Source organism: Macrotis lagotis, chromosome 2, assembly GCF_037893015.1.
Source record: "Macrotis lagotis isolate mMagLag1 chromosome 2, bilby.v1.9.chrom.fasta, whole genome shotgun sequence".
NCBI classification, from domain to species: Eukaryota; Metazoa; Chordata; class Mammalia; order Peramelemorphia; family Peramelidae; genus Macrotis; species Macrotis lagotis.
The window spans coordinates 220,889,745-220,956,536 of record NC_133659.1 but is presented as its reverse complement, the minus strand read 5'-3'; the positions used below and the strand labels follow the sequence as shown (position 1 = coordinate 220,956,536).

The 66,792-nt window shown below is 39.2% G+C and overlaps 1 protein-coding gene and 1 long non-coding RNA gene across 3 annotated transcripts; both read right to left on the bottom strand.

Annotated features, from left to right (window-relative positions):
- Window positions 1–27,426: 27,426 nt before the first annotated feature.
- On the bottom strand, window positions 27,427–37,934 carry ARHGDIA (Rho GDP dissociation inhibitor alpha). 2 transcript variants are annotated; one of them, XM_074224880.1, is made up of 6 exons: window positions 37,835–37,934; window positions 30,258–30,475; window positions 30,005–30,088; window positions 29,615–29,691; window positions 29,456–29,519; window positions 27,427–29,042 (listed from the first exon to the last, which is right to left on the bottom strand). In XM_074224880.1, exons 2-6 carry the CDS (start codon window positions 30,445–30,447, stop codon window positions 28,843–28,845), a joined length of 615 nt encoding a protein of 204 aa, XP_074080981.1. In that variant the 5' UTR covers window positions 30,448–30,475; window positions 37,835–37,934; the 3' UTR covers window positions 27,427–28,842. The 2 variants fall into 2 exon arrangements, with proteins under 2 accessions (XP_074080981.1, XP_074080980.1); XM_074224879.1 differs by lacking the exon at window positions 37,835–37,934 and adding an exon at window positions 37,476–37,566.
- Window positions 37,935–54,610: 16,676 nt separating this feature from the next.
- On the bottom strand, window positions 54,611–57,939 carry LOC141511447 (uncharacterized). The gene is made up of 3 exons (XR_012475334.1): window positions 57,804–57,939; window positions 55,429–55,469; window positions 54,611–54,694 (listed from the first exon to the last, which is right to left on the bottom strand). It is a non-coding gene; the product is annotated as an uncharacterized LOC141511447 (long non-coding RNA).
- Between the last annotated feature and the right edge of the window lie 8,853 nt (window positions 57,940–66,792).

Below are 66,792 nucleotides of genomic sequence, written 5' to 3'. Positions count from 1 at the left end.
TCCTTGTAGAACGTGGCAATGGGGAGGGTGAGGTAAGGGAGAGACCCAGTACTCAGTGGCGCGTGCGCTCAGGAAACCCCTCGTGTTGGATTCTGATTGGACCGCGTCTCCGGGGATGTCACCGCCTCCTCCCCCAACCCCTACCCCGCTGTGCCGGAAATGTCCATGGGGCAGCTTCCGGGAGCGTGTGGTCCGTGTGATTCCTGCCTTGGGGAGCTTGGGGGGAGAGCGAGACCCACGCCCACGGGGGCCCCGCAGTTCGGGGGGCCGCGGCATCGGACCCCGAGGCGCCCGGTAGTGGGGCGGCCGGCGGGCTCCAACCGGAGGCCCGTGCCCCAGAAGGGGGCCTGCCTGTTGGAGGAGGACGGCGGGAGCCAGCCTCCTAGTTCTGCTTCTGCCCCTCCCAACGTGGACCCGACATCAAGGGGGCCCTGAACTCGGACTGAGCAGCTCACCTTGCTATTTCTACTAACCTGTCAACGAAAGTTCTCATTTCCTTCGGTTATTTGTGAAAAATGTCATTCAGGACTACACCGAAGTCAAAGGCGGCCATGATAGAAAAAAGACCCCGGGCCTAGGCCAGCCTCTTAATTGTTAATGGGTAACAGCAAACCTAGAGAGAGGACATGGGTTACCAGCAACAAATCAAGGCGAGATTGAAACCCAACGTTCTTGACAGTATAGCATACAATCTCCTTTAGCTGACTCTTGATACAGAGTTCTTTGTTGTCTCTAAGAAATCACAATTTACCTGATACATGCATACATATGTGAGTGTGTGTGTATATACATGTATACATATATATATAAACTAAAAAGATATCCATGCCTTGCTTGCTAAACTTGCAATGCTTTGATGGTCCAAATCATTGCTTAAACTTCAATTCCTAAAAATAACTCTCTTGTCTTCCCCAGTGTCCTGTCCTTGCCCCATTCTGCAGTTTTCCCCTCTTGATAGTCACCCACATCACATTTTGAAAAAATCCTAATTTTCCCAAGGTAATGAAGAATCATAAATTAAGAACACTAAAGAATCATAAATTAGTCCCTGTTTGAGGAAATTAAAATTTGTTAAGAACCTAAGGTGCCTAAGATCACAGTAACCATGTCAACTTTGTAGTACAGGTCCTCTAACTTAAATTTCAGCCTTCTTTGCACTATACCAATGATGTCTCATATAGGATGCAGAGTTTGGTCTCTAGGAGCTTAGGGAAGCACATTATAATAAGTAAAGATAATTGATACAAGGAAGAAAAGGATAAATTCAAAGGAGAGACAGGCATAGTACTTTGGATTATTTGAAGAGGAAGAGATCTGGGTTGGTAGAAGGTCATAATTGGAGGAAGTGATTTCTTGATTTAGTCACTGGAGGAAGTTAGGAGCTTCAGTAGTTTGTGGATTTAGATATAAAGGATTTCACTTCATTCATGGGAGACAATATGCAAACTTACAGAGACAGGATCAAACAGAAATGAGAAATAGGTAGAGACAAAATATTCCAGTTTGGTAGATATATAAAGTGAAGGAAAGTTGTGTAAGATAAGGATGATGTTATGGCAGGTTTGTGCAAGGTCTTCATATGTGATTCTGGGAAGTAACAGAGAGCAAATGAAGCTTGTTGAACAAAGAAGTGCTATGATCATGGTGATGAATTAGGAAGGTTATTCAGGCAGTAGGATGTTCTCCCAAGTTCCACACCTCCAGTGCCACCTAAATAACTGGCATCTCAAATACATGCCCACAACTTAATCTTCCGAAATCTTTTCCCCGGATCATTTTTGGAAACATGTCATCTGTTTTCAGTGGCTCAAAACTGAAGCCCATCAAAATGACAAAACTTGCCCAGGATCACTTAATTAGCATTTGAGTTGGGAATTGAATACACATTCCGAACTCAAATTCAGCATTCTATCCATTATATAATTGCTGCCCCAAAGTCCATTCCTCTTTCTCTTTTCCCACCCCAACAGAACAGAAGAGGAACAGTTAAATTAAACAAATCACATAAGTCCTATCTGACTTAATATGCTTCATTCTGCATCTTTATTCCTCTACTCTGCCAAGAGGAAGAGACAAATTTCATTGTCAGTCATCTGGAGTCCTGAACAGTTATTGCATTGATTGGAGTTCTACTATATCTCAATACTGCTTTTCTTTATTCTAGTTTACTGTTTCTTCCAGTAGTAATATTATTCACTTACTAATTCATGGTTGAAACCATTTTTACCAGATCTTACCTGTTCTCCTCTTTAATCCTCACTGTTAGACTTCAGTGGTTTCCTGCTTAATCTGTTGAATCAAGACATTCAAGGTTCCTTAAAGCTAGTATTCCAACAGCATTGAAAGACTTAAAAATTTTGACCAATGCAATGACTAAGATTACACAGTCTGGAGGGTGACCCCCACCTCCTGACAGAGAGAGATGATGAACTCTAGGTACAGAAGAACAAAATGTAGGTGATGCCAATTAAACATGTGTATTGATTATAAAAGTTATTATCTTTTCCTGTTGCCAGAATGGAATGTGGCAAGGAAGATATCAGTAAAGTGACCAAAATTAAAAGAGGTCATTTTAGAAAATGCACAGAACAGAACAGGAGGAATGCCAGAAGAAAACACAAACAAGCAGGACAACTTTGAAAGTCACATGTTGAATTTATGGTATACTTAAAAGGAAAAGCTATTTATAGAGATAGAGACCTGCAGTTTCATACATAATACCATTTCTGTTCTTTATATATAGAAATGTTCACTTTATTTGTTGGTTATATTCAATATTTAAAAAAAATTTAAGACCATATATCCAATCTTGTTTCTTTTTTTATACTTTCCATATTAGGCCAACTAGACTACTTGCTTTTAAAAGGCCCACCTCAAATGTCATTTTTATGATGACATTCTGGATTCCTTTATTCAGTAATGAATCTTTCCTCCCCAGATGTCTTGTAGCTCTTGGTATGTACCTCTTATATATTTAGAATATATTATGTAGCATTTTGCTTTATGGTTGTTTGTGTCTATGTTGAACCCTTCACAAATTCTTACTGGAGTCCTTTGATCTCACATTGTAGTACTGCAGAGGTGACTCTCTAGGTTTTTGGAAATTGTGCCAGCCAAGTGCAAATTCTAGCTAATCCTACTAAATTGGAAAGACAAGGTGATAACATCCTGCATGATTTTCCCAATAAACTCAAACCAAGTTGGCCTCAAAGTGCTAATGAATTTTTAGAACATGGAAACCTCTGCTAAAGCATAGAAGGTGCTCTGCATAGGGAGAGAGAATACTCATTTTGACAAAATTACAAATTCTTGAGTTAACAGAAAAAGTTGAATCTCCCCCTACAAGAACAAAATGCAATTTAGTACAGTAACAAGAGTACCAGATTTGTAGTTAGAGAATGTAGATTAAAATCCTGACTAATTATGTAACCTTAGGCAAGTCACTTAACCTTTCTGAGTCTCATTTCCCTCATTTGTAGTGTAAGGGGTTTAGATTAACTCAGAGGTTCTTCAACCTTCTTTTGTGACATATGAACCGCTTTGGCTGATTGATGAAATCTATCAACCTCATAATAATGTTTTTATTTGCAAAAAGCAAAATATACAGAATTATAAAGAAAATCAAAACTTTAAAAAATGGATATTATTTTTCTCCACCCATATCTAAAGGCCCTCTGAAATCCTCCCATAGACTTTTTTGTGTCCTTGGACCCCAAGTTAAGAAGTCCTGAACTAGATAATCTTTAAAGTTCCTTCCAGCTATAATTCTATAATTCTTAATTCCTAAAATATGTGAGGGCAGGGATCTTATCTAAATCAGACGAGTCAAATATAATAATTGGAAGTGGGACCAAATTAAACGATGATGGGGAAGCATCTAACAAATTAAATAAAAGTTAATATAAATTAGATAATCATAATATGTAACTTTTTAACTCAATATGTGGCCCTCAGGGATCCTTATATAGGATTTGGTGGTCCCACTAATCTAAATCGCCTTCTCATCAGTCTGTATAACAATGCCAACATAGATTTGGATAGCTCTATTTGTTTTTAATTAGATTCCCTCTATGACCTTCAGTGTTCTTAGGGGACATGTATATATTTCTCTAAATATAAATATAAGCAATTTTGCTTGCTTAGTTCCTTATCATTGTTCAAACATGTTTCCCTTTTTATTTTTTGTCTTAAACTATGTTTTAATGTCAAAGTTCCTATATAACTCTGTTCTTTTCATCAGGAATGCTTGAAAGTCTTCTATCTCATTAAAGATATATTTTTCCCCTGTAGTATTATACTCAGTCTTTCTGGGTAAGTTATTTTTGGCCATAAACCATTTGATTTGTGGAATACTGTATTCCAACTTCACCATTCTTTTATAGTAGAGATTCCTAAATTGTTTATATTCCTGACTATGGCTCCTCGAATTCTTTCTTTCTGGCTGCAGTTTTTTTTTCTTTTACCTAGAAGCTCTGGATTTTGGCTAAAATTCGTGGAAGTTTTCATTTTGGGATTTCAGGAGGTTACCAATGGATTCTTTTCAGTTTCTCTTAGCTCAGGGTAATTTTTCTTTAAGATTTCTTAAAATATGATGGTCATGGTGTTCAGAAAGTCCAAAGACTGTTAAATTTTTTCCTCCTCATTCTGTTTCCCAGGTTACTTGTTTTTCCTAAGAGATATGTTACATTTCTTTTATTTTTCAGTTTTTTGACTTTGTTATAATTTAATTTCTTCTTGTTTCATGGATTCATTGACTTTTATTTGGTCCATTCCAATTTTTAGGGAGTTTGTTCCTTTGGGGAAGATTTTGTACATGTACCAAGCTGTTAATTCCCTTTCTAATTCTTCCATTGCTCTCATTCCTTTTCCTATTTTTTTCCCTCAGGCACTCTTATTTCAGTAAAAAAAAATAACTTTTTTTTTTAATCTTTGCTTCATCTCTTCTAGAACTAAAAGTTGTTTGTGCTCAGATTGTGTCTTTCTCTGAGGCTTTGCTTGTAGATGTTTTGAAGTTATCCTTTTTTACAAGGTTTGTGTCTTGAATATCCCTGTCCCCTGTTAGACCTTTATGATGGGATTTTTTTGTTTGCTCATTCTTCCATCCTACTTCCTGACTTTGAAATTGATGTTAGGTCTGGGCTCTGCCAAAATTCTGTAGGAAAGATTTGGGTTGGTCTAGTTGCTGCTTTCATGGAGTAGTGTGTGTGTTATGCTAGAATCTCAGGAACTTTTGAGTCTGCAAACTTTCATTCCTCCTAAAGTATGATCTAAGTTTGATTGCTGCCCCACCCCTCCCTGTCTGAACTCTGCAATTTTCTTACCTGGGTTTAGGGTTTAGCAACAGTAGAACACTGCTGAATTCAGCCCCTATCAGCCAACTGGAAAGCTCTGTTGGTTCAGACTGATGTGATTATAGGTTTTCCTTTCTTCTGGAATTCCTCCCCTAGTTATTTCTCTGAAGGCTTTAGCCTGGGCTAGATGCTGGGACCCCACTCTGCTCTTGGGACTCTAAAGCTTACAGCTATTGCTTGCTTCTGAACTTTCTCCTTTCTCAGTTCACTGCCCAGACTCTCCCTTTCAGGTCCTCTTCTCAGTTCACCCTGGATCTGTGACCTAGATAATGGGCCACAAAGCTATCATTTAGCAGCTGTCCTTGTTATGAGTTCCCCAGAGGGATCTGGAGTTTCCCTGTTGAAGTCTGAGACCTTTACTTGCCTGGTTCACAACCTCTTCTTGGATCCAAAATGTTCGGTGAGCCTGATCTGGCTCCTGACCTAATCCTGTTCCCAAGTGTTCACAGACTTTCGACTGATTCCCTATGCTAACTTGGTCTGGACAAATGACTCCCTATGACTTTTCCTGGATTTCCTCATCAGGATTAATTCTGTTGCACTTTCTAGGTCTGTTTGGAAAAATTTTTGTTTTTGTTTTAAGGATAGTTTGACCCATCTCCACTATTTTTCAACTTCCCTCTTTCTTCATCTCCGACATCCATTCTATTGTCAAAGTAGGTAAACTTGTTCTTTGTAATGTCTCTCAGAGTATAAAGGGAGTTCAGAGAGGATAGAATCTTTGGTGTGAGGATTTGCCAAACCCGTTTCTGGGTTGCTTATGTACATTTGGTGTCTACCTTCAACCCATCACCTGTGGCTTCAAGAAGCTGTGGCATGAGCAGCAGTAACACCCCAATAAAACCATCTCAGCTGAGGGGCTAAACCAGGTTGAGGGTAATAAATAGGCCTCAAGCCTATCAGTGAATTAGGGGTTGTCAGCCCCAAACTTGTGAAGACTTTCCCTGGTGGAATGAACAGATAGAACAATTTGTTTCACCAACCATGACTGTGGCTAAAGCAGGCTCTATGGAGCACTTGGAGCTTGGTCAGATATGAAGATGTTAAGATCATCTACATCCCAGGCCATCTCCAATCATCTTAACTTTTTATTTTGTCTAGCCACTGGACTTTGATGTCCCTGGAAGAGAATGTATAAAGTTTCATGCAACTTTGCCTTATTTAAGTCCAATTCATGCTTGAGTCTTTGCCTCTCTTCAAAATGAAGGACAAACAGAATTCCTGCTTTAACAAATTCCCTGGTCTAGTCCCAGAACCCCTTGAACCTGGTATATTATTACAGTTCTAAATATTAACCTAACCCACAGTCACAAGCTGCCCAAATAATAATGTTTTCTCAATTCGTTCACTCATCATTAACTTCTAGTAGTTTCCTTCCTACCCTTCTTCAAATCTAAATTGCATTCTCTTCTTAAAAATATAAATTGCTTAACTTAGCTTTCCAAGTATTCCAAATTTCTTTGCTTTATATTCCTCACCTTCAGAGCTCAGTTTTTCTAGATGACCTTTCTTTGCCAACCTCTCATTCTGTTCATTCTTTCATATTTTATCTCAAATCAGTATGTATTTGTTAATGAATTACTCTGTAAAATTCTTCTTTACTGTCACAGATGTTTTGTCTCCCAAGTTAAATAGTTAATTTTTAGTATAATTGATTTCTAAATGATTTTTTTCTATTTTTTTTCCTTTCTGGAGTAGTTTGACAAGTATTAGAGAGACCTGAAAGGGGCTTAGAGGCTGTGGAGTTTAATGTCCTATTCTACAAATGAGCAAACAGGCCCATAAAGGGAAATGACTTGAACTTACAGAGAGACATAATTATCAGAACTGGGATTGGAGCCCAGGTCCTCTGACTTCCCATTCAATTTCTTTCTATGACACTACACACCTCCCAAATAGCTGTGGCTATGAGTAAGATGTAGTTGAGTGAGTTTTGTGGATAAAAACTGGTTTATTTCACATTTGCAGATCTGTCTGCCTTCAGTCTTTAAAATGTGTCTTTTTTCTGACATTAAGTGACCTTTTGGAAACCAGATTCTCTGAGTTTTGTTTTGTTTTTGTTTTTGAATCACTGTGACTTGTAGAAGCAGAAAAGCCAGTTTCCCAGGAGGAAGTAGGAGGTCAACTTATATGTTAAATGAATGCCTCCTCTCCACTGTTTCTAATGGTGAAGAATAGGATTTGTGAGAAGCGAGGTCATGGTGGAAAAAAGGAAAAACAGTGGAAACTCCCAGCCCTAACCAATTTGCAGGTCACTAATAGTAATCAAGTTATTTGATAAGGACAGATAGCATAGAAGCCTCTCGGCCCAGTCTTACAACTGGGAATTATTAATGGATTTAAAGTAGCTTTGAGGGCTTAACTATAGAACAATAATTAGGGTGGAGTAGGTAGTGTAGTCACCCCAGGTACTGCCAGGAAGGGGTATATTTGCTTCTCCACTACAAAGTTGCTTCCTTCTGCTCCAATCCATAGAGAAATGTTTGAGAATATGCTTATCAGTATCAGAATTGAAGGGTATAGGTTGACTAGGGAACAGTTCATTGTTGGAATTGAAGGGCTTGAAGGTATATAAAAGCTGGTACTGTGATGTGTTATAAAGAACTTGTCAGAAAACCTGATTTCCAGAGTCTGTATCTGCCTACAATCTGCGGTGTGACCATGAATAAGTCCCTGGAGCTCTCTGGGTCAAAGTTTGCCCTAGTAAAATAAGGGAATTGGACTAGGTGACCAGTAATGGATCTTCAAACTCTGACATTCTGACACTGATGCTAGTTAGACAGAGCACCTCAAGAGTTTAGCACAGTTCAATAAACTGTGATTGGATAGAATATTTCAGTTTGTACTAAGCATATAGTAGGGGCACAGTTTGCTGAAACTTGCTCAGTCACATCAGAAGCCCAGGATCTCAGCCCAAAAAGCAAGCTGCATATAATTGAGATATGAAATTTTTTTTTTTGTACAGGCTTCTTTTTCTGTTCTACTGCATATATACAAATGCTCATTCTATTTAGTATTTGTTAAATTGTTAAATTTAGAATAAAAATAAAAACTATTTAAAAGAAAAACCTCAGCCTTGAGTTCTTTGTTGTCCTACTTCCCTTCCCCTTGTAGGAACCAAAAGAGGCCTGAGTTGGAGAGGGAAAGGATGGCCTAGTGGAAAAAGCAATGAGATCTAAGGAGAGTGGCAGTGGACACATAACTTAGGGGAGGAAGTTGGAGGAGGCCTGAATTCTTTCATTTCCATGCCTGCGAAGCTCGAAACACAAGCAACCAAGTTGCGTAAACTTGGGGGTGGAACCAAGAGAATCAGGTTAGACTTGGGACCCATGAGAAATGTCATGGACATTCACCCAGTGCCACCTCATGTTAATTTGATTCTGAAGAGGAATCAGGACAAAGTCCTGACTGTTGGCAACATGCCAGTACAACCTGGCACCCCAGGGTCTGAGTTCAAATGAAGCCTATACAAAAACTAAAGGAGTATGTGCCTTTGGACCCAACCTTGAAACTCTTTCATATAGTAGGCACTCCCTTTCCCCTGATTGTACAGAGTCCTCTACTTGGAAGAACTATCACAGGCAAGTCTCCTAATACCAGTCAACAGCAATGGATTCTGTGTGAATCTGTTCCCTAGGAGTAAACTACCCTAAACAGAACTCGTTTCATGGTTACAGATCTTGGGTCATATCTTTCTGTTTCAGTCTCTCTCTTTCCCTCTCACTTTGTCCCTTTTTCCCCTCTTTGTTTTTCCCAATCCCTTCCTCCACCTCCCCACCCCTTTTCTTCCTGCATTTTTTTTCCCTTTCTCTCTCCTATCTTTTAAAAGTCTTCACTAGACTTTACCATCTCTTCCTCCTTGCTTGCTTGGCCAAATTCCTAGAAAATGTTTTCAACACTCATTGCTTCTATTTCCTCTCCTCTCATTCACTTCTCAACAACTCCCGACAAACTGCCGTCTGACCTCAGCTGTCAACTGACATTCTACAAAGTTACCAATGATTTCTTAATAATCAGATATGTTGGCCTTTTCTTAACCATCATCCTTCTTGATCTCTGTGTAGTATTTAAACTGGTAGTTTGATCACACTCCTAGCTTCTCTCTTTCCTCTGGTTTTCATTACATTGCTCCTTATTGGTTCTCCTACTTGACTGATTGAGGTGTATGGAGTGTTCAGGGAGGACTAGAACCTCTGCTATGAGATCTTGACAAGCCCTTTTCAGGGCTGCTCATTTACCTTTGGTGTTCACCTTTACTTAACTGTTACTTGTGACTCCAAGAAACTGTAGCATGAGTAACACCCACACCCCAGTAAATCCATCTCAGCAGGTGGCAGGTTGAGTATAGGCCTCAAAACTCATCAGTGAGTTAGGAGATTTCTGCTCCAGACTTGTGAGGCTTACACATAGAGCTTGGTCAGACACTGAAGATGTAAAGGTCTTCTTCTGCATTCCAGGTCATCTCCAGTCATCTTGACTTTTTTTTTCCCCCTCCTGTGCCTGGACTTTGATGACTCTGGAATAGTGAGCCTGATGACTTTGTGCAACTTTGCCTCAAACCCAACCTTTGCCTTAAACTCAAATCACAACTGATCCAACTATAAAAGAGAACAATTTGGAACTATGCCCAAAGGATAATAAAACTGTGCATACCCTTTGATCCAGCAATACCACTGCTGGGTTTATATCCTAAAGTCATCCAGAAAATGGGAAGAGAACCTATTTGTATCAAAAAAAATTACTGTGGTGCTAAGAATTGGAAATCAAAGGAATACCCATCAATTGGGGAATGACTAAACAACCTGTGGTGGGACTGGGATGGAATATAATTGTGCTATAATAAATGACAAGCAGGATGATTTCGGAATAATTTGGAAAAAACTTGCATAGTGAAGTGAATAGAACCAGGAAAATATTGTACACAGTAACAGCAAATATTATTGGATGAAGAATTGTAAATGCTCATTTCTAAAATTTACAGAGAAAATCATATTTAAAAAAAAAGCCATTCCCCAGTTGACAAATGGTCAAAGGATATGCAAAGGCAATTTACAAATGAGATAAAAGCAATTCATAGTCATGAAAAATTGCTCTAAATCATTAATTATTAGAGAAATGCAAATTAAAGCTTCTCTGAGGTACTACCTCACACCTCTCAGACTGGCCAATATGACCAGAAAGGATGATGATCATTGTTGGAAGGGTTGTGGGAAATCTGGGACACTATTACACTGTTGGTGGAGCTATGAACTCATCCAACCTTTCTGGAGAGAAATTTGGAACTATACCCAAAGGGCAATAAAAATATGCATACCCTTTGATCCAGCAATACCATTATTGGGTCTATACCCTGAAGAGATGATGAAAAAGGGTAAAAACATCACTTGTACAAAAATATTCATAGCAGCCCTGTTTGTGGTGGCAAAGAATTAGAAATCAAGTAAATGTCCTTCAATTGGGGAATGGCTTAACAAACTGTGGTATAGGTTTGTGATGGAACACTATTGTTCTACTAGAAAGAAGGAGGGATGGGAATTCAGGGAAGCCTGGAGGGATTTGAATGAACTGATGCTGAGCGAGATGAGCAGAACCAGAAAAACACTGTACACCCGAACAGCAACATGGGGGTGATCAACCTTGATGGACTTGCTCATTCCATCAGTGCAACAAAAATCAGGACAATTTTGGGCTGTCTGCAATGAACAATATCATCTGTATCTAGATAAAGAACAGTGGAGTTTGAACAAAGTTAAGGACTATTCCCTTTAATTTAGAAAAAAAAAACACAGATATCTTATTGTCTGATTTTGTTATCTCTTATACTTTTTGTTTCTTCCTTAAGGATGTGATTTCTCTCTTATCACACTCAATTTGGATCAATGTGTACCATGGAAATAATGTAAAGACTGACAAATTGCTTCCGGAGGTGGGGTGGGGGGGAGGGAAGAAAAATTGGGGGAAAAGCTGTAAAACTCAAAATATATAAAATCTTTAATAAATATAAAAAATAAGAATTGTAAATGACTTAGCTATTCTCAGCAATACAATGCTCCAAGAAAATCACAAAAAGGACTAATGATTAAACTTATTATCTGCCTCCAGAGAAGGTACTGATATTGAATACAGACTAAAGCATGACATTTTAAATTTTCTTTTTTTTCTTTTATTCAAGTCTTTTTGTCCAAATTGACTAATATGGAAATCTTTTATAAAATTGTTTAAGTGTAATTTGTTTTGCTTACCATCTGAGGAGAGGAAGGTAAGAAGGGATAGACTTTGGAACACAAAACTTTAAATAGAAATATTTTAGCAGTGCAGCTAGGTGGCCAAGTGGATAGAGCACTGACCCTGGAGTCAGCAGGACCTGAGTTCAAATTTGGCCTCAGACATATAATACTTTCTTAGCTGTGTGACCTTGGGTAAGTCACTTAATTCTACTGCCTTGCAAAAAAAAACAACAAAAAAATAGAAATGTATTAAAAATTGGAAAACAAAATCCAAATCACATACCAATCAAGACATCATCTGTGATATCATTGTTCCTCTTCAAAAATAAAGAACAAACAACAGTGCATCTGATTACTCCTTAATCTCTTTTGCCAGTTCATCATATCACCCATTAAGTATACCCCAAGAGTCTGCCCTCTTCTCCACTCCCTTACTTAGTGACCTCATCAGATGTTATAGATTTATTATCATCTCTATACAGATCTAAGTATTCATCTCTCCTCTGAGCTCCATTCTCACATATAAAACTGCCTATTAGATATATCAAATTGAATAATCCTATAATATCTCAAACTCTGCATATTCAAAAATGAACTCATCTTTTCCCCTAAATACTCCCCTTTTCTAAACTTGCCTGTTTCTATCACAGACATCATCATCTTTCCAGACCCCTGGATTTGCAACCTCTGGTTTACTGTTGTCACCTTATTTTGCCTTCCTTTACCTAGCCCTTCAGTTGCTAGGTCTTACTATCTCTACCTGTACAACACTTCCCATATCTGACTTCCCTATACTTGCATGGCTATACCCTATTTAAGGTCTTCACCACTTCTCACCAGAACCTTCTTATTGATTTCCCTGTCTAAAGTTTTCTCTTTCTTCACTCTATCCTTCACACAACTATAAGATCTGACTATTACTCTCTTACTAAATAAACTACAGTGGCTTGTTTGCCTTTATGATCAAATATAAAGTTGTGCTGTTGGTCAGTCTTTTTTTTTTCCCATTTGTGTTCAATTCTTTATGACCCCATTTCTTGGCAAAGATATTGGAATAGTTTGCCATTTCCTTCTCCAACTCATTTTACAGATGAGGAAAATATTACAAATAGGGTTAAGTGACTTATCAAAGCTGTTAATATGTCTGAGGCTACATTGGAACTCGGTCTTTCTGACTCGAGACCTAGCACTCTGTCCACTGCCACTGCGCCACCTAGCGGCCTTTACATTTTCTTAGTGAATTCAAGTTGAAAGTCCTTTGGAAATCAGATTCTTTAAACCAAATCTGCAGAAGAAAATGATGAAAACAGGAATAGTGAGTATTCTTTATATAATTTCCCAAATAAAAACTACCAAAATTTGCTCCATCATTTAAAAATGTTTGTGTTTAAATAACATTTGATATGTAACGATTCTGATTTTAAAGGCAACTCACGATTTTCAGAATATATATGTGTATTTATACATATACATCTATACTATTCTATTATGAGAGAATAAAATCTAATATTGTCTATACCTAAGGACTGAACTGCTATAATTTATTAAAGGATCACACTAACACAAATCTTTAATGTCAGTAAGCACACTTCTTAATAGAACATGAAACCATAGATTATATTTGTGAAAAGGTTTGAATTTGAGAAGAACTGGGGAGGAGGGATTGTATAAGGAATATTAGCTCAATTCAGAATGCCAGGTCAGATGCTACCTCAAGTGAGCTGCATTTTTTAGAACTGATTGGGCTACAGTTTAAATTTTAAAATATTAAAAATATCTAATTTGACAGAAAACTGGATAGAAAAGGCCTAAGAATGCTTAGGTAGCCTTAAAAATAATTATGTTTTCATTATTTGTTTCTTTACCCAAATGAATATAATCCAACAAATTGTTTTGATGATTTTTTTCCTTCTAATTCATAGTAACTAATACCAGAATGGTTTTAATAGTTGTTTAAAGATCAAATCTTCATGTATAATATAGAACTGTTTTCATCCATTCAGTTTGTTTATTTATCCACAACAGACTAAACCTGATTAAGTTCATCTAAAATATCCAGAACAATGAATTCTGAAACATCTAATACACAACATTCATATGTAATATAACATTTTCCAAATCACTGGTTCATCATGTCATTGGTTCTTTGTTCTTGAAGAGACTTGACTGGCTCATCAATCTTTTTTGTTAGTTTGTTTTTTGAAAGGCAATGGGGTTAAAAATGACTTGCCCAAGGTCACACAGCTAATTAATTATTAAGTATCTGAGGTCAGATTTGAACTCACATCTTTCTGATTCCAGAGCCAGTGCTCTATCAACTGCACCACCTAGCTGCCCCTGGCTCATCAATCTTAAATTTTGAATAGTCTACTGTAGAATTTTAGAGATACAAGGAAATAGACCAGCTCATTCAAATTCTTCAAATTATCCAGTCTGCTTATTATGACTAATTTCTCCCTGTTCTGTTTCAATCTGTTCTGAAAATCATTTTCTATCACAACTTTCTGTCAAATATAAATAGCTCTGGTTAAATCCCTCCATAACTGGCAACAATCAATCTTTCCAGCCATATTATATATTATACTCTTTCACAAGTTCTGGTCCAGCCATTCTTACATGATGTTCTGTTTCTAGTCACCAGACCTTCTTTCTGACTGGTTTCCCAGATGTGAAATGTACCATCTTCTCACCTCTCTCCTACATTTCCTTCAAGACTCAGCTTCAGCACCATCTTCTAGATAAAGCTTTTCCTCATATGTCTCTCCTCCCAGCTGCTAATACCCTCCCTTTGAAAATTACATCTTATTTATTTTGTATATATCTATTTATGCACATCTCTTCTCTATTTATGCACGTCTCTTCTCTTAGAACATAGGCTTCTTTAGGGCAGGGACTCCATTTTGTTTTTCCAAGATCTAGCACATCGTCTGGTCAAAGTAATAAATGGTTTCAGATTAAACTGACTGACTTTCTTCAGGGTCTTCCAAGCTGTCTATACTCTTTGCTTTCTCTAAAACAGGATATAGGATCATAAACTTAGAAAAGGACCTCAGATATTATTTAGTCCAACCTTCTCATCTTACAATTCAGGAAACTGAGGCCTAGACTCTATAAATGAAGTGACATGCTGAGGGTCAGATAGGCTGCAGGGCAGAACTGCATAATTTTCTTTCATGTTTTCCAGAAGCAGATAGAATAAAATTGTTTGACTGATCATGGCAATGAGCATATGTTCTGCTTAGAAGCTCACCAGGCCTTTATTCATTCCCATGCACAAATAGATCAGCTGAAACTACCTGGATCTAAGATCCTGTCCTTAACCCCTAAGCCCAGTGGTTCCCTTTGATCCTGAGACAGCTGCTATTAAATAGATTTGACTTTGTCCCCAGCCACGGCTTTCTTATTTCAGTACCACGTCTTTCCCTGCCTTTGAATAATGAGTTTATGAAGAAAGGCTAGCCCATTCAAGACTCAAGCTCAAATGCCATCTTGTTAGCCTTTCTATTCCTTCCCACCCCACCAAACTTCAAGTATCTTCTCTAAGGTTACTTTCCACCTAACTTTGTATTTATTTATTTATTGATAAGTAAAAAGTACAGAGTATGTATCTATTTTTATATTATATAAATTCTTAGTATTTTGCTGAAAAATATTTTATATATTATCCCATTTGATTTCCACAACAGCCCTCATTTTACAAATGAGGAAATCGATTGAGTCTGAGGTTCATTGTCTTGCAGGGGTCCAAAGCTAGTAAGTAACTGAGGCAGAATTTGAATTCAGGTCTTTCAAACTTCAAGTCCAACACCTTGCTGCCTTTTAACACATATTGTTCCTACCTGTAGAGTGTAAGTCTTATATTGCAAAAAAAAGCACTATTTTATATTTCTTTGTTTCTTGACACTTAACACTGTGCCTGGCATATGGTAACAGCTTAATAAATATTTTGGTGATTGATAGCTAGCAAGTCAGATCTCTAGGGGAAACCCAAATGAGTGGCAGGTTCTAGCAGGTAACTATTTGCTTAAACTTGAGAGATGATGAGGGCATCATATGTACTTCTCCAAACTCTGTAAAAGCTTCCAGGAGGGACTCACCCAGAAAATAAGCAGTCTGGTAACAGAGACAGGTTTTTTGTGGGCCTCCGGGAAGGCAGCTACCAGGTTCAGAGAAAGGTGCTAGAAGTCAATGATAAATATCAAAAATATCTGGTTTTAAATGCAGCAATTTCCCCTGCCTGCTACATCAGCCTAAAATTTAACCACATTTCTAAACGGTCCAGGCCACACAAAATCTATAGGTTTCACAACTGACAATTGGAACCAAAGTATCCAGCATTCTCCACAGTCATTGAGAAATGATTTTGGAGAATTCTTCCTAGATAAGAAATAATTATTGAGTTGAAAAGAAAATTTTAGCTTTAGGAGGATTTTCTCAGGCGGGGGAAGGGTTCTCAGGGCCAGAGAGTAGTTAGGTAGCCTAATTTATCACAACCATAGTCCCCATCCCAAAGGAAAGGCAGTTTCCAAAAAACCCTGGAGGGGTCAGCTAGGTAGCACAATGGATAAAGCACTGGCCCTGGAGTCAGGCCACTTAACCCCATTGCCTTACCAATAACAAAAAAAAAAAAACAAAAAACCCAACCCCCCCAAAAAAACCCTGAACCTGAATTCAGCAGAGGCCAGTGGGCCAATGCTACCTCCAACATTTACTAGCTGAATGACTAGGGACAAGTCATTTTCCTTCAGGTTCATCTATAAAATAGGGGTAATTATATAGTATCTACCTCATAGGATCAAAGGTAAGAAATTTGTAAAGTAGTTTGCAGAACTTAAAGCACTCTGTAAATATCTGTCTGACCTTGTTAGCATCAGAAAGCAGTTAGTAATCTGGTGGGTGTATAGATTTTAAAGTTTAGGAGGAGCCTTACTCCCTAAATCCAATCCTCTTATTTTACAGCTGATAAAACAGGCCCAAGGAGGTGCTTGGCAGTTCACAGGATCATGGATTTAAGGATAGTAGTGAACCTTAGAGGTTATATAACCCCATCATTTTACCCATGAGGAAACTGAGCCCAGGAATGTAAATGACTTGCTCAGAGTCACATATGAAAAAAAAATAGTTTGAATCCCAGTCTCCTGATTCCAAAACAGGATACTCTCTCTCTGTCTCACTATGTAGCTGAGAGATGTAACACCCAGGTAAGGCTTACCCTGGAAACTGAGTGGAAATGATGTTTTTCTAACTGTCATTTCTATTGGTTTAACAAAATCACTGATGCAAAAGGAATACCCTATAAATAAAATGTTCTAGTTGTCCACAGGAATTTTCATCTCTAGGCTAGCAGAGGGAGTAGTAGCAAGAGGTGGTTGACCCTGCTGTCCCCTAGAATTCCTCACATTCCTTCTGCTTCCCCCATTCATAGTTTAATAAACAACTACCAAGAATGCCAGTACCCTAAGATATACCAAAAGAAAGAGTTAACCCCTCTGTGCCACAAAAAATGGTTAGAGATTATTAGTTAGCCTAATATCAGTTAATATATGATTCTGCTTTTATGACAAAGGAAGGCATGGAGAACATTATTTAAAAACCAACTAGAGGGGCAGCTAGGTGGCGCAGTGGATAAAGCACTGGCCCTGGAGTCAGGAGTACCTGGGTTCGAATCCAGACTCAGACACTTAATAATTATCTAGCTGTGTGGCCTTGGGCAAGCCACTTAACCTGATTTACCTTGCAAAAACCTAAGAAAACAAAAACTAGATGATTTTTATTAAATTAAAAAGCTTTTGCACAGACAAAACCACTGTAAACAAGATCAAAAGAAATGTAGTAAATTGGGAAACAATTTTTTTTTACAACTAGTATTTCTGATAAAGGACCCATTTCTAAAATATACAGAGAACTGAGTCAAATTTAAAAAAAGCCATTCCCCAATTGACAAATGGTCAAAGGTCATGCAAAGGCAATTTATAGATGAAGAAATCAAAGCAATCCATAGTCATATGAAAAATTGCTCTAAATCATCACTTATTAGAGAAATGCAAATAAAAGCATCTCTGAGGTACCACTTCACACCTCTCAGACTGGCCAATATGAACAGAAAGGTCAATGATCAATGTTGGAAAGGATATGGGAAATCTAGGTCACTATTACATTGTTGGTGGAGCTGTGAATGCATCCAACCTTTCTGGAGAGAAATTTGGAACTACGCCTAAAGGACAACAAAAATATACAAATAATATACAAAAAATACCCTTTGATCCAGCAATACCACTACTGGATCTATACCCTGAAGACATTACGAAAAAAGGATAAAAACATCACTTGTACAAAAATATTCATAGCAGCCCTGTTTGTAGTGGCAAAGATTTGGAAATTGAGTGAATGTCCTTCAATTGGGGAATGCCTTAGCAAACTGTGGTATATGTATGTCATGGAACACTATTGTTCTATTAGAAATCAGGAGGGATGGGAATTCAGGGAATCCTGGAAGGATTTGTATGAACTGATGCTGAGTGGGATGAGCAGAACCCAAAAAACATTGTACATCCTAAAAGCAACATGGGAGTGATGATCAACCTTGATGAACTTGCTCATTCTATCAGTGCAACAATCAGGGACAATTTTGGGGTATTTGCAATGGAGAATACCATCTGTATGCAGAGAAAGAATTGTGGAGTTTAAATAAAGACCAAAGACTATTACCTTTAACTTAGGGAAAAAATTAATCTTTTTATGTAATTTTGCTGTCCTCTTATACTTCATTTTTCTTCCTTAAGGATATGATTTCTCTCTCATCCCATTCAACTTAGATCAATGCATACCATGGGAAAAATGAAAAGACTAACAGACTGCTTTCTGTGGGAGTGGGGGGAGAGAAGCAAGATTAGGGGGAAAATTATAAAACTCATATAAAATCTTTCTTGAATGAAAAAAAATGGGGTTGACTGGTGATAGGGGAAATTTCAGCATAACAGACAAGAGAAAAAGTCCAAGACCTAAACTGGCTAAACAGTAGATAGACTTTGAGGTTGACAATGTAAAGACAAGGTGAATTGTAACAATGCCAATTCAACAGTTCACAGAACTATTTATGTTCTGATGAAGTTTCCTAGATGTTATAACTATAGTAATAATTAAAATGATCAAATTCTATTTTATACACACACACACACACACACACACACACACACACACACACATATGTATATATGCTGAGGGCTCCACCTGTTTTGGTTGATCTGATTTAGGTTTGCAGTCTTAGGGACTCTTTTTTGGGTTTGGTTTTTGGTTTTTGCAAGGCAAAAAAAGTGATTTTCCCAGGCTCACATAGCTAGGTAATTATTAAGTGTCTGAGGCCGGATTTGAACTCAAGTTTTCTTGACTCCTGGGTCGGTGTTCTATCCACTGTGCCACCTAGCTGCCCCAGTAGGGACTCTTTAAGCAGGTCACTGGGCATTTGTACAAAAGCCAGTAGAACATCCTAGTAACAGTTTTCTCAGATAATATATAAAAGAACATATTTATAAGCATCTATTTGTGTACAGTCATCTGTGCTAGGCACTGGAGGTAGGAGGTTTAGAAATGACAATGTTCAGTTTATTAAATAATTAGAATCATAGATTTAAAGGTCATCTAGAACATTAGCATCAAATAGAAATTAAGCCTTAGAAAATCACAAATTAACATTATCCATGTTGCATTGCATTTTTGATCTTCCCAAAGATATTTGAATCTGGTTGAGGCCACATTGAAAGTTTTGCACTATTTGAAGACCACCTGTTAACTCTGATCTAGAACAATTTTTTTTACTCTACAGATGAAGCCCATGGACGACTATGATTTAAAATCACAATCTACTAATATCAGGATTGTTTTTGTATCTGTGTGTATATGATGTATTTATGAATATATACATGGACATGCAAGAATATATAGTCAGTTTTCATTTAATAGTTATTTTCTGCTTCTTTCTTTTTAAGGCAGTCAGGGTTAAGTGACTTGTCCAGGGTCACATAGCTAATAAGTGCCTGAGGTCTGATATGAAGTCAGGTTCTCCTGACTTCAGGGCTGATGCCCTATCTACTGCTCCATCTATCATAGCACCATTCCTACTATGATTATTTTCTGTAAAGAGACCACTGGGGCAGTTTAATGGCCCAGTGGACAGAACACCAGCCCTGAAGCCAGGAGAACCTCAGTTCATATCAAGCCTCATATACTTACTAGCTCTGTGACCCTAGATAAGTCACTTAATCCTAATTGCCTCACCTTCCCTCCAAAAAAAAGTTTTGATTAACACTGAATTGGCAAATATCAAATCACTGTCCTAGGAGAAATAAAGGATTAGATTTATTCCTGCAAACCTCTGGTGGGGTACAACATTTAGTTTAGCAGTTTCTGGAGTTATCTTAATGCAAATCAGCAAATCACCACCTTTTTCTGGATGTATCATATTGTTGATTCATTAATACTGAACTCATGGCCAACAGCATTCTAACTCATACCTAGGAGGCACGTCACTAGAAAGCATTTCTTGGGGGCCATTTTAAACAGCAAAATCAGCAACAAAAATCACAAAAATATGGTAAATTGTAGCATTAAATTGATGGCCAAAAGGACACTTGTTTACAATAGTAGAGCTGGAACAGGAAGGCAAAGTATCTCCTAATCAGACCTTAGTTGGAAACATGGGCATCTTGTGACCCAGATTTTTTTGCCTCTCTGAACATGTCTGCAAATGACTAAAAAAAATGTTGCAAGTATTGATTTGGGGGTATACAAATTTTAGCATATAAGCAAATCTGCAAATATAGAATCCACAATTAATGACTGTGTTTGATTTTTGAACTTGTATTCCCAGCATCTGATATGGTTTCTGGCATAGAGTAAGTATTCAGTAAATGGAGATAATAGCTTCTACTTTCTTTTTTCCTCCTAATATTTATTTAAGGTAATGGGGTTAAATGACTTGCCCAAGGTCACACAGCTAGGTAATTATTAAGTGTCTGAGGTTGGACCTGACTCCAGGGCTGGTGCTCTATCCACTGGACCACCTAGCTGCCCCTAATAGCATCTCCTTTCTCCAAAATACCTCTAAATCGGGGGCAGTGGATAGAGCACCGGCCCTGGAGTCAGAAAGACCTGAGTTCAAATTTGATCTCAGAGACTTAATAATTACCTAGCTGTGTGACCTTGGGCAAGTCACTTAACCCCACTGTCTCGAAAAAAAAAGACCAAAATACCTCTAAATTCTTCTGCATATATGTTTGTGTATATGTGTGTATATATGTATCCATAGCATGTTTGAGCTTTGGGAAAAAACTAGGAATCCTAAGGCACAGAGGGGAGGAGGGAGTGCATTCCAGTTTACCAAAAACCATGGAGATGGGAGATGAAGTTCCATATCTCAAGAACCAAAAGAGGGCAATCTAGCCACAGCATAAAGATTGTGAAGGGGAATATTGTATAATAAGGCTGTAAATGTGGTTTGGAGCTGGAATATAAAAGCCTTTAGACACTGAACAGAGGAGTTTGTATTGACTATTAAACAGGGTATGCTTTAGAAATAGAACTTTGGCATGTGGCATTAGGGTTACAAACAGTGTGTAAGTAGTTTGCAAGTCTACAAGTTGATGGTATATACTATTAGGGGTAGACACTGTGTGTCCACATCCCCTCAGTTTCCACCACAGTGCCTTAGAGGTAATTCAATTCAACAAGCATTTATTAAGTGCTTACTGTGCTAGACACTTAGGACAAAAAAACAAAAACAAAAAGTCCCTACCCTCAAGAAATTTACAACATTTATGTGCACAGATAAGTAAAAGTCAAATGTATATTAAGTCATTTCAGTGGAGAAGAGAACACTAATAATTGAGGAATCAGACAAGTCAACAAGTCAACAATATGGCATCGGGGTAGCTAGGTGACATAGTGGATAAAGCACCGGCCCTGGAGTCAGGAGTACCTGAGTTCTAATCCAGCTTCAGACACTTACTGATTACCTAGCTGTGTGGCCTTGAGCAAGCCACTTAACCCCATTGCCTTGCAAAAAAACCCCCAAAAACCTAAAAACAACAACAACCCCCCCCAAAAAACCCAATATGGCATCTAAGATGAACCTTGAAGAGAGATTAGCTACCAATTCTAGACTCACTGATGAGGAGGGAGAATAATCTAGGCATAGGGACAGAGCTAAATGGTAGGTCATAGATGTACAATAGCACTTTGCCTGAAACTTGAGTGAAGTGATATTTTGAAATCAGTCTAGAAAAAATAATAGCTAATCTCTCTAAAGTACTTTAAAGTTTGCAAAGCATGTGCCATATATTCTCATTTGATCCTCATGACAACTCACTGAGGTAGGTGCTACTATTGTGGTCCTTTTTTACAGATAAGGAAACTGAGACCCAGAGTAAGTAATTTAGCCAGGGTCACACAGCTAGCAAGTATCTCAGTGCTTCCTGACTCCATGTCTATTCCACTCTATTCACTCTAAATATTCACTGTATTCCACTCTATTCACAATATAGCACTGACATAGATTGCACTTAGATAGATGGAGAAATTGGTGCTAGATTGTGAAGAGCTTTGAATGCCAAATAGGAGTTTTCATTTTATTGTAGAGATACTTGGGAGCAACTGAAGCTTCAGAGGGGGAGTGGCATGATTAGATCTGTGCTTTTTCAAATTATCCATTTGGCACCTATGTGGATTATACTAGGAGAGACTAGAGGCAGAGAACACAATTAGGAGTCTCTATCAATGGTCCAGCAAGAGATAATTGAGACCAGGTGAATGAAGAAGAGGGAGCAATCTTGGAAAATGTGCAGGTAGATTTAACAAGACAACAGAGAAGGTTTGAATTTACCAGAGTGGAGCAACTTTGAAGAACTGGATGCTGCTCTGACCACCTCATGAAGTATATGCCTCTGGGGTGACAGGATCTCCTGATTGGGTCTCTGGACAGGGGAGGTTTGCAACAGAAATGACTGGGAATTAAACATCAGGAGGGATAGACTTTTATCATGAAACAGTCTGTAAGAAGTTATTTGCAAATACACTTGCCCTCCCAGGCTCTACTCTCCTGGAATGTTCATTAACAGTCTGTCTCTTAGACTTCAAGCAAAGATGGGGGAGGTAGGTGGAGAGAACAATTTCTTCTCACCCCACCTCCTAGTGGCAATAACAGCAATAACCAGAGAAATAGTCTGAGCCTGTGTCCCTGGTTGCCTTTTTCTTTTGCATTTTCTATTTCTTTGCCTGGGCACTGTTCAAAATTATTAATTCCAAGAAAAGAACATTTTCAGTCTTGGCAACAAGTTTGTAAGTCTAAGAGTTTTTAGAGTTCCTGAGGCAGGTGCTGAGAGTCCACCTGGAGATGATTTCCACAATGACTCTTGGGGAAGAACACCATCCCAAAGAGGATGGAGAGAACTAAGCCTTGGCTACCAGGAGTCTTAGACCTAGCAATGTGCTCAGGCAGTATGGATTTGAAGTGGATGTGAATGCAAATTATCTCTCCAATTGTTCCACTTCTTTGGGAGTAAAGTGAATGTAAGATGCTATTTGAAATGTGTGAATCTGTGTATATTGCATGTTGAGAGTCTTAAACATTTTTGGTGGTGGATATAGGCAGTTGTCCTTTACTGGTAGCCACCTGGTACACTATCTGTTTTTACAAACAGTAAATTAACAGCTTATTACCCATAAATTGGAGAGCCTAGAGATATGAGTCATGTCTAAGTTTTGTTTTAGAGATTTTTTCAGTAGTTTTACCCCACATGAGGTCAGGAATAGAGAAAGAGAAAACTGAACGTCCTATGTGTTTAGAATGGGAGGGGGTTGGAGAAAGGAGGGCACACTTAGTTATTTGATGAACAATTGTTTTCAGCCCAAGGTAGAACACAAAATACAAGGTAGAATAGCTTGCTTAGAAAAGACCCAGACAAGGGGCAGCTAGGTGGTGTAGTGGATAAAGCATTGACCTTGAAGTCAGGAGTACCTGGGTTCAAATCTGGTCTCAGTCACTTAATAATTACCTAGCTATGTGGCCTTGGGCAAGCCACTTAACCCCATTTGCCTTACAAAAAAACTTAAAAAAAAAAGACCCAGACAGAATGTTCTAAGAAAATCTGGGGAAAGAGATTACTTAAAAGAATTTTTTTAAAAATTTAAGGCCATAGGGTCAAGTAACTTGCCCAAGGTCACACAGCCAGGCAATTATTAAGTATCTGAGGCCAGATTTAAACTCAGGTCCTCCTGACTACAGGACCTGTGCTCTATCCACAGAACTACCTAAGAGATTTTCATGGAGTCAGGGAAGGCTTCAGGGAAGATGAGGTGAATTCCTCTGATGATCACAGTAAACAACAGCAGTTATTCCATCGGAGATGGTCAAGAATATAGGCCACAGGATTTTAGGACTAGTGACACTAGATTTATTTTATAGGTCTAGTGCAACATTTTAATCCCTACAATTGTTGGTTAGTCATATTTGACTCGGAGTTTTCTTGGCAAAGATAGTAGAGTAGATTCCCAATTCCTTCTCCTGCTCATTTTGCAGATGAGGAAATTGAGGGCACAGGGTTTTAAGTGCTTGCCCAGTAAGCGTCTGAGGATGGATTTGAACTCATGAATCTAATTATCAGTCCTCTATACACTATAGTGCCATCTAACTGCCCAATTCATGCCACTGGGCACCTCCCAGATTCATAAGTAACCTTTTTGGGAATGTGATCCTTGTACTACCTGTTTCTTAGGGGTGTGGTAAGAAAATAACTTTCCAGCCCTTAAGGGCTACATAAATGAGAGGTTTCAATCATGTTAATCCAAGTTTCAGGTGTTTTATACTCAGTATTTAGAATAGTTGTCTTCAGCTGTTATTTTCTTTTTCTTAAGAAAGATTTTGAGTTTTACAATCCCCCCCCACTTCTTGTTTCCATTCCCCCCGAAGGGCATTCCATTAGTCTTTACATTGGTTTCCAGGTGTTATTTTCAACCTAACACTCTTCTGATCCAAAATTTCCACTGGATCCCCTATATCTTGTCAAAACCAAACTTTTCAGTAGCCTGGACTTCAAGAGCCTCCATCAACTGCTCCTTCAACCCACCCCCAGATTATTTTTCACTCCCGAAAACATCCTCTACTCCAGCCAAATTGATATATTTTCAAGATCTATGTGGCAAGACACTTGACTCCTCTGGAAGGTTTCCCTTCTAGTTTTAAAATCTTTTCACTTGTTCATTTCTCTATTTTCACACTCATAAACATTTCTTTTCACTCAAAAATATTAATTTTCCTCTAAAATAAAACTCTGAATTCATCTTTCTGGATTAAATTCATTATTCTTCTATCTGGGACTGCCAGTATATGTCAATGCTGCTATTTATAATAGTTTTAAGCAAATAAAGCTTAAAAACTAGGAGCTGCTAGGTGGCGCAGCACTGGCCCTGGAGTCAGAAGGACCTGGGTTCAAATTTGACCTCAGACACTTAATAATTACCTAGCTATGTAACCTTGGGCAAGTCACTTAACTCCAATGGCTTGCAAATAATACAAAAAAAATGTTCCTCAAAAACTAGTTTTGGAGACACTGCAAAATTTTGCACATTTGTCCTGTCATTGAGAACAATGAGGTTTTACATTCTACATAGTGTATTGGTATTTTGAGGTTTTTACAGCCTTCTAAAGAGGGCTAAATCTTGACTAAAACTTTGGTTTTATTTAGTCTGGTGGCAGGGCTCTGGGAAAGACATTCATTCTCCACAGGCAGCATGGTAGAGGGGATTGAAAGCTGCAATGGGAAGAGGTAGGCTTGAATCTTGTCTCAGCAGTGTGTGAACATGGTTGTCAACTTCTTTGGGCCTTCTCTGCAAATAGGGATACATTCTCTAAATTATGCTGTGTGTATACATCTATCTTGTGTAGACAGTTTGCATATCTCCCCCATCAGTATGGGACCTCCCTGAGCACAGACACTAGTTTCATCCTTCTTTGAATCTGCTAGCTCTTAGCAGAGTGACTGACTCATAATTGGCTTAATAAATGCTTGTTAATTGATTCCTTTTTAGGGCTGCTACAAAAATCAAAGAAGAAAATATATGTATGATAGGATTATAGATTTAAAATTGTGCCCAAGATTGTACAGCTAATGTCAAGTCTGAGGGTAAATTTGAACTTGAGTCCTCCTGACCCCAGGGCTGGTGCTTTAATCCACTGGGCCATCTAGCTTCCTGGATCCATAGATAAACTGAGGCCCAGAATGATTAAACAACTTCCCTTTTTCTCATCAGACACTCCCATCCTGCCAGTACCCTAGGTTTCTAACCTCAGCATTATCCTCAATTCTTTCCCATTCTTCCTCACCCCAAACTTTCAATCTATCTTGCTGTTTTTACATCACTTTCTCATCTCTATCTAGATGTCAAATAGATCTTCCTTAAGTCTTTTCTCACTCTAGTCCATCTAACACAATGTTCCCAAAATGAATTTTCCTTAAGCAAAAATCTGAATGTCATTTACCGAACTTCATCAACTCCAGTATCTCCCTATTCCTTTTAAGATAAACTATAATCTCCTGGGCTTACCTTTTAAAGTTCTTCACAACTGGGCCCTATAACCTTTCTAGCTTCGTTGGTTACTACCCACCCCTAGCCACATGCAGTTTGTGATCTAGAGTTTGTTTCTTAACAGGACATCTTTCCACGTCTCTTCTTTTTACTGAAGCCTAAGTACCCTATTATTCTATGAAACCTTTCCTGATCTTTCCAAACATTAAACTACCTTGCATTTGACTGCCTTGCATTTCTTTAAATCCTGTAATAATTATTTGAACACAGGCACCTGGATTTTTAACGTGTCCCTGTATCTGGCGTAATAGGCATTTAAAGCAGAATTGGGTCTTTGGCCCAAGTTCTCTTGACTTCTACTTTATGCCTCATTGCTTACTTTGTGCACACTACACATACATAAACTGTCAATATGGATTTTTTTTTTTCAGAGAAGGGGCTTAGAAATAACCAGTTGGCAGTCTTAAAAGCAACTTAAGATGTTAAAGCTACAGAACTCTAGTGATCTTCTAATCCAATTCCTTCATTTCCTGGTACTTACATGCCTACCCAGCGTGACAGTGCCTTGTTTCATTTGAACCCCACTGGCTTTCCACTAGTATCATGAAGCTGACTGAAGGGATCAGCAGTGTCCCAACCCCAGACCATTTCCTTGAGGCTCAGAATACAAAACTGGGCTTTGTCACATGGTGAAAGGAGGTTTCTAATTCCCCCCAGCCCAGGGATCCACTTTTCCTTTTTAAGAAAAACAGCTGTTCCTGAGATAAGGAGAGGGGCATGTTACATCCCTGTTCTGTGCAACAAAAGGAAGCTGATAACCTTGATTGACAAGCAGCAGTAGGCCTCCCCAGCCCCACTCCCTTGGCCCCCCAGGATAGATTGTTCTCAAGACAGCTGGACAGAAACTAGAATGAATCTGTGTAAAGGGTCCTAGAGCTGGGGGTGGGACACTGTGGACTGCAGAGAGAAGGGCAGAGATGGAGGAGCTGCCAGCTACCTTTTGTAAGCATGGCCTAGGAAAGACAATATGGGTGGAGATTTGTTGCTCTAAGCCCAGGAGAGACTAGAGAAGGGGAAGACAATTAGTGTGGGGTACCCTTGAAGGCTCAGGGTTGAATTGCTTTCTCTTTTTGTCTTGGAGTCCCTCCAGCTTGTTGGTATTGAAAGCTGAATTGTCTTTTCCTTAGCTGTTACTATCACAGATTGAAACTAATTCCATCAGACCCCCCCCCCTTCCATCCCATCACTGACATAGGAAAAAGCAAACAATCTTCTACATTAAGAGTTTATTTCCCCAATCTGAAAAGGAGAAGTAGCCAGGCAATTCCAAACCTGTTACCAAGGGCCTCTAAAGTTTGTGACACCAAACCAAGAGACTGGTGGCAGCGAAGTGGGGAGAGAGAAGGAAGGGAAGGGAGGCACAGGAGACACAGCTCCCAATCTGTGTGCACTTGGTCCCATGTCTGTCTTGGCTAGGCCTTATGGGGGTGAGGGTGGGCCCTGCTTGGGGATGGTAGCCCCAGATCTCAAGGGAGGAGGAGGGGCCAGCTGAGCAGGGTCCCAGGTCGGCACAAATCAAGGCAATACATAACTGACAGGCCAGGCACAAGATTCCAAGGCAGGGGCTGAGAGCTCCAGCCAGGGACAAGTAAGGCTCAACCATTGGCTTTGTCCTTCAGGGGTCTTTGTTCAAATAGGCCTAGAGACTCCCCAGGTAGGAGAGCTGCCCTGACCACAGGAAAGTGACCTAGATGAGGAAGCCAGAGCCTCCCCAGGTCCCCAGGGAGTGAAGAAGCCCCCCCTTTCTGGACTGTGGGGGTGGGGCATGGAGAGAAGAACAGGTTAGAAATTTGGCAGTTTGGCTCTCACCAGCTGGGGGCAGTTCCTGGAGCCCTGGTCTGGGAGAGGGGGGTAGGGCTGAGACCCTAGGCAAGCTAGGGAGAAGGGGCAGCAGCACAGACAGACAATGTGAGTCGCTGTAATTAGCGTAAGTGGAAGGAAGGTGGAGATAGGGAACCACATGCTCATGCAGACACAGGGGAGCCAGAGGTTAGTGACTGGGGGGAGCAGTTCTCCCCACATAGCACACGTTCCACATGTTAAGGCATCATGGTTACACGGTTACAGACAGCAATGAATGAACTGACAGGCCTTAGATGGCCACACAGAGGGGGCAGAAGAACAGCTAGAGGTCTCTTCACTATCCTGATTCTGTGGTGCACCCCTCCCCCCAACTTCAAAGGGAAACAAGACATGATTTGTTGGTAGGGCTGCAGCAGCTGAGGGAAGAAAATTTAAATTCCTGTTGAAGCCCAGGACAGACCCCCTTCCCTTTGACCCAAGGGAAGAATTGGGGACTTGAAGGAAGTTTAGGCCTTGGCTGAAGCCCCCACTTCCAAGCAAGACACTGGGCTGAAGCAGCAACAGGAAAAACGATGATAACCACCTGGGAGGCTGAGAAGGGGCCCAAGAAGACAAAAAATGGGACCCCCCCCATCCAGGAGAAAGGGGGGGGGTGAGAAGACAGTCAGGTGGGGGTGGGGACTCCCCTGTCAGCACTTTGGTATGGGATTAGGGGTTGAGGAGGAAAGTAGGATCAGGGTATTGGGGTCAGGGTGGGGTTTTCCTGTGGCCACTGTCTGGGGATGCTTCCCTCCCTCCCTCCCTCCCTCTCTAGGGCCATAGGTTCAGTCCTTCCATTCCTTTTTGATGGTGAGGTTCCACTCCCATGAGAGGTGATCCGTTTTGTCATCATCTGTGAAACGAGACTTGATGTTGTAGCTGCCACGAGCAAGCATGCCTTTGGGAGCCTCCTCTACAGGGGTGAGGAACTCATATTCTTCTGCTCGAGGCCCATAACTGCCTACCATGTAGTCAGTTTTGTCAACTGTAGAAAGACATAGTCACACAGAAGAAAAATTAGTGAGGCCACCGCAATGAATCCTCTATCTCCTCTCCTACCCCCAACCCAGAAATCTATGAATATGCTGGAAGACTGGGTTTGGCAATACTTGGTATGATTTTTAGTAGCAAAACAACTGGTGTTATGAAATACATGGAGGGAGGGGAGGAGAAAGGAAGGAAAAAAGAATAGGAGAGATCTATCCTCTCCACATTTTGGGAACATTTTCCCCAGGATATCCTACATTATCCCTATCTGCAGACTCTTGTAGGAAAAAAAAATGCCAAATACTGCTAATAGCCTTGACACAATCTTTGGAGAGTCAGTTGTCCCCTACTCCAGGCTATCTGTGGGGTTGAGTCCCCTGGGCCCAAGGTATACCCCATTCCAGAACTCACTCTTGACGCCTTTTCTGTAAGTGTGCTGGATGTACTTCATGCCTGACACGATCTCCCTATTCACCTGGAAGGAACAAAGTCACTGAAGTTACTCTGGGCCTTCAAGGGAGTCAACCTAGATTCTCCCTAGGGAAACCTTCCCCAGCCACCCTGCCTTACCTGGAAGGAGATTTTTATCCGGTACTCCACACCCTCCTTCAGCACGAATGACTGCTTCTTGAAGCTCTCCAGGTCACCTGTTCAGAGAGAACAAGTGCTGTGATTGTGAATTCCCTTCCTCCACTGTTCTCCTTGGGCAGTCTGTTTCCAATGCTGCCTGACTCAGTCCCTGATCTACAACCCCCAGCAATATTCAGCCCACTTTATTCACAACTGTAGATTCTACCAAATATAATAGGCTTTAAATCAGGCTCTCTTTGATTGCATTTTAGCCCCTCACCATCAGAGGGCGCCAGGACAAAAGCTGAGGGAAGGCTAAAAGTTGTGTAAAGGGTAAGTGATGACAAGGAAATCCTCCCCCACCTCCTCAGGTCTCCCTACTATACTCACCAGTCAGATCTAGCTCCAAGGGACCAGGCGCAGTGCTGCACACCAGGGTCAGGCGTGTCACAATGACATTAGGAGTATTGGGATCTGAAGGCATGGAGAGGAAAGTGGGTTGGTTAGAATGCCAGCCCTAGGCAAGTTCCCCTAGAGGGGATGCAGGGCAGTTTTCATTGTGCCTGTCAGGATCTTCCCTACAAAGACTGCCCAGGCAAGTACTCCCCGAACCCTTCCTGGAAGCCTGCAAAGTGGCTCCTACCAGCAGAAACAGTCACACTGCCCAACAGGGCCTCTTTATACTTCCGAAGGCTCTCATCATCTTTGTCCAGCTCCTGAATCTCCTGGATGCTCTTCTGTGCTGGGGGCTTATAGTTGACAGAGTGTTCATCCTCCTCATTCTCAGCTGCAATCTGAGCTAACTGCTCTGCGGTAGGCTCTTGCTCTGCCATGCTCACCACCTGATTGAACTTTGGAAACCTGTAGAGAAGAAAGGATAGTTTCAGCAGCATAGCCTCAAGATAAGGGTAGGGCAAAAGAGAGAGAATGGGAGAGAATAGGTGTAAGGAAGGAAAGAGGGAGGGAAGGGGATGAGGAAAAAATAAAGGGAGGAGGGAGAAAGCTCCCCCACCCCGTCTGCACCCACTAATCCTGGAGTCAACACAAAGGCAATCTGCACAGCAAAGTTATAGAACTACCCACTGCAGCCCTCAGCTGTGGCCCTGCAAGGACTAACACAGACAAGACTTGACTTCTGTCATTCTTGAGGTCCAATCCCTTCCTTAAAGCAGAATTATGAAATAACTCCACTGCAAAGCTTGCTCCCTGGACAACAAACACTGGAGCAATCACTGGCAGGTACCATAGCCAAGATACATGAGAAAACTTGGGGTAAGTGCTTTGAAAACAGCAGGGACTTAAAAAATGGTTATTACGTAAATTCCTGAGAAGTCCCTAGAAACTATCCTCCTTGATTCTATGCAACACTCCATCATAAACAGATGTAACACAGAGCTATATAAAAAACTCATTTTAGTGCCTACAGTACATAGTTCAGAAAGAAACTTTTCCTAACCCTGTAGACATAAAATAACTGGATACTCAGACTCTTACTCAATGAACCTCAGGTTTGATGACATCCACTATGGCAATCTCTCCTATTAAACACATAATCAAGCTCACTTCAGGTCTCTCCTCCCTAGAAAAAGAGTTGCCAGAGAAAAATTCCCAAGTTTTTAAAAAAAATAAAGCAGAAGAGATTGACTCTCCTCTTAGCTGAGCCTACCCTCAATGTTGAGAGACCCCATCAAAAAGCTTAGACCTGCCCAACTTTGTCCTAACACATTCTGGCCACACATCCTAGTCAAGGGACTTCAGTATCCTGTCTTGGAAGAGCAAGGACACACAAATGAGGAAGACAGCAAAGAACTCTTATTTTTCTCTCTCCTCTAAGGCAGATTCTCCAACAATTCCCTGACTACACCAACCCAAAACCCCTTAAAGACTTCCTATACTTTACTCCATTACTTCTGAAGGTACACCATGCCTAGCTACCATTTCCAGATGGCCAACCCCTCTCAATCAAGGTTGGCCAAGGTTGCCAAGGGGTCAAGAAGGCTAGGAAATTGAGAAAAGATTTGGGAATTAAGAGATCCAAGGCAAATTTAGAGAGCAGTTTCAGTTGAATAAGGTCAAAGGTCAATTTGCAGAGAGAATTAAGTGTGAAGAAAGGAAGTGGAGGAGCCTATTCAAGATGGCTTTCTCAAGTTGTTTATTCGATTTATAGGACAAAAATAGGGATAGACAGATTAACTGAAGATGGAAGAGACATGGGCAGGTTTGTATTAAGAATGGGAATGATACAAGGGTCAATCCCCAACAGGAGACAGACTGGAATAGGAACACTTATGCTTTTGGCAACCTTGGCAAAGAGAAGAATCACCTTTTTGTTTGAGAGGGGGTGACAGAAAAGATCGTAGTGGAAGGGACCTAAGTGATGTGATATGAGGAGGAGAGAAAGGAGAGTTCTTATTAAATGGAGTCAAATTATTTCAGTCACGGGCAGCTAGGTGGCGCAGTGGATAGAGCATCAGCCCTGGAGCCAGAGGACCTGAATTCAAAGCTGGCCTCAGACATTTAATAATTACTTAGCTCTGTGACCTTGGGCAAGTCACTTAACCCCATTGCCTTGCCAAAAAAACCCAAAAACAAAACACTCAACTTAAAAACAAATTATTTCAATTAAATATGGAGTAAAGTTCTCAACTGAGATGTTGAGGGAGCATCCATGGAAATTGGAAAAGGAATGAAAAGATTAGAAAAGTCACTCCTGGGGGCTGCTAGGTGGCATAGTGGATAAAGCACCGGCCTTGGAGTCAGGAGTACCTGAGTTCAAATCCGGTCTCAGACACTTACGAATTACCTAGCTGTGTGGCCTTGGGCAAGCCACTTAACTCCATTTGCCTTGCAAAAAAAACCTAAAAAAAAAGTCACTCTGGTGGGTGGGTTAGTAAATCTTTTAGAGAAGGTCTGATAGGAGATTAAAGGAATAGTGCAGTAAAGACAGGAACCTTTTACACTCTCCAACACTAGTCCTGGTCCCAGAGGAGTCCATAAACCCTAGACAGCCAGTCATTTACATTCTTAATCCTTTCAATTGAAGTCCTCCTTCTGTCCAAGAGCTAGGGCTCCACCTAAACTCATCCCAAGTTTATCTAAAAGGTGGCCAAATTGGGAGAAATTAGAATCCACTTTGAGAACTACTTGTAGCTAGAAACTATTCAATCACTTCTATTCTTTTCCTATTGCAAGATCCTCCTCAGGGCTGCTAGGTGGTGCAGTGGATAAAGCACCGGCCCTGGAGTCAGGGGTACCTGGGTTCAAATCCGGTCTCAAGACACTTAATAATTACCTAGCTGTGTGGCTTTGGGCAAGCCACTTAGCCCTAAGAAAACTAAAAAACAAGATCCTCCTAGAAATCTGTCTTCTGAGCTCTCACTAAAACTGAAAATTCTCCCTTCAAAGTTGTCTACTATCTCTTAACTGCAAAATCCAAGGGTCTTTTTTTCAGAACTTCTTGACTTCTCTGAGGCCTCTGACACTTCCAATCACCCTGTTCTCCTGGATAATCGCTCCTCTCCAGGAGAATAATATTTCTTGATAGTAGTCTCCTGGTTCTGTCTAATTGATGCTTCTAGGTCTCCACTGAATATTTTTTTTGGCAAGGCAATGGGGTTAAGAGACTTGACCAATGTCATACAGCTAGGTAATTATTAAGTGTCTGAGGTCAGATTTGAACCGACTCTGGGGCCAGTGCTCTATTTCTTGCACTACCTAGCTGCCCCCATCTCCACTGAATCTTCACTGAGATGACACTCCAAACCATCTTCCCCCTCTATAGCATCTCACTTGGTGATCTCATAAATGCCCATGAGTTCAATTATCATCTCTTATACAGATGACTCTCAGGTACATATATTTAACTCTAATTTCACTCTTAACCTCCAGTCTCATAATACCAACTGCTTTAAAAATCTCAAACTGTATGTCCCTTAAGCAAACTCAATCTGTTCAAAACAGACCTTATTTTCTTCCCTGGTCTACCACAAAATCCCTTTTACTGTCAGGGGTATCACCACCCTCTCAAAACACCCAGAAGTAAAACAAAGGTGTCAACTCCTCATTCTCCCAGCCAATTTTGTGCTAACTCTGGTTATTTGTACCTTGAGGACATCTCTCATATATATCATCCCTTTCTCTCTTCTAACCTAGCCACCTCACACCCTGACTACTGCCAGAGCTTCTGCTTGGTATCCTTTCCTTTTCTCTCCCCATTCCAGATCCTCTTCCACAAAAATGCTAAAGTAATTTTTCTAAAGGAGCAGTTCCCACCCACCCTATTAACTAAACTCACCCAATTCCCTATTCACTTCAGATTGAAAACTGTAATCCTCTACCCTCTCCTCTTCCACACCCCTCCAGTACCCTACCATTCAGTGACACTGGCCTTCTGGCTGTTTCTCCCCAGTGACCCTTTGTAAGTAAGTTGACTCCATGCCTTTTCACTGGCTGTCCCCCATTCTTGAAATTCTCTGCCTTCTCACCTTCACTTCAACTCCTGGCTTTCCTGGGCTTTTTGTTCAAGACTTAACTCAAATCTCACCTTCTCAGAGTGAAGAGAAAGCAGAGTCAAGAAACAATGTATCCGTATATAACAATTACAATGTTACAAAATGACAAAGAACATGCAAACCCCCAAAGAAAAGATATGAGACCTCAACCTTTCTCCTATATATAGAGATGGGAGTAGAATGTGGTACATTGTATGTATTTTCATACTTTTTGGATACATTTATTGATTAGTATGCTGATTTTTCTCCATTTTCTTGATGTTTAAAAATACTGTTATGTTGGTTTGTTCTCTAGGAGGGGGGAGAAATACTCTGTAAAATTAAGGTGAAGACATTATTAAAACTTTTTAAAAATCCCACTTTGAGCCAAGAGATCTTCCTGAGTCCACTGCTAGTGCTTTCCCTTTGAGATTACCTTCCAGTTACACTATAACTTTATTATAGATACAATTTTTTTGTGTTGTATTACTTAGAAAGATGTGAACTTCATTCTGCCTTTTTTCTGTATCTTCAATGCTTACTTAGCACATTTAATGGTACAAGGTAAAAATTACTTGGTTTAATTCCGCACCTAATCTCAGTTTTCTTTGTTGGCTTAACATCTACTGCCTACTTCCCAGTGGTTCATTTACCACGCCCACCCTTGATTCTGGTCTAGGGTTCTCTTCCTTAGAGTTTCTTAACCTTTTTTGTTTCAAGGTCCACTTGGACCATCAGATGAAACTTAATTATTCTACAGTATTACAGAGAAAACCAATTACAATGAAACAGAAGTAACAAAGTATTTTTTTAAATAAACACAACAAACACAAGTTCATGGATCCCAAGTTAAGAATTTGCTTTTTTATGGGTAATGAACTCTTCAATGAAATTTACTCAATTATCTCTCTGAAGATGACTTTCAGATCTCTATATTTTAGCCCTATTCAATCTCCTGAGTTCCAGTGCTACATTAGATATTTCTAACTGAATTCCCTACAGACCTCTTATATTCAATATGAGTAAAACAAAATTTATTATCTTCCTCTAAATTCATTCCTTTGCCCAATATTCCTATCACTATTGAGGGTACTACTCCCAGTCACCTAAATCACAATTTTAGAGTCATCTTAAAGTTTTCCACATCTTCTATAAACCCCAAATTCAAACAACTACCAACTCATGATGATTCTAGAACATCTCTTATATCTATACTCTTCAAGACACAGAACCAGTTCAGGCTTTTCACTACCTCTTGTTGGAACGCTGAAAGTTTTATTTACCTTTTACGACCTGGCTCTAACATATTTTTTCAACCTAATATGACATTATACAAACATTATCTCAAACTCTGAAAATCTCTGTTCCTCATATGTGACACCTCCATTTTCTATATTCATTATGTACTTTGCACTGGTTGTTTCCTCTAACTGGAATTCAATCCCTCTTCACCTTCAAGTCAAGGAACCTCTATTTTTTTTGAGACAGCTCAAGCATCACCTTTTCCATGGATGCTTTCCTGGGTCCCTCAAGTACCAAGTACCTTTTTGGGGTTCACTAGATGTTAACTTCTTTATGTAGAGACATTGTTTCATATATTTCATTTTCATTCCATAATACCTGGTACATAATTAGCAATTACAAAATGCTTGCTGATTAACTGAATAGCCTCTTAATTGGTCTCCTTGCCTCCAGTATCTTTTCTGTATAATCTGTAAACTAAAAACCTGCTAAATAGATCTTTCTTAAAGTAGACCCTGCACCTGCCACTCCCCTATTTAATTAGAGCCCGACTTCCTCAAGTATAATGCTGAAAATTCCTTTGAAAGGAGATTTAAAGCCCTTTACAATCTAGCTTCAACACATCTTTCTAGACTTCCCATCAAATAATCTACAGTTCAAAGCAAACTAGGCTACTTGCTTTTTTCTGTATGCACAACTCCCCAATTCTTGTCTTAATGCTTTGGCACAGGCTGTAGACCATGCTTGTTGCACCCTCTTCTCAGAATCCCTTTCCTACTTCCAGTCCCTCCCTCAAGAAATCATCATCACATTCACATTACCCTTACCTTATACAAAGTAATTCAGTATATAGACTTTTGAGAGCATATTTAGTTTCCCAAATGCACTTTTAGCTCCTGTATAAAGGAAATTTCCTTTTTTTTTTGTCTTTGTAACATTCGTATCTAGCAGTGCGGGGCATATTGCTGTTGTTTAATACATGCTTATTGATTTTAAAATTCTCCTTGCTCTTCCATCCCAATCTCTCATTAGCAGCACCACAAAACCACTTAGAATCCTTTCATGCTGCATTTGAGTTTGCAAAATCAAGTAAGTCTTATGTAATGTGGATTTTATGAGAAATCAAGAGCCCAAACAGGGTCAGATCCTACGTTCCCTATTGATCAACTCTAGGAAACGAATGAGATTCCTGAAATAACTATACCATTTCAAGGACCTATAACTCTATTTCCTTAAATACCCACAAACTAAGCAATTACAGAAAACAATGATTTAGGAATGGGAAAGGATGAATTTTAAGCAGTTCCCAACATGTCTCAGGACATAAATTTAGGACTAAAGGTCAAAAAAATCAAGAAGCTCAGAAATCATTTAATATTAAAAATCAAATCTATGGGTCCATTTCCTTAGAAGTCGTGTGTCTAATCAGATAGCAATTATTTAGGGTCATAAAATATTAAAGTAGAAAAGAACCAAAGAAATAATCTAATCCAATAGACCTTAAGCTGGGATATATCTGGTGGGGGGTCCCGTTTATTTGGATGGGTAAAAAAAAAATCACATCTTTATTTCCACTAACAAATTTAGCATCCTTCCATGAATGGAGGAAACAAACCATTCTTCTGGGAAGGGGGTCCATGGGTTTTGCCGGATTGCCAAAAAAGGTTCACGAAACAAACAAAAGAGGTTAAGAATGTCCTGATCTAGTCCAATTGACTTTTTTTTTAAAAGAGGAAACTGAGTGGTCGAGACTCTGGGCAATCAGTCAATGAACGTTTAAGGGCCCACTACAGGCCAGTGAGGGGGAGCTCACAGGGTAATGGGGAGAGTTCACCGTCTACACCTGCAGACAGCTAATGGGCCCCCCTCCCGCTACAATCTCCGGTGCTCGGCCTCACCGGGACGCTGCTGGTGTGCGGGTGGCCCTGAGGAAGGAGGAATAATATTTCGCAAAGGCGGAGTGGGGGCGCAGAAAGGGCTCCATCCCGAAGGGGTGCAGGGGCCAGGGGCCTCCGCGGTCACTTGCTCCCGGGCTTCCCCCGGGCTCCCTCCACGGGGCCCGGCCCGGGCCGGCCTCCCCCGCCTCGGGCCGCCCCCCGGCCTCCGCTCTCCACGTGGGCGCGGCTCACCTCGGACGCCATCTGCGCCTCTGCCAGCTCCTGGCTCCCTCTGCCTCTTCCCTCTAAGGGGCTCCGCCGGAAGGATGTGCCGAGCCAGGGGCGGGGACGGGCGGCCAGCTCCCCGGGGCCCCCCACCTGCGGCCGTCCCCTCCCCCGCGCCCCGCCCGGGCCTCCGCCCCGAGGCCCCGCGCCGAGGGCCGCCGTGCCCCGAGGCCCCCGCCCCGGACCCCGGGCGGCGGGAACAAAGGCGGCGGCGGCGGCGGCGGCGGGGCCGCGGCGGCTCCACCCTGGCGTCCCTCCCGGCCGGGCGGCGGCCCCGTCCCGAGCCCCCTCCCGCGGAGGCGGCCCCGGGCCCGGCACGCACTCACCCCGGGCTCGCTGCGTCCGACGCCTCTCGCCGTCCCTCCCGCACTAACGACGAAGCCCGGCGGCCGGCTCCACCCCGCCCGCGCGCCCCCTCCAGTTGCTTCCGGGGTCACGCGACTTCCGCTCGCCAGCCACTCCAGGCGGCCCGGGCCTGCGCAGGCGCCGCGGCGGAGGCGCCGGAGGCGGCGGAGGCTCGCTTCCCCGCCGGGCGGGAGGAGAGGGGGGTCCAGAAGAGACGGTACGCTGGGCCCGGCCATCTTGCCCAGGCCGGCGGCCGCGGAGGGACTGAGGGCTGCCCGGCCGGCCCGGTTTGGGGGCGCCCTGCGTGGCCGGGGGGGCCCCCGGAGGCCGGGCCCAACGCCATGCCCAGCGAACAGCCCGTGGGGTGGGGCTGGCGGGCCCGAGTTCCAGATGACCTTTCCCGTCTCCATGGAAACGGACCGCACCCGGGGCTGCTGCACCCGGGGCTGCTGCTCCCGGGCAGACTCGGGACCCGGCCTGGCTCGCTTTTCCTCCCCGCCCTTCTGGGCCCTGGGCATGGGTTAAACCTCCACGGCCTTAATAATGATAATAATAACAATAATAACAACTGCAGCTGTAGAGCGCTTAAATAATTAATTAGTAGTGACAGCTAGCACTTAGCTCCCCTAAAGTTTGCAAGCCCCCCCCCCCCCCCCCCCGTAGCCGCTGAGGTAGCTGCAATTAGTAAACAGTTTCCAAATGAGGAAGCGGGCTGAAGGAGCGATTTGCCCAAAGTCACAACTAGCAAGGGTCTGAGCTGGGCTTGGAGACTCCCATGCCCGGTGCCCTAGCTTACATCTGTCACTAGCTGATGGAGCTCTCATTAGCAGACTTTTAATAAGACATAAGACTTAAGGCTTCCCATATCAGAGATCCAGACAAAACAATTCAGGAGATTAGATGGGTATTGAATAAGATAGGAAGTTACAAAAGGGGAGTTGAAACAAGTACACAAATAGTTCTAGTAAAGAAGAACATAAGTGCAGAGGAAGAAGGATACTAAATCACGTATAATCTCTGAATCTAAAGATTGTAAGATGTAAAGCTGCCAGAAGCTCTGACTGTGACTGGTCCCCCTCTCCTCTCTGGAACCAAGCTAAACGTTACCAGGTGATTTTAATTTAATTGTAGCGCTGTTCCATCCTGTGCTTGGGCACCCAAATAACCTCACTAGAGTTTCTTTACAAGGTTTCATAAGATAACAGGTTCATTTAGGATAGCAAAATATCTGACCCGGGTTTAAACTTCCCTGAGTAGATAGTGATTTTTTTAAATTTTTTAAATTTTTATTTTTTTAGGTTTTTGCAAGGCAAACGGGGTTAAGTGGCTTGCCCAAGGCTACACAGCTAGGTAATTATTAAGTGTCTGAGGTCAGATTTGAACTCAGGTTCTTCTGACTCAAGGGCCAGTGCTCTATCCACTGAGCCACCTAGCTGCCCCCTAGATAGTGATTTTTAAGCTAAATTTAATTCTTTTGTTTTTTTGTTTCTGTTTTTTAGGTTTTTGCAAGGCAATGGGGTTAAGTGGCTTGCCTAAGGCCACACAGCTAGGTAATTATTAAGTGTCTGAGATCAGATTTGAACCCAGGGCTGGTGCTTTAAATTAGTTCTAATTCATATTAACCACAGTTTTAAAGACTACCAAAAAACTGAATGCTTACTCAAACTTCTAGAGACACTAATGCCTTTATTTTGTATCTACACTCTGACATTGATTTTTGTTCCCTAAAAGTAAAGTCTTTGCATTCTTCTGAAATATGAATGTAGATTTGGAGTTCCATTTTCAGTCTGTCTTCCAGCTTCCCTGAAGAATGATTATTTCACTTAAAAAAGGTTTGTTTCCTTTTTATGCCTACACTGTACTCTTTTCTCCACTATAAAGGGTCCTTCTGTTAGAGGACACAGTTAGACCTAGGTCTAGGAAAGACAGGCTTCCACTTCACGAGGGAGGGCTACACAGGAGAGACGGTTATATCTTTGATCTTCCACCACCCACAAGTGTTCCATATCTGTTCATAAACTCTGTAATTCCTTAATCTGATTACTCTTGTCATCTCATCTGTTTTTCTGCCTTACAACTTCTTTGTCCTCATTCCTAGGCCATCAACCCTGCACTTATATACTCTCTTCCTTTCTTCCCGTAGACCCTTGATAAACCAGTTTATCTCTATTCTGTTTTGAGTCCCTGGCAATTAATCCTGACAAAGATCTTGATTGCTCAAAACTTCAGCCTTGGATTAGCCCCACCATTCACTGCTTTTGTTCCTCTCCAAATTGATTCACTATTTTACTTGCCTTAGGAGCTAATTCCATTCCATCCTTGTTTCTCCAGAGATGCCCCTTCTCCCACTAATCTTCATTTACTCCCCTTCTGCTGATTACTTCCCTACTGCCTATAAATATGCCCAAATCACTTGTGACAGAAAATGCCATCCACATCCAGAGAAAGAACTATGGAATCTGAATTCAGACCAAGGCATACTATTTTCCCTTTTGAAAATTAGTATTATGTATTATTGTCATGGTTTTTCTCCCTTTTGTTCTGATTATTCTTTTGTAGCATGGCTAATATGGAAAGATGCTAAATATGATTTTGCAAGTATGACCTATATCAGATTACTTTCTGTCTTGAGGAGAGAGAAAATTAAGGAACTCAAAATCTTAACAAAAATGAATCTTTACATGTAATTGGAAAAAAACAAAATTTAAATTAAAAAAATATGCCCCTCTCTTATCAGTCTCAAAAACCTTCACTTGAATGGTCCATCCTTGATAACCCTCCTTGTTTATTGTGACCAAACTTGGAAAAAAAAATCTACAACAGGTACCTCAACCTCTTAACTTAACTCATTCTGGCTTCTGACTTCATTTAACCAAAACTGCTTTCTCCAAAATTACCAATGATCTTTTAATTGCCAAATTGAATTGTCTTTTCTCAATCTTTATCCTTTTTTACTTGTCTGTACCTTTTGACTTTGTTGATCCTTCTTGATATTCTCTAGGTTTTCCTGACACTGCTTTCTCCTGATTGTCCTACATGCCTGATAACTCCATTGTTTCTTTTGCTGGATCTCCATTCAGGTCATGCCTGCTAACAATGGCTAACTTTTCCCTCTATATCATTTTTCAATCTCATCCACCTCCATTATTTCAGTTACCTCTATACAGTTGATTGTCAAATCCACCTGTCCAGTCTTAACCTCTCAACTGAATTCCAGCTTTGTACTTCCAGTTGCCTTCTAGATTGAGTGTTCAGTAAACATATCAAAACTACAAGTCTAAAATCAAATTCATTATCTTTTACCCTAAAGCCTCCCTAAATTCCCAATGTTCCTATTACTATTGAGACCAACCATCTCTTAGGCTCACAATCTATGATTCTTAATTTCTCCTGACTCAGAGCTTTCACTGCCTAGAAAGTTTTCCCATGCCTAGAGAGCTCTCCCTCCTCATATATTAACTTCTGGCTTTTCTGGCTTCCCTAAAGTGTCAGCTAAAGTCCCATAAAGATGAAACTTTCACTCTGAGATTACCCTCAATAAGTCCTATATGTAGTTTAAACATAGTTGTTTGCCTGTTGTTGTCTCCTCCATTAGAACTCTTCTTTTGGGGGGGGGGCGCTTTATCTGTATCCCCAGCTTAAGAGAGTGCCTGGTGTATATAATAGACAATTAATGTTCCTAGACTGAGTAATAATGAGAGGAAGACTAGACTCTCTGTTCTCAGACCTTTGAGATAGTTTAATCTACCCTGATGCCCTTGGTGAATTATTTAAAACTTGATTTTAACTTCTAGTCTAGGAATTACCCAAATGGGAAAATAGAAAAGTTTTGAACATACCTTATGAATTGAGTTTGGCATGGGTATTTATTTCCTATACATAAAAAGAATGCTAAACCCAGAGCCTTCACAAGCACACGTTTGATAGAAACAAACTTTAAACAAGCTAACTTACAATGATTGTTAGAATTTTTCTAGAAGGTTGCTATTTAAATCACATCAGAACATAAAGCAGTTTGTGGTATTGCTGATTAGGCATTTTATATTTCCCCTGGGTTCCGAACTTTACAAAGAACTCCTTGTATAAGTCTACCGTAAAATAGTTAGACTTGTCTTCTCTAATGCAAAAATTTCCCTTGCTTCCCATCCATGACATAAAGACTCTTTGAATACACAAGGTTGACTCCTGATCCAAAAAAATGTCTATTCTAAGGCTAATGGTGAATTGCAAAGTAGAAAAGACATATAGAATCCTAGGCACAAGTTCCTCTGAATGCATGTTCCTTGTGAAAGTAAGAGAGGGGGCAGCTAGGTGGTAATAGTGGATAGAGCATCAGCCCTGGAGTCAGGAGGACCTGAGTTTAAATCCAGCCTCAGACACTTAATAATTACCTAGCTATGTGACCTTGGGCAAGTCACTTAACCCCATTGCCTTAATAAATAAAAAAAAGAGAGGTTAGGGGAAAGAGCATTGTGACCCACCAAATTCCCTCCCTTCCCCTCTCCCCTCCCACCCTACTAGGCATTTTAGAGATAGAGTTCTTGCCACAAGGGAGAGTAGAAATATACAAAACTGGATATATCACCTCTTTTAATTAAATATCCCACTTCCTTGCTGCTTTTATGGGAAGAGAGGATCAAGTGACAATCAGGGTTGCTACCTTTTGCTAAAAGGCCAAGTCTTTCTATTGTTGGATCAGTCAACACAACTCAAGCTATTGATAGAATTGTGAATTGATGTTCTCATGTGGAAAGCAATTGGGAACTATACACCCAAAGTAATTAAACTATACATACCTTTAGCTTGGTAATATCATGATTAGAGCTATACTTCCTCAGACTCCATAGTTTTTCCTCTGGATGCAGATGCCATTTTCTATCACAAATCTTTTAGAATTGTCCTTGATCCTGCTGAGAGGAGCTAAGTGCATCATCACACAAAATGGCTATTATTGTGTACAATATTCTCCTGGGAAAATTTATACAATGACATTGTGAATTGTGAAAGACCCCAAAATTCTGATCAACACAAATGATCAAACACAATTCCAGAAGACTAATGATGAACTATTAATGTCATACACACATTCTGATAGAGAAGTGATGACCCAGGATGCAGAATGATATGTTTTATTGTGGGCATTTGTTTTGCCTGCCTATGAATATTTGTTACAAGGACCTTCACCCTCCCCCCCCATCATTTTCTTAAAGTTTTTTGCAGAGCAATGGGGTTAAGTGACTTACCCAAGGTTACCCTAGGTAATTAAGTGTTTGAGGTCAGATTTGAACTCAGGTCCTCCAGCCACCCCTTCCCCCATTTAAAAAGTTAATAGTTTTAGAGGAAATGGGGGAGAGAAAAAAAGACTTTTGTTAATAGAAAAAAATTTAAATCACAGATCTAGACATTTATTCTCATAAGTTTCATGGTCATTGTGTGCAATTTATCCCCTTTTGATTTCTTCTCTGCTTCATTCAAATTATCTTGCTTCATTTTCTTTTGAAATTAAGAGGCTTCTCTGCTGTATACAAAAAAAGTTGATTATGCTTTAGTTTTCTATAAATTTCAATCGTAAAATTATATATTAAGCTAAACAGAATTCAGAAATTTCTTTTAGAACTGAAAGGGAAAGGAAAAGCATTTGTTGCCACCTCTGTGCCAAATAGGTAGCTAAGTGCTTTTTACAGATATCTCTCTAATACACAAGACAGTCTTATGATGAAGGTGCAATTATCCTTATTGTATAGTTGAAACTGAGGCAAACTAGTTAAATGACTTGTCCAGAGCCATATAGCTAATGTATCTGAGTCCTGATTTAAACTCAGGTATTCCTGAATACAAGTCCAGTACTTTAATTTGCTGCATATCAACAGCTGTTTCTGGAAGAAACACTGGGCATGAGTTCAACCATCATAATTTTACAAATGAGGAAACTCAGACCCAGAGAGAAGTCACTTCATTAGTTAGGACCAGGATCCAAATTCAGATCTCCAAACTCTCATTCCCTAGACATTCCCCAATTTCAATTCTTATTGATGAACTTTTAGCTCAGTACCTTGCATATACTTGCATAAACTATTGGTTATAGAAAAACTGAAAACTATTCAAAAGGACATTGCTGAAGCCAGTTACTTTGACAATGTGTATATATATAAAACTTGGGAAAAGCTGCAGGAAATCTTGATATTAATGTGGAAAATATTCTCAAAATAGCTACTTATTTTCACATTTAGAATCATAAGGAATTTAGAAACCATGTGGAGTAAACTAGTCTTGATACAGACCATTCTGATAGCAAGTTTGAGATTAGAATGATATTTGGTGGAATTTTTAGTGTTAAAAGGAAATTTTCCATATAGCATGAAAAGGATATTCACCCATAATGTAGCATTTGGCTAAGGTAGATAGGGCCATATGCAAAAATGTGTCTAGTTAATAGGACAAATGTGGTGACTCTCATATGCCTACCTGAACTGTCCCTTTTTTATGCCCTTAGGTGACCAGTTAAGATATATACCTTAAGTCTTAGCCTCCAGGGCCAATCACTCTTAAGTCAACCTCAATTTGCCTAGCTCCCTTGTTTTAGGAAAAGAACCAATCTTTAGGACCTTGGTAAATTTTGCTCCAATTTCACCACACCCTTGGTGAGAACTTCTTTTAAAGGATCTTCTACCATTTAAAAGACTTTAGGGCTATTATTAGGGGGGGAAATGATCTCAGGGATTTGAAAAACTTGGGGTAGGCAACACTGAAGGAAGATTTAAAAAAACAGCATAACCAGAAAAATAGCAAAAATGAAAGATATGAGTGACTAGCTAAACAAGACCCAGTCAATAGATCAGATCTGATTAAAATATAGAAGACAAAACCAAGATAGCTGGAATAAAGGTAGGAATTCACCTGGGCTCTCTCCTAACTACTCAAAATACTTTTAAATAATGATTAAAATTCTAGAGTGGAAAACCCACAAAAATTGAGTAAAACAATTTTCTAGCCCAAGACAAATTGGAAGATCCATGGAAGAGTCTGTTGAATCAGAATAAAAGAGGAGTACAGAACAGTGTAGGTGGTGTGTTCAGGGAGGGTCACAAGATTGAACCTGGCAATCCAGGAACAGGCCATGGGGTGTTTGGGTCAGTGGCGGTGGTGGTTTCTAGACCTCTCAGCCCAGAGATTATCAAAATCAACTTGGATCAGCAGGAAGTCTGCTACACCAGGGTGAAAGTGTAACAAACTTTGGCACAGGTCTCAGCAGCACAGACCAGACTCTAGGAAAGGAGAAGCAGGCCTTGGGAGATACTCATCGGTACAAGGATCAGAAGGAGATTACAGGGTTCTCTTTACTATCTTTACCAACACTCAGATCTGGGTTGTAGTCTTGAGTCCCAGTACCAGGAAAAGGAGCAAAAGTACAACAGAGCTATTGCCACAGAAGATCATGGAACTTTTTCAGTTTCATAGCAGAAATGTGTTCTTGTGATCCTTAGATCATAGACTCCTAGAAGTATCTCTTTAAAAAAAAAAACCCAAAAGCTTGAGACAGTGCACCCTCTACCCTGGAAGCAGAACCCCATCAAGTCATATACTGAGGAAATGAGCAAACAGAAGAAAAAAAATTTGACAGTTACTAATGGTGATAAAGAAGATCAAAATACACACTCAGAAGAAAAAGCCTCCAAGAAAAATATGAATTAGTCTCAGGCCATGAAAAAACTCAAAAAGGATTTTGAAAATCAAGGGAGAAGAAAAATTGGGAAGAAAAATGGGGGTGATGTGAGAAAATCATGAGCACCAAGTTAGCAGCTTAGTGAAAGAGAAAAAAATATTTTAAAAATCATACTGGAATAGAAAAAGAGGTTCAAAAAAGTCAACGAGAAGGAAACTTTAAAAAGCAGAATTGGGTAAATCAAAAAGGAGATACAAAAACTTACTGAAGAAAATAATTCCTTGAAATATAGAATTGAACAAAAAAGGAAGCTAATGACTTTGTGAGAATCAAGAAACAAAAGAATGAAAAACTAGAAGAAAATGTGAAATATTCCATTGGAAAAACAACAGACCTGAAAATAGATTCAGAAGAGATCATTTAAAAATTGTTGGTCAAAAAAGAGCCTAGAGGGGAAGCTAGGTGGCGCAGTGGATAGAGCACTGGCCCTGGAGTCAGGAGTACCTGAGTTCAAATCTGGCCTCAGACACTTAATAATTATCTAGCTGTGTGGCCTTGGGCAAGCCACTTAACCCCATTGCCTTGCAAAAAACTTTAAAAAAAAGAGCCTAGATATCATCTTTCAAGAAATTATCAAGAAAAACCACTGTGATATTCTAGAATCAGAGAGTAAAATAGACATTGAAAGAATTCACCAATTACTTCCTGAAAGAGATCCTAAAATGAAAACTGACAGAAGTATTATAGCCAAATTTCAGAGATCCCAGACTAAAGAGAAAATAGTGCAAAGAGCCACAATCAGGATAACACAAGATTTAGCAGCTTCTAAATTAAGGGATCATCGGACTTGAAATATGATATTCTAGAAGGCAAAAGAGCTTGGATTACAATCAAGATTATCAACTCAGCAAACTGAGCATACACTTTCAGGGAAAAAGATAGACATTCAATGAAATAGGGAACTTTCAAACTTTCCTAATGAAAGATAAGAGCTGAATAGAAAACTTGATTTTCAAATATGAGACGCAAGTGAAGTATAAAAGGTAATTCAGCAAGAAAACAGACAAATCAGAGAATTGCAACAGAAAAGTAAGAATTATGCACATCTCTTAACACCTGTTTGCTTTAGAACTCATAATGAGAAACAATTGAGAGCAGGTATTTAGGTTGTTAATGGCCAGGAAAAAGGATGACCCAGGTATTAAAAATAAAATTAAAGGAGTCACATTCCAAGATTGACATGGTGCACCTGAAGGAATATTCCTTTGTGCACCTTAATGAATCCTTGAAGCAGCTCAACATGGATTGGAAAGAAGGCATTGGAAGCAAATCTGAATGAATTACAAATACATATGGGCCAGATTACTGTAATGGCAGCAGTAATGAGGAAAGCTTTTGAAACTGATAAATAGCAGGGTTGTAGAAAGCAAGAATGAATTTTTCAACTTGAACAAGAAAATAAAGGCTTGAGAGAAATTCTTCAAATAACTCAATAATCATTCCTGAGCCTCAAGAAAGATGATGCATCAGAGAGTACATCTTCGTCAGTATTGGTAATTAGCAGTGATGTGAAGCTGAGGAACATCTAGAGAACCTGGAAAATCACTGAATTACTATTGCACAGCTCCAAATAAGGAACCAGAGTTTACTTAAAAAGTTGTTAATGAATTGAGTACCAGAAAAGTCAAAATCTTAAATCAACCTTTCATTTCATTCTTTTTATATTATATGTTATAAACTGGCAGATCATATTTGGTTGTCATTGATTTTATTCCTATTAAAATTTTTGATGGGGAAAGTGGAAACTTTAATTCATTTTATTCAAATAAAAGTTCTTATATGTAGAAACTACTGTTTGTACCAGACCCCTGCCAAGCAGTTATTTTTCTTAAATTTTTTTATTCAAGAATTTATGTAGTTGTATCATTTTAAAAAATCCACATTTCTTAATTTGAATCTTTAAAAAAGGAAAAGTATCTATTCCCAAATTTAATCTCTAGTTGATATGAAAGATAACAAATAGTTATTATATTTTACATGTATTGGGCATATCTTTACATTTCTTAAGAAATGCCTTTCAGAGTTCCCTGAGCTACACCTCGGGGAGCACCAGGCATAAATTGGAGGATCAGTGGAAGGGACCTCTGCCAGAGTGAGTGTGTGAAGCCCAGGCCATCAGGGCTGTTGCTGCAGTCAGCGCAGTCAGCCCAGTAGCAGCAGCCCCAGCAGCCCAGATCCAGGAAACAGAAAAAGAAAACAGTGTGGAGTGGGCCAGCAGGAGCCTCCAGGCAACTGAAGCCCATTGAAGGTAAGGGAGATTTCCAATATTTTTCCTCTGTACCTGGAACAGGACTCTGGGGCTCTGACCACATTCAGATCCAGATCTCAGTCTAGGCCCCCCATAGAACAGGCCCCCCCCCCACCTCATCCCCATGGCAGAGGGGTATGCTTGTGGTCATTCACAGACCAGGAGGGAAGTCAGATCTTCACACATTGAGATCCCTGTTGGGGGGGGGGGAGTGTCCCAATAATACTCAAAAGCTCAGGAAGCACCCCCAAACCTGGCACAGCCTGGGGAAATGAGTAAACAGAGAAAAAAAGAACACCATTGAGAAATACATTGTCTATGATCCCAAGAAGGATCAAAATACTCAATCTGAAGATGAGGAAGTATAAGCTCCTGTATCTAAAGACTCCAAGAAAAATGAAAATGAAAGCTGAGCTCAGGCTATGATAGAGCTCAAAAAAGATTTTGAAAATCAAGTAAGGGAGATAGAAGAAAAATTTGGAAAAGAAATGAGAGAGACGAAGGAAAAACATGAAAAAGAAGTCAGCAGCTTAGTCAAGGAGATCCAAAAAAATGCTGAAGGAAATCACATGTTAAAAACCATCATAGGTAAAATGGATAAAACAGTTCAAAAAGTTATTGAGGAGAAGAATGCTTTAAAAAGCAAAATTGGGGGGCGGATAGGTGGCACAGTGGATAGAGCACTGACACTGGAGTCAGGAGTACCTGAGTTCAAATCTGGCCTCAGATACTTAATAATTACCTAGCTGTGTGGCCTTGGGCAAGCCACTTAACCCCATGGCCTTGCAAAAAAAAACCCAAAAACCTAAAAAAAAAAAAGCAAAATTGTCCAAATTAGAAGAAAATGTGAAACATCTCATTGAAAAAACAACTGATCTGGAAAACAGATTCAGGAAAGATAATTTAAAAATTATTGGGATGCCTAAAAGTCATGATCAGTAAAAGAGCCTTGATCTCATTTTTAAAGAATTCCTACAGGAAAATTGCCCAGATAGCCTAGAAGCAGAGGGCAAAATAGAAATTGAGAGAATCCACCAATCTCCACTGGAAAGAGATCCAAATAAAACAACCTCCAGGAATAATATAGCTAAGTTCCAGAACTCCCAAGTCAAAGAGTAAATATTATAAGCAGCCAGAAGGACACAATTCAAATATTGTGGAGCTGCAGTCAGGATCACATAGGAATTAGCAGCAACTACATTAAAGGCTCCTAGGGCTTGGAATATAATATTCTGGAAAGAAAAAGGGCTTGGAATGCAACTACCCAGCAAAACTGAACATCTTCTTCCAGGGAAAAAGATGAACTTTCAGTGAACCAGGGGAATTTCAGATGTTCCTGTTGAAACAACCAGAGCTGAACAGAAAGTTTGATCTTCAAGTACAGGACTCAGGTGAAGTATAGAGAAGGTAGACAAGAAGGGTAAATTATGAGGGACTTAATGATGATGAACTGCATGTATTCCTGCATAGAAAAATGATACTGATAATACTCATATGAAACCTCCCATTCAATAGAGCTGGTAGAAGGAACTGTTATAGATAAAGCACAGGAGAGAACTGAATATGAAGATAAATTATATTGTAAAAATGGATTCAATGACTAAGAGGGAAACATACTGGGAGTAAGAGAAAGGAGAGGTGGAATAGACTAAGATATTTCATATAAAAGATTTTTTTTATTTTATTATAATGAACTGTTACAATGATATGGAAGAGGGGAAGGTGAGGGGGAATAAGGGAACCTTCACTCTCATCAGAAATGGCTCAGAGAGGAAACCTCATGTACACTCAATACAATATAGACATCTAGAGTAAAAAGGAGAGAAGGGGGAAGGAGGAAGGGTGAGGATGTGGGTGATAGAGGAGAGGGTAGATCATAGGAGAGGATGGTCAGATATAAAACATCTTTTTTACTTCTTGCAAGTGGCTGGGATTGGGTGACCTGTCTAGGACTACAGGGCTGGGTGGTTGTTGGATCTGAGGGGTGGTATGTGGTCTCGGGGTCTCTTGACCCCAGGGCCGGTCGGTGATCAGTCCGCTGCACTACTCAGCTACCCTACAGAACATTTTGGAAGAGGGACAGAGTGAAAGGAGAGAGAAAATATAATGTAAGGTAGTAGGAAGTTATGGATGGAGGGAATTACAATCAGCAACAACAGTGGAAAAATATGGAAGTAATTTTTGTGATGGACTTATCATAAAGAATGTGATCCACCTGAGACAGAGCTGATGGTATCTGAACACAGATTGAAACACATTTTTTTTTCTCTTTCTTTTATTTATTTCTCATGAAGGTCTATATTTTTTGGGGGAGGGGGTATTATGTTTACTCTTTTTTTTTTTAAAGGTTTTTGCAAGGCAAACAGGGTTAAGTGGCTTGCCCAAGGCCACACAACTAGGTAATTATTAAGTGTCTGAGACTGGATTTGAACCCAGATACGCCTGACTCCAGGGCTGGTGCTTTATCCACTATGCCACCTAGCTGCCCCGGTATGTTTACTCTTAAGCAAGAATATTTTATAATGTATATAAAAAAAATCAATTGTACAAAAATAAAAAAAATTTAATAAAGGAAAAAAAAGAAATGCCTTTCAAAGATGTGAAGATTATTCAAAAACTCTTTTAAAAGATAAATAATCTTTTGGTTTTGTGGCATAGGTCATAAATTGTATATGTTTGCTCTCCAAGCCTTCATTCTAGGAGGTGCTTCTTTTTTAGCCAGTAATATACAGTAGTTGATAATGAGATTTTGGGTAATAACTGACCATAACTTGCTGAAGTAAAGAAATATGGAAACTATCTTTTCAGTAATGAAAAAGAAAGCTATGCTACTTTCTGAGAAAGAAAACTATATAGGAGACAAAATTATTCAGTAGGTTAAACTACTACTTTGGCAGGGAAGGCATTCCTGAATCAATATTCATTTGGTCAGGTTTGTTTTCTGTTGATTTTAGGAATATTGACCTATTCACTACTCAGCTGTCATAGCTAGAAGACCCAGTAAAGCAAGCTAGGGATATAGAGATTTGAAGTGGGCAAAAAAAACCCAATGTATTTATTTCAACCTCTTCACCTGGTTTGTAAAAAGAAACCTTTATTCTTTATAAAAACTTGTTTTTCTTATTAGAAACCAGCAGCAGCAAAGAAACTATAATTATAGGTCTCTGAATCAGCTCATCTGTTCCAGTAACTTTCAGATTTTTTTATGGCCATCACACTGAAATAGACATTTGGGAATAGTTCATTTTCTTGGATTTTATAAAAACTGCAAGTTGTTTACTACCACCATGTGAATTTTCTTTCTTTCTCTTTTTTTGTTAAACAGGATGTTCCTTTTATTCTAGTACAATCCAAGAGGAATAGTTACAAATACCTGGGAGCCACAGAGGTGAAAGAGAGAAGCATAAATGCAAACATATTTTCTTATTTACCCCACCTGCAAATGCCAGATTTTCTTTTTTTTTACGTTTTTTTTTTTGCAAGACAAATGGGGTTAAGTGACTTGCCCAAGGCCACACATCTAGGTAATTATTATGAGCTGCCCCTCAAATGCCAGATTTTCAAACCAATTATTTCCCATCCCAAATATCATGGATACATTTGGAGTAACAGTCTCTTAAGCAATCAGGATCCCTCCAAAATCTACTAAATTAAACAAATGTCCTGAGAAAGCTCACCAGCTTAACATTTTTTAATAGATCAGAAAAGAAATAAGTACCAAGCTATAGGACTGGGTTACTGCTTCCTCCTCAAATCACTTATCCAGAGTAGAAACTCAACAGCTTTTTCATCCAAGCCTTCTATCATTCCTTCCCACCTCCACACCCAGCTGTCCTTCAAGGCTCCTATGAAAACTTACCAAAACCCTAAATGATTCCTCTAATCCAAAAAGGAGAGCTTATTTCAAACACCACTTTAAAAAGAGAAAAAAAGGGACCACAGAAGCCAAGGGTCACTCTTGTGGGAAATGAGGATACATTATTCTTAAAAATGATAAATTTAGAAAATTGTTTTGGATAACATAGCTATGCACTTCGATTTAAAATGAATAACAAAATTAATGGAAATAAATTAGACTATTTTTAAAAAATTGGTATTTGCTTAAAAGTAGCTATCAAGATAGAAAGAAAAAAGAATAAACATTCTCTCATCCTGAAAACCAGGTATTTTGTTGACCTTCTTTTGAGAATGCCTACTCTAAGTTCAAAGTGCCAAAGGCAGACATTTTTATTGAAAGACACTGTAAACAGAATTTTTTTCTGTAAAAGCACAGAATTGTTTTACATATACACATTCAAATGACATTCTTCACTTCCCTGAACTGGCTGACAGGAAATTGTAGAATGAAGAACTATTTACAAAAACTTCAGGAAACAAAGAAGAATCAGAGAATGGAATGCTCAAAGATTATAAGGCATTGCAACTGTAGGATGAGGGTTGCTCTCCCAGTTCAGAGGTGGACTGGTGGTTATCAAGGAGGGGCAATAAAATTGGCAGGATTCAAAAAAGGGGGGGGGGGGAGAGATCCAGCAATACAATTAGAGCAAGACCACAAATTTACTCTCTCTAGTATGTTCACTTTCCAGGTTCCATTGAGACTGGCTCAGGACAATCTGTGCTTTGCCATGTAAAATTGATAAATCGCAGCTAAGAGGATGGCACCCAGGACAGGGATAATCCAATTTGACCAGAAGCTTTTGAACATTGAACTTGAATTCCCAGATCCTTCATCTTTCGGTCACTTGGATGGATTTCCCCAATGTAGCACTGTTTGAGCATTTCCTTGGCATCGATAGTGTCCCACATCTTCAAAGCTTTCAATTGCACCTGAACCAGCTTGTTCAATCAGAACCTCTTCTACACCTAGGTGCTTGCCCAGGAAGGGGGTGATGTCCTAGACTCGGCCCTGGATCCTTCTCCTGGAGCCGGTAGTAAGTGACTTGGGCTCTTTCCCCACCATGTGAATTTTCAAAGCCAACAATCAAGTAAAGAAGTATCTGAAGTGTGGGTCATTATTTAAACACGATAAAATAGAAATAAACTTTCTCAAATGATCACATATTGCAAAATCCATTTAGATTATCTAATGAAGAAATACCACCCTGATAACATATTAGTATGCACTCACATACTCAGAGTAAAAGCAACAACTCAAATATACTTAAAATGTACTTTTACAAACATTGGGTAATTTTTTTTCATTTAAAATAAACAAACTTTATTCCAGAGACCTTAGTGAAGTTTATATATATATTTCCACTAAAAATTGTTTGATAGCTATCTCCTGTTTTATTTTGTTTAAGAAGTAGTACTTGGGGGAAAAAGTAGTTATTACTTATCGGTAAATTTGGTTTTATCCCAATTATCCCAATTTATCTTAACTTAAGGAAATAAAACAAGCTGTACTGTTAAGATTTAGTATGTGGGTAATCTTGAGGCAGCTATTATTTTTAAAAATGCTTGATGAGGGGTGGCTAGGTGGTGTAGTGTATAAAGCACTGGCCCTGGAGTCAGGAGTACCTGGGTTCAAATCTGGTCTCAGACACTTAATAATTACCTAGCTGTATGACCTTGGGCAAGACATGTAACCCCATTTGCCTTGCAAAAAAACTAAAAAAAAATGCTTGATGAGTATTTTTGTAAATAAAGTTGTGATTTAATATATTTCCTCTTGACCATCATAGATAAAGTGTTTTTGAGATTTGGTTTTGTTTCAGTTTGTGTAATTTATTAGTTTTCATCACATATGCATTATCTTTGTAATCCAAAAGATTGAAATGTATATTTGGAATGTTTACTATATAGTTTTATCAATACAAAATAATTGATAACATTTTTTAGAAAAGAATACCATATCGAATTTTTCTTTTCAAATGAACCAGGTCAAACCTGTTTATAGTATTAGAAAATGAAATTTGTAACCTTTTAGATCAGGGAACTGGCCAATGCTATGCTGATATACAGAAAACTCAGATACCCAATTTTTTTTATACTTGGCATTATTCAAGCCCTCATTTAGAGGATGAAATTCCACTAAAAATTAATAACTTTTATAAGAATATGGATTCAAATGCAATACATATATTGAATAATCAATTTTAGACTATCCAGATAGGTATTTAAAATAAAACATTTTCAATCTTCAGACACATTTTAAATGAACAAATGCACTAGCTGAAAATGGATCTTATCTTTAAGATTATTTTCAAGATAGACAATAAGCCATTCTATTTCTAACTGCTTATTTCTTTCCTTAGGACCAAAACCAAGAGTGTCATGATAAGGAATCATACCCTAGTGTCATAAATCTTTATCATAATTTGCCTAATTATTCTTGTGGCATTGGTGAGTGATTAAAGGATTTTGATTAACATGGGACTATGTAGCTAGTTGCTTAGCCACTTATTTAGAATTTACACAATTATAGATACAAAATGACTCAAATTTTATACCTACTTCTTCCTATAATAATTCAAATGTGTTAATAACTTGTGAACTTTTTGTAGTAACCTGTGAACTTTTGCTGCAACCTGTAAATTAAAATCTATGCTTGGGGCAGCTAGGTGGTGTAGTGGATAAAGCACTGGCCTTGGAGTCAGGAGTACCTGGGTTCAAATCCAGTCACAGACACTTAATAATTACCTAGCTGTGTGGCCTTGGGCAAGCCACTTAACCCTATTTGCCTTGCAAAAAAAAAAAAAACCTTAAAAAAAATAATCTATGCTTTTTCTTACCTTCCTGAGTCAGAAAGTCTGGTGATTTCACCCAAAATGAACCCACAAAGATTCTTAAACTCCCTGCTCCAAAGCTTCAATTTCATCCCAAATCTTGATGTCAGAAACATCTGAAGTAACTGCAGAGCCTGTGAGACTGAAGAGATTGGAAGAACCTGACAATCTCCTTCATATATATATATATATATATACATATATATATATATATATATATATATATATTCTTTCTAATTCTGCCCTGGTCTGTCATGTGTAGGACATTGAACTCTTCCGATTAGGAAAGAGTGCCATATTAGGGGTTCTTGTGTCTTCAGTTGCTTTCATGCTGCAAATGCTCTTTGTTTTTGGTGTTTAAGTTGAAAATAAAAAAAATAAAATGTAAAAAACCCCTCAAAGTCTACGAAGATCACAAATATGGACATAACTAATAGCATGTCTTTTATCTAATGTGCAAATACATGTATAAAAATACATATTTGCAAAAGCTCTGGCTTAATTTACATATTATTTAACTGAGAATTATTTGCATTGCTATTTGTTGTGAGTCTTTAAACGTTGTTTTGCATCCCTTTCCATTGCATTAAGTTTAATAGAGAAGTAGGGTATTTTGAATTATTATTTTTAAAGCACATTACCCCTTAATAATTATATTTTGGTGACTCATTTCCCTTAGCTCACCGACAGAGAAGTTAGAATATTCCTTGCTGGCCATTACCATTTCCAGATTCTACTACCATCATTACCCATCACTTACACCCTCTCCTCCTTTGAAGTTCAAACAATTTGTATATACTTTCCATTCAAAATCCTGGTAGCTGTCATCTATAGACCTTCAGAACATTCCTCTTCTTTCCTTGCTGAGTTACATACCTGGCTCACAATCTTTCTGTCTTCCCCAACTCTTGTCCTTCCTTTAGGGATTTCAAAAAACATGAATACATTATATATGGAAAATATATGTTTACATACACACATATACACTCCCTCAAATACTCTCATCTCCTAGTTTCTCAGATTACTAATTTCCCATGATTTGCTCCCCTTCCACTTACAAAGATGGTTATACCCTTGATCTTGCATCACATTTTCAAGTTTATAAATTCTGAAATGCTTTTACCTGATTATAATCTATTTATTTTCCACTTCTTCCTCTGCCTTCCTTTAGCAAATGTTGTTCTTCATATCGTGATATTCAATCCTTCCATCCTTTAGGTTCTCTCTTAGGTCATCAACACTGCACTAGCTACATTTTCCTTCTTTCTTTATCTGGACCCCTTGGGGAACCAGTTCAATTTTACCCTGTCCTCTTGAGTCCTTTGCCCCCTTATCACACCTCTGATTTCCCTGCAAAATCACAGCCTTGGATCACTCCCTTCATTCACTGCTTTTATTCCTTCACATAAGCTGTGAACAAAAGAGGAGAAAAATCACTCAACGTTGCTGACTAAATCCACAAATATATTATATAACCTCAATCGAACTCTTGTTGCTAATAGATGCGATCCTTTTATATTTCCCTATTCCACTCACCATAGTTACTTTTCTAAATATTTTCATTCTTCACAACTCTCATTAGCTCTCCTTCCCCTCCCTTCTCAACTGGAGAATTTTGCCTCATATTTTACTGAAATTGAGAGCATTCATCCAAAACTCCCTCTTCTTTTCTCCTTCTAATCTCACGTCTCTCTGATGCCTTCCACCACTATTTCCCCCTTCAATGCTGTCTCACATGATGAGATGGTCCTTCTTATTAAGGTCAACCCTCTTGTAGTGTTCAAGTGATCTGTTTTCTTTAAGGGATTGCCTCTATTGGCTTCTTCACTCTTGCCTAAAAGTATCATTCTCATCATTCTCAAAAAAATCTTGCTTGATTTATCCATCCAAACTATTATTCCATATCCTTCCTATCTTTTGTTGCCAAACCCTTTAAGAAAGTCATCTACAACAGATATCTTCTCTTCCTTTCTTCTCACTCTTAACTTTCTAAAATACAGCTTCCAACTTCATCATTCAGCCAAAATGATTTCTCCAAAATTACAAAATGATTTCTTAATTGCCAAGTGTAATATACTTTTTTTTAGTACTCATCCTACTTGACTCCGTTGCAGTCTTTGACACTGTTGACACTCAAGGTTTTCTTTTCTTTTTTTGTTATTTTTTAATTTTTGTACAAATGGTGTATTTTTATACATTACTAAAATATTCTTGTTTGAGTAAACATAATACCCCCCCACACCAAAAATATAGATCTTCATGAGCAATAAAGTAAAGGAAATAGAAAAAAATAAAAATTTTTAAATGTGCTTCAGTTTGTGTTCCAACACCACCAGCTCTGTCCTGGGTGGATCACATTCTTTATGATAAGTCCATCACAAAAGCTACTTCCATATTTTTCCACTGTTGCCATTGCTGATCACAACTCCCTCCATTCATACCTCCCCACTACCATAAACTATATTTTCTCTCTCCTTTCAGTCTGTCCCTCTTTTTGAATGTGTTGTAGGGTAGCTGAGTGGTGCAGCAGACTGATCACCAGCCATGGGGCCAGAGGCCCCGAGCTCACTTAACCACCCCTAAGGCCCAGCAACCACCCAGCCCTGAGGTTCCGGACAGGCCATCCAATCCCAGCCCCTTGCAAGAAGTAAAAAAGAAAATGTGTTATATCTGACCATTCTCTCCCACAGTTCACCCTCTCCTCCATCATTCACATCCCCCCTTCCCCCTATCCCCCTATCCCCCTATCCCCCTTCTCTCCTTTTTACTCGGGATGCCTATACCCCATTGAGTATATATGCTATTTCCTCTCTGAGCCACCTTCTGATGAGAGTGGAGGTTCCCTCATTCCTCCTCGCCTTTCCCCCTTCCATATCATTGCAATAGCTCATTGCAACCAAAAAAAATCTTATTATATGAAATATCTTAACCTATTCCACCTCTGCTTTCTCTTACTCCCATTACATTTCCCTTTTAGCCAGATTCCATTTTTATAACATATTATATCTTCAAATTCAGTTCTCTCCTGTGCTTCATCTATAAAAGCTCCTTCTACTTGCTTTATTAAATGAGAAGTTTCATACGAGAATTATCAGTATCATTTTTCTATGCAGGAATACATGTAGTTCATCATCTTTAAGTCCCTCATATTTTACCCTTCTCCACTCTCTATGCTTCACTTGAGTCCTGTATTTGAAGATCAAACTTTCTGTTCAGCTCTGGTTGTTTCAAAAGGAATGATTGAAATTCACCTGGTTCATTGAAAGTCCGTCTTTTCCCCTGGAAGAGAATGTTCAGTTTTGCTGGGTAGTTGGTTCTCGGTTGCATTCCAAGCTCTTTTGCCTTCTGTAATATTATATTCCAAGACCTACAAGTCCTTAATGTAGCTGCTGCTAAGTCCTGTGTTAATCTGACTGCAGCTCCGCGATATTTGAATTATGTCCTTCTGGCTGCTTGTAATATTTACTCTTTGACTTGGGAGTTCTGGAACTTGGCTACAATATTCCTGGGGGTTGTTTTTTTTTTAATCTCTTTCCAGGAGAGATTGCCGGATTCTCTCAATTTATATTTCACCCCCTGCTTCTAGGCTATCTGGGCAATTTTCCTGTAGGAATTCTTTAAAAATGGGGTCAAGGCTCTTTTCCTGATCATGACTTTCAGGTATTCCAATAATTTTTAAATTATCTTTCCTGAATTTGTTTTCCAGATCACTTGTTTTTTCAATGAGATGTTTCACATCTTCTTCTAATTTTTGATTCTTTTGGTGTTGAAGTATTGTGTCTTGACTTCTCACAAAGTCAACAGCTTCCTTTATCTCTATTCTACTTCTGAAGAATTTATTTTCCACAGAAAGCTTTCTTATCTCTTTTTCCATCTGGCCAATTCTGCTTTTTAAAGCATTCTTCTCCTCAATAACTTTTTGAACTATGCTGGTTTTTCACATGTTATTTTCTTCAGCATTTTTTTGGATCTCCCTGACTAAGCTGCTGACTTCTTTTTCATGTTTTTCCTGCAACTCTCTGATTTCCTTTCCCAATTTTTCTTCTATCTCCCTTACTTGATTTTCAAAATCTTTTTTTGAGCTCTGTCATAGCCTGAGCCCAATTTCCGTTTTTCTTGGAGTCTTTAGATGCAGAAGCTTGTACTTCCTCATCTTCAGATTGAGTATTTTGATCCTTCTTGGGATCACAGACAATGTATTTCTCAATGATGTTCTTCTTTTTTTACTCATTTCCCCAGCCTGTGCCTGGTTTTGGGGTGCTTCCTGAGCTTTTGAGTATTATTCGGACATACCCCCCCCACAAAAATCTCAGTGTGTGAAGCTCTGACTTCCCTCCTGGTGTGTGAATGAACACAAGTACACCCCTCTGCCATGGGGATGAGGTGGGGGGGCTGTTCTATGGGGGGCCTAGACTGTGATCAGGATCTGAATGTGGTCAGAGCCCCAGAGTCCTGTTCCAGGTACAGAGGACAGATCTCAGAAATCTCTCTCCATTCCCCTGCCTTCGGTAGGCTGAGCACTCAAGGCTCAGTTACCTGGGGGCTCCTGCTTACTGCCACCTGCTTCCATTTCCTGGATCTGGGCTGCTTGCTGAGTGCCCTTAGGGCTGGACTTCACGTGTTCACTCTGGCAGAGGTCCCTCCCTGATCTTCCAAATAGTGCCAGTGCTCCCCGGGGGTATAGGTCAGGAAACTGACCCTGCTGCCCTCAGATGTGGCTCCCAGGTGCCCTGGGGCTGCCTCTGGAAGGCTGAAGTTCCTTTACTCTGGCAGGCCACCCCTTGGAGCAGAGCCTTTCCACTATTTTCCAGGTTACCTTGGTCTAGAGAATTGCCTCACTGGATCCCTCTGTGGGTTCTCTCTCTTGAAATTTAGTTACAGCCATAATTTTATGATTTTTGAAATATTATGGAGGGAACAGCTAGAAGAGGCTCTTCTCCTGTCTTGGCTCTGCCCCTCTCAAAGTTTTCTTGATATTTCTTTCTCCCAGTTCTCATACCTCTCTGACCAATCTGTCTTTTTTGTACCTTCTTCCATCTCCTAACCTTATATCTCCTGTGCTATTTCATTTTGTTACCTCATCAACTCTCATTATTTTAATGACCACTTCTTTTTTTTTAACAGTGCTTTTTTCCTCTTTTAAAACTTTAATATTTTCTTTTTTCCCCAATTACCTGTAAAATATTGTAACATTCATTTTTTCCAGTTTTGAATTCCAGATTCTCTCCTTCACCATTAACTCATTATCTTATCCCTTACTCACCAAATCCTCCTAATTTCCAAATTTTTCTTTTTTTCCTTGGAGACATCACTATGCTCCTAGTCATTTTCCCAGACCCACAACCAAGGTGTCATCCCAAACTCCTATCCATCTATCCTTCTGTCTCATTCTTCATATCCAATCTGTTACCAAAGCTTATAAATTTTACTTTAAGTATCTCTTTTATTTACATTTTCTCCCCTCTGATAGTACCACCACTCTCATGTAGGCCCTCATCACCTCACACTTTGACTGTTCCAATATCCTGCTGGTTGGTTTGCCACTCTTCTCACAACCTCCACTTAGCTGTCCAAATGATCTTCCTCAGTGTAGGATTGATCATGTCATCACTTCACTCTCCCTGATTCAATAAATTCCAGAGACTTCCTATCAATTCCAGATTGAAATGACAATTCTGGGTCATTCAAAACCTTTATAACCCACCCAAATGAATTTTCCAGTGTCACCCTTGATACATTCTCACATATGCTTTGATACAGGGATACTAGCCTCTAAATAAGACATCCCATCTCCTAATTCCAGATATTTTCACTAATTGTCCCCCATATTAAATGTTCTTCCTCTTAGTCTCTGTCTCTTTGCTTCCCTGGCTTCCTTTAAATTCTGCTAAACTCTTTCTTCTACATGAAGTCTCTCCTAATCTCTCTAAAATCCAATTCATTATTTTCTTCTTATCCTGATTGTAGATTATTTGTACTTAATTGTTTTCATATTGTTTCCCCCATTAGACTGTGAGCTCTTTGAAGGGGACTGTCTTTTGCCCTTTTTTTGTGGGGGTGATGGGGAAATATCTTCATCTCTTAGCAGAATGTGTGGCCCATTGCAGGCACAATAAATGTTTATTGATTAACAGACCAAGAAAAGAGTAAAGTGTTGAGAAAGGAGCTAGAAATAAGAATGAAAAAAGAAAGGAAAAAGAAAAAGGATTATTAAAACACATTTTTGAAAAGCATAGAAGAGAACAGAAGGAAAGCCAGAAAGAAACACAAATGAGCAGAACAACTTTGAAAATAATATGTTGAATTTATTATGTAGTTAAAAAGATAAGCAAGCTCCCATAATATTTGCATTTTATATGCCATCCTCATTCTACCATATATATGGAAGGTCTTATTTTAGTTCATATTTGTTAAATTTATAATTTTTAAAATGAAAAAGAAATCAATTGATAGTCTGTGATAGAACAGGGACACTTAGGCACTGTTTGTAGAACTGTTCATTTTTTTAACTATTCTGAAAAAGAATTTGAAATTATACACAAAGTAGTTAAACAACAAAATAAATATCCTCAAAAGATCAAAGACAAATATAAAGGACCCATGTATCCAACATATTCTTTGCAGCTTTCTTCAGTATTAAAAAAAAGTTGGAAAAAAGTACATTTGTGTCCATTAATTAGAGAATGACTAAATATAATAAATTATAGTATATACATCTAACCCATTAATGAATTGTAAGAGATGATGGAAAGAAATATTTAATAGGAATAATATTCTAAATTTTGTCTTTAAATTAACTTAGTTGTTGCTTAAAAAGGTATTATATCCATTCTCAAGTCTAGATTGGTTCACATTTCCCAACTGTTAAATAAATGACTAAAGGATATGAACAAGCATCATCAAGAAACAACAAAATGGTCAAAAGAAGGAAATTTAACCTGGAAAATAGATCAAGGACAGATAATTTAAGAATTATTGGACAATTTGAAAGTCATGATCAAAAAGGAGTCTCAGTTTTCAAAAAATTATCAGTGCAAATTATGCTGATATCCTGCAACTAGAAGGTAAAATAGAAATTGAAAGAATCCCCTGATCATCTCCTGAAAGAGACCCCAAAATGAAAATTCCCAGGCATATTATAGCCAAATTGCAGAGCTCCCAGATCAAAGAGAAAATATTTCAAGCAGCCAAAAAGAAACAATTCAAATTTCATGGAGCCATAGTCAATATCCCACAAGATTTTCCAGCTTCCACATTAAAGGAGTAGGGACTTGGAATATGATATTCTGGAAGGCAAAGGAGCTTTGATTATAATCAAGAATAAACTACCCAGCAAAAATTGAGTATAATCCTTCAGGGAAAGAAAATGGATATTAATGAAATAAAGGACTTTCAAGCAATCCTGATGAAAAGATCAGAGCTAAATAGAAAATTTGATATTCAAATAGAAGACTCAAGAGCAACATAAAAAGGTCAATATATATTATGTAAAATCCCAGTATATAACTGTTAGTTCTAAAAATTATTAATTTGTGATGATTGATGTTTACATTAGAACTTGTTAAGAGGCAGAATTTTTTTTAATTTTTTTATCTTAAAGATTTTATTTATTTTTGAGTTTTACAATTTTCCCCCTAATCTTACTTCTCTCCCCCCCACCCCCTACAGAAAGCAATTTTCCAGTCTTTACATTGTTTCCATAGTATACACTGATCCAGATTGAATCTGATGAGAGAGAAATCATATCCTTAAGGAAGAAACATAAAGTATAAGACGTAGCAAGATCAGACAATAAGATACCAGTTTTTTTCCCCTAAATTAAAGGTCCTTGGTCTTTGTTCAAACTCCACAGTTCTTTCTCTGGATACAGATGGTATTCTCCATTGTAGACATCCCCAAATTGTCCCTGATTGTTGCACTGATGGAATGAGCAAGTCCATCAAGGTTGACCATCACCCCATGATGCTGTTAGAGTGTACAATGTTCTTCTGGTTCTGCTCATCTCACTCAGCATCAGTTCATGCAAATTCCTCCAGGCTTCCCTGAATTCCCATCCCCCCTGGTTTCTAATAGAACAAGAGTATTCCATGACATACATATACCACAATTTGCTAAGCCATTCCCCAATTGAAGGACATTTACTTGATTTCCAATTCTTTGCCACCACAAACAGGGCTTCTATGAATATTTTTGTACAAGTGATGCTTTTACCCTTTTTCATCATCTCTTCAGGGTATTGCTGGATCAAAGGGTATGCACATTTTTATGTCCTTTGGGCATAATTCCAGACTGCTATCCAGAAAGGTTGTATGAGTTCACAGCTCCACTAATGATGTATTAGTGTCCTAGATTTCCCACAATCTTTCCAATAATGATCCTTTCTGGTTATATTGGCCAGTCTGAAGAGGCAGAAATTTTTAATAAACACTTTGTATGAGTACAAAAGATAGATTTTTTTATATATTATGCCATACTGTGAACTTGATATTAATACTATCTTTAAACAGTGGAACTTCCTATGAAAAGCAGAAACTCTTTGGATCTATGATTTTTATTTGATCCTAATTTTACTTTAGGTAAAAATTTTTTGCTTCTCCCGAGTTAGCAGCTTGATTTTGTTCCTCCACTCAACAGAAAAATTTCTCATGATGATCATGGTTCTAGCTAAAATACCCTTTGAATATGTGAAGAAGGGAAGGTATGTATGTGTGTATATATGTGTGTGTGTGTGTGTGTGTGTGTGTGTGTGTGTGTGTGTCTATATAATATCTACTATATGCTAGAGATTTTCAAAATGCTTTACAAATATTACCCCATTTAATTCTTACAAAAATCCTGGGAGGTAGGTATTATTATCCTCATTTTACAATTAAGGAAACTAAGGTTAAGTGACTTGCTAAGGGTCATCCAGCTAATAAGCTCCAGAGGCTGAATTTGAATTTAGATCTTCTTGATTGCAGGCCTAGCCCTTTATGTAGAGTTCTAAGACATGACTGACTATTCAAAGAAGTCTTTATTCTATTTGCCTGGGATCAAACAGAGCTAAGAGAATTGTTTCTTCAATATAGCTATGATAGTTCAGTCTGTGGCTTTCAGGCCCAGCCCAACAGAACAGTTTTGTCTCTCTTCCTCTTTTTTTTTTTTTACAGCCATTTCCTCTGAATGTGGTAGGAGAACTGTAAACATTTTATGATGACTCTTATTATCATCAGACATGGCAGAGTTCACAATCATGCCTATGTGGGAGTGGAAGTCCCCTGCTAACTTGCATTTCTACTGTTCTGAATTTGTAGAATGTTATTTGAAAATAAAAATGTTATTTTTGGAACCTCAGTATTTGCTCTAGACAACTGAAGCCTATTAGAGCCCTTTTTACAAGTGAGTGGTGCCAATATCTACTCTGAAACATAGACAACTGGTTAAGGGAATGACACTACATAAAATATTCTTGTGTTATGATTCCAAGATGAAAGCATGAAGATATTAGTGAAAGAACTAAATGTAGATTTAAAAATACAAATGGCACTCACGTTAAATCCTTTGCATTTAACATATTGTTTTTTTTAATTTACTACATCCTACATATTCCCAATAGCAAACATAGCAATTATACTCTATTGAGACAATCCATTGGAATGTTTTCTTTTTTTTTAGTAGCAAAATAATGAAGTTAATTTTTTTGTTGTTGTTTTAGCAATGCCCAATTCTTTGTGATTCCATGGACCTCTGTTCATGGCATTTTCTTGACAAAGATATTGGAGTGGTTTATCACTTCCTTTTCCACAGGATCACTTTTTTTTTTGACATGACCGTGATCCACAGACACTTACCCATGTTACTTGCCCAAGGTCACACAACTAAGAAGTTTCTGAGGCTGGATTTGAACTCAAATCTTCCAACTCCAAGTCTAGCACTCTATCCACTGAGCAACCTGGCTACTTTGGTGAATTTTTCACAATGTGTGGTTCAGTGCCTGGATTTTAATTCAAAGCAATCTCGTTGACCAGCAATAAACTATCTCTCTGTTTCTGTCTCTCTGTCTCTTTGTCTCTCTCTCTCTCTCTCTCTCTCTCTCTCTCTCTCTCTCTCTCTATATATATATATATATATATATATATATATATGGTTATATATTGATATAAATATTAAAAAGTCATTTCCTAGCATAAATATTATTTATTGTTTCTCTTTCTTTGTAATAAATCTGTCTTTCTTTTTTAAGAAAGATTTTATTTATTTTGAATTTTACAATTTTTCCCCTAATATTGCTTCCATCCCCACCCCCCATTAGAAGGCAGTCTGTTAGTCTTTACATTGTTTCCATGGTATACATTGATCTCAGTTGAATGTGATGAGAAACAAATCATATCTTTAAGGAAGAAACATAAAGTATAAGAGATAGCAAGATCAAACAATAAGATATCAGGGTTTTTTCCCCCTAAATTTAAGGTAATAATCCTTGGTCTTTGTTCAAACTCCATAGTTGCTTCTCTGGATACAGATGGTATTCGCCATTGCAGACAGCCCCAAATTGTCCCTGATTGTTGCACTGATGGAATGAGCGAGTCCATCAAGGTTGACCATCACCCCATGTTGCTGTTAGGGTGTACAGTGTTTTTCTGGTTCTGCTCATCTCACTCAGCAGCAGTTCATGTAAATCCCTCCAGGTTTCCCTGAATTCCCATCCCTCCTGGTTTCTAATTGAACAATAGTGTTCCATGATATACATATACCACAGTTTGTTAAGCCATTCCCCAACTGAAAGACATTTACTGGATTTCCAATTCTTTGCCACCACAAACGACTTCTATGAATATTTTTGTACAAGTGATGTTTTTACCCTTTTTCATCATCTTTTCAGGGTATAGACCCAGTAGGTGGTATTGCTGGATCAAAGGGTATGCACATTTTTGTTGCCCTTTGGGTGTAGTTCCAAATTTCTCTCCAGAAAGGTTGGATGAGTTCACAGCTCCACCAACAATGCATTAGTGTCCCAGATTTCTCATATCCCTTCCAACAATGATCATGGTCCTTTCTGATCATATTGGCCAGTCTGAGAGGTATGAGGTGGTATCTCAGAGATGCTTTAATTTGCATTTCTCTGTTAAGTAATGGTTTAGAGCAATTTTTCATATGACTATGGATCACTTTGATCTCCTAATCTGTAAATTGACTTTGCATATCCTTTGACCATTTGCCAGCTGCGGAATGACTTTTTTCAAATTTTTTCTTTTAGGTTTTTACAAGGCAAATGGGATTAAGTGACTTGGCCCAAGGCCACACAGCTAGGTAATTATTAAGTGTCTGAGGCCAGATTTGAACTCAGGTACTCCTGACTCCAGGGCCAGTGCTCTATCTACTGAGCACCTAGCCGACCCCCTTTTTTTTTAATTTTTTTTTATAAGGCAAACGGGGTTAAGTGGCTTGCCCAAGGCCACACAGCTAGGTAATTATTCAGTGTCTGAGATCGGATTTGAACCCAGGTACTCCTGACTCCAGGGCAGGTGCTTTATCCACTACGCCACCTAGCCACCACTTTTTTAAAAATTTGACTCAGTTCTCTGTATATTTTAGAAATGAGTCCTTTGTCAAAAACACAGTTTGCTACATTTCTTTTGATCTTGGTTACAGTGGTTTTGTCTGTGCAAAAACTTTTTAATTTAATGTAATCAAAATATTCATTTTGCATTTTATAATGTTCTCTTCTGTTTGGTAATAAACTCTTCCCCCTTTATAGATCTGATAGCTACACTATTCCTAATTCTCTTAATTGATTTATGGCATCATTATTTATGTCTAAATCATGTACCCATTTGGGCCTTATCTTGGTATAGGATATGAGATCAGTTTCTACCATTCTGTTTTCCAATTTTCCCAACAGTTTTTGTCAAATAATGAGTTCTTATCTCAGAAGTTAGAATCTTTGGGCTTATCATACAGTAGATTACCATATTTACTACTATTTCTTTTATATCTAATCTAATCCAGGGCCAATTCCAGTCATCCTGATTCATTCTGGCCACTGGACCCAGATGTATGTGGAGAAGAAAGTGTGGCTGGTGACTTAGCACAGCTCCCCCTCACTCAAATCATGTCATGGTGAAGTAGGGGAAATATTAAGAGAAATGTATTCTATAGGGCGGCTAGGTGGCGTAGTGGATAGAGCACTGGCCTTGGAGTTAGGAGTAACTGAATTCAAATCCAGCCTCAGACACTGAATAATTACCTAGCCATGTGGCC

What these genes read in the sequence shown, in the direction of transcription:
- ARHGDIA (XM_074224880.1), bottom strand. Translation starts at nt 30,447, where the DNA reads ATGGCAGAGCAAGAGCCTACCGCAGAGCAGTTAGCTCAGATTGCAGCT. An exon ending in GGATAAAAATCTCCTTCCAG is followed by an intron (nt 29,520 to 29,614) that starts GTAAGGCAGGGT and finishes TGTTCCTTCCAG; the next exon opens with GTGAATAGGGAGATCGTGTC. An exon ending in TTACAGAAAAGGCGTCAAGA is followed by an intron (nt 29,043 to 29,455) that starts GTGAGTTCTGGA and finishes GTCTTTCTACAG; the next exon opens with TTGACAAAACTGACTACATG.